Source organism: Mesoplodon bidens (assembly GCF_964165515.1).
Source record: "Mesoplodon bidens genome assembly, chromosome: 16".
Taxonomy (NCBI): Eukaryota; Metazoa; Chordata; class Mammalia; order Artiodactyla; family Ziphiidae; genus Mesoplodon; species Mesoplodon bidens.
The window spans coordinates 36,279,219-36,351,307 of record NC_138173.1 but is presented as its reverse complement, the minus strand read 5'-3'; positions in this window follow the sequence as shown (position 1 = coordinate 36,351,307).

Genomic DNA, 72,089 nt, shown 5'->3' with positions numbered 1-72,089 from the left:
GAACCTGATAGACTCCCTTAGTTGAAGAGAGGAAACTGAGACTTTAGTGTGACCAGAGCATGTTTAGTACTTAGAACAGGATAAAGAGAGAGCTACATAGAGAGAAAAACCTGAAATTTACATAGGGTTTGCCTTCTGTATTCAGCAGAGAGTACTGATCAGCACATGTCCATGAAGAAACTAACAAAGATTAGGAGAAGAACCAAATGAAATGGTTAGAAGGAAAAGTACAGGAAGCTCAAACAAGGCAAGAAACAATGCCAGTTTCCACTAACCAAACTGGAAAAACTAATAATTTACTGGACACTGTGAAGAGTATTTAGAAGGGCAATACCTCAGCAATAGGAAATAATTAACCATAGACTAAACACTGCTTTGATCCCACTTAATGAATATTAAAAGCAAGGATGAAAATGTTTCCAAGTAATTTAACTGCATAATAGAAGCAAAACTCAAGATATTTATAGAAATACAAAAATACTGTGTTCTCAACAATGCAAAATTCACAATGTCTGGCCTTCAGTCAAAAATTACAGGTATGCAAAGGAGTAGGAAAATGCAACCCATAATGAGGAGAAAAAGCAATCAATTAAAACCAACCCCAAACTAACACAGATGTTAGAATTGGCAAATAAGAACCTTGAAATAATTATTGTAACAGTTTTTCAAATATTCAGGAAGCTCTAAGAAAAATTTTGCAGGTTAAGTAAAGACATGTTATATATATATATATATATATATATATATATATATATATATATACCAGATCAAACTACAATGTTTGAGATAAAAAAATTAACTGGATGAGATTAATGACAAATTAGACATTGTAGAAGAAACGATTAGTAAACCTGAAGACATAGCAATTGAAAGTATCCAAATTAAACACAGAGAGAAAAAAGAGAGAGAGAGAGAGCTCTGGCACAAATTCACACAGTCTAAAACACACATGATTTGCATCCCTGAAAGAGTGTGTAGGGGGGAAATACATTCAAAGAAATAATAGCTTAAAATTTTCCAAATTTAATGAAAACTATAAACATAGAGTTTTAAGCATCTCAATGATATCCAAGCATCAGAAGTATGAAGAAAACTACAGAAAAGCACATCATAATCAAGTTGCTTGAAACCAGCAACAAAGAGAAAATCTTAAGCAGCTAGAGAAAAAGACACATTATGTACAGAGGGAAAGAGATAAACATAACAACACAATTTTTATTGAAAGCAATGCAAACAAAAGACAGTGGATCAACGTTTTTAAATTACTGAGAGGAGAAAAACAAAGCCCACTGAAAATATATTTCAAAAATGAAAGTGATAGGAAGACTTTTTTCAAACCTATAAAATCTGAAAGAATTCATTACCAATAGTTCCACACTCTAAGAAATGTTAAAGGTAATCTCTCAGCCAGAAGGAAAATAATACCAGATGAAAATGTGGTTCTATACAATGGAATGAATGAAAAGTTCTGGAAACGTTAAATATGTGAGTAAATATGTAAGTTATTTTATGATTATTTAAAACCTATTAAAAGACAATTGACTAAGTAAAAATAGTAATCATATAGTGCAAGTTTTTATCCCATATAGAAATAAAATGTATGGCAACATGGCTAGAGGAGAAGAAATGAAAGTGTACTATTGTAAATTTCACTCAAAGGCAGACTGTAATAAATTTAAAAGATATTATAAACCCTAAAGAAACATTAAAATAATAAAACAGAATTATAGCTAAAAATTCAATTAGATAAAATAGAATAATAAAATATACTCAATCCAGAAGAAAGCAAAAAAAAAAAAAAAGAGAGAGAAACAAAGAACAAGTGGAACAAGCAGTAAACAAATTTAAAAATCATATAGTTAAGGCTGACTGTATCAATAATCAAAATTAATGGTGTGGTAAGCAAAATGGTGATTATCTAGTTGGGTCTAATCTAATCACTGAACCCTTAAAAAGCATAGGGATTCCTATGCAGGGAGCAGAAGGAGAAGTCAGAGATATTCCAAGCGTAAAAAAATTCAGCGTGCCATTGGTGTCTTGACAACTGTGGAGGCTACATAATGGGGACCCTGGACAGACTCTAGAATTTGAAGGGAGTCCTTGGCTGACAGCCAGCAAGAAAATGGGGCCTCAGTCTTACAATCACAAGTAACTGAATTCTGCCAACAATTTGAATGAGTTGGAAGCAAATTGTTTCATAGAATCTCCAGATAAGAGCCCACCATGGCAAGCACTTTGATTTTGGTCTTGTTAGACTAAGCAGAGAACCTATCCGAGTCCACCTGAACTTCTGACCTTCAGATCTGTGAGATAATGAATGGGTGTTGTTTTAATCTGCTAAATTTCTGGTAATTTATTATGCAGTGATAGAAAACTAAGACAAATGTAGTGGTATAAACACCCTAATTAAAAGAGATTTTTAGATTGGATGAAAAAACAAGACCTACTATATGATTCCTACAAGAAGCTCACTTTAAATGTAAAGGCAAAAACATATTAAAAGTAAAGGTTGAAAAAGATATGCTATACTAACACTAATCAAAGGAAATCCGGGGACTTCCCTGGTGGTCCAGTGGTAAAGAATCTGCCTTACAATTCAGGGGATGTGGGTTCAATCCCTGGTCAGGGAACTAAGATCCCACATGCCATGGAGCAACTAAGCCTGTGCACCACAACTACTGAGCTCATGAGCTTAAACTAGAGCCTGTGTACTACAAGCTATAGAGACCACATGCTCTGGAATCTGTGCACCACAACTATAAAGGCCATGTACCCTGGACCCTGTGTGCCACAACTAGAGAAGAGAAAACCCACATACCACAACTAGAGAGAAGCCTGCTCACCACAACGAAGAACACTCATGCTTCAAGGAAAGATCCCCACATGCCTCAACGAAGAACCCGTGTGCCGCAACTAAGATCTGATGCAGCCAAAAATAAATAAATAAATAAGTAACAAATAAATCTTAAAAAAAAAAAAAAAGAAATCTCTAGTGGCTGTATTAATAACAAAGTAGATTTCAGAATAAAGAACATTATTAGGGATAAAGAAGTTCATCTCATAAGGAAAAAGAGGTCAACTCATCCAGAAAACATAATAATTCTAAACATTTATATAGCTAATATCAGAGCTTCAAAATAAAAAAAGAAATTGAAAGGGAAATTTGAAGGGGTTTTGAACTGAATGAATATACAGCATATAAATTTGTGAAATTCCACTAAAGCAGGATTTGGAGAAAAATTTATAGCACTAAACACAAAAATTAACTCAAAATCTATCACAGATCTAAGTGCAAGACCTAACACTATAAAACTGCTGGAAGAAACAGAAGAACAAATTTTCACCTTGAGTTTGGTAAAGATTCCTTAGACAACACCAAAAGCATAATCCATAAAGGAAAAAGTGATAATTTGAATTTTATCAGAATTAAAAATTTCTGTTCTTTGAAACTATTAAAACAATGAAAGGAAAAGCAACATATTGGTACAAAATATATACAAACCACATAACTGACAGAGGACTTGTATCTAAAATATATAAAGAGTTCTCAAAATTCAATAATAAGAAAATAACCCAGTTTTTAAAAAATAGGCAAAATATTTGAACAATTTATCAAAGAAGATATATTTATGACAAATAAACACATAAAAATGTGTTCAACATCATTAGTCACTAGGGAAATACAAACTAAGACAAAAATGATATACAAGTACATTACCTATTAGAATAGATAAAATGAAGAAGACTGATCATAATAAATGCTGACAAGGATGGGAACTGGAATTCTTATCACTACTAGTGGGAATATAAAATAGAACAAATTCTTTAGAAGAAAAATAGTTTGTTAAAAATTAACATATGCCTACCATATTATCTGGTCACTCATTCCTATGTAATTACCCAAGTCAAATGAAAACATATGTTCATATAAAGGCTGTACATGAATGTTCACAATCACTTTGTTGTCTGTAACAGTTCCAAACTTGATACAGCACAAATGTCCATCAACAAGTGAATGGATAAAGAAGCTGTGGTCTTTATGTACAATGGAACACTGCTCAGAAATAAAAGAGAATGAAAAGTTGATACAAACTAAAACATGGATAAATCTCAAAATAACCATACTGAGCAACAGAATCTGAACAACAAATAGTACATATTGTATGATTTCATTTACTGAAGTTCCTAGAAAATGTAAACTAATTTGATAACAGAAAGCAGACCAGTAGTTCTCTGGGGATGTTGGGGGGATGACTGGGGAGGGGAGAGAGTGAAGGATTACAAAGGATATGAGAAAACATTTGGGGTGATGGATATGTTCCCTACCTTGATATGATGTTTTCACAGTGTATCCATGTGTCAAATTTACCAAATTTTACACTTTAAAAATATGCAGTTTATTATATGTTAATTATGTCTCAATTAAACTACTATATAAATTTGAAAAAAATAAAAATGCTTACTTGAAATGGGTTTGAACTTTAATTTTAATAACCTGTAAAATCAATAAATAGAGTACATACATATATACTTGCTTTAGCACATTTTCTGTCAAAAATGGACTCTTGCTGGTGTAACTGGGAACAGAGTAGATTTAGGGAATAAATCTATCTTGCAACCTGGTACATTTCCTTAAAAAATATATCTGTAACGTAAAAATAGCTGTAGGATCAGATGATATGGTAGTTGCTATGGAAACTGCACATCTGAGGTATAATCACAGTGTGTAAAAGTTGTAAGCTATAAACACCTTACAGGAGCTGCTGGCCTATAGTTCCTGTCACTCATCCTCCTGCTTTGGGAGGGAAAAATCATTTCTTAATGAACTTAAGAATCTTTAAAAAATATTTTTCCAAAACATTCTTATCTGCTAACTGTATCCATTACTAGAATTTAACACCCCTGTGGTACATAAGTAAAAGGTGACATTTTAAGTGACAGGGAATGAAGATTTTGCGATCAAGAATCATTTACAAGGAACTAATGTGGAAAACTGCAGGCAACAAGTAAAAGATGATATGATAGGTCAATTTATCCTAGTGAATGTAAAGGAAATGGGAAGTCATTTGAGGGCTTCCGTAAGTTTTCCTGTTATATTTAATACTGGACTTGATTATATTCAGCACATGATTAAGAACTAGTTTTCCTCTGGATATTTCACAGGATAAATGTAGGAGGGTACATAGGATTGAACAACTTAAGGACCCAGTGAAAAACCTGCTTGCATTCTTAGCCCTTGTAAAACAGGTGGTAACTTTCTGACCCACAAGAAGCAATCATTATATTTCTGCTCTATCCACATTTCAGCTGATATATTTCTTTCAGACTCTAGAGTCACAGTCTCTCTGGCTGAACATCAAATGTAGCCTCCATCAGAGATATTTTTTTACCACTGGGTTCACTTGCTTTAATTATACCAGGTGTCTGGGATATTTCATTTTATTGAATCAACTAGATTTTCTGAAACCAACATAAAGAGACAATAAAATTGAGCTTAAACATGAGCTTATTTCTAACTTTAATAGTTTGAAATTGTCTCTTTTTCTAGTTAGGTTTGTTTCATTTTTAGGGGGGAAATCAAATTAGAATTGTGTTTAGAGTACTTTTTATTTCTCGTGGTTGAGGCAACATGAATTAATATCTTTATCTTTCCTCTAAGGAAATTTCAGCCTTATACTTTCAGTGTTCAATTCATCCTCTGGAAAAAAATTTCATGCTGTGTACTTCCTTTCTCAGACCCCATTCCCTCTAAAAGATGGTAATTTAACAGAGCTGCTTCAAACTCCCTGCTGGCTTTCTCATCCCTTATAGGATAAAGTCCAACCAGATGCAGCCTTCCATGGCCCTGTGACCCTTGTCTACTTTTCTAGTGTCACCAATAGCCAGTCCCCTCATGGCCCTCTACCCTAAAGACAAACAGAATTACTTCTATTTCCCAAAATTCACCTTGTTGTTTAATCTTTCTGTGATTTTGCCCATGATTTCTTTGAGAACATTTGCCTCCTTTTCTAAATCTAGAGAACTGCTGAGTGTTTCTTCCTCTAAAGCTTTTTCTGACTTCATCAAGAAGAGCTGACCACCCCCTCCTACCTCTCTATCTAGGCACGTATCTCTATTAAAACACTTACTATAGTGTATTACATATAACCATTCCCTTTATGAGACTGCTCACCATCTGAGAGCAGGGCTGCCCTACTCAGTTTAGTATTCTCTACATCTAGAATAGCACCCAGCCCCAGGTCATCTGCCATTCCGAGTCTGGTGCCTCTGGCGGACACTGGTGTGTATTAGGAATATAATTGTCATTCTTCTACTTTATGATGGTGTTTCGATCAAAGCCATGGAAATGCTAGAATCTTGTCATATCGATTTCCCAAGTCATTCTGTGTAATGCAGAAATAGGTGCAGAATGTGAATCAGAGAACTTTAATCGCTATGCAAGCAACTGATTCTCAAAAGAAGAATTCTGGTCCTCCGCTACATTGGAACGCATGGCTTAGATTCAAAGTATAAATGAGATCTCCTTCTTCCACTCTGACTATTCAATTGGAGGAAGGCAGTTTAAGAGAGTGGATGCTGAAAATTCAAAGCACGTCTCCCCATCTAGTTTTATGGAATAGTTGAGAGCCCTATAGAGTAAATGTGGTTTAGTCTTGTGTGGACTCTGACCAATCAGGTCTTTCCTTGCAAAAAATAGAAGGGTCTAGGCAGAAAAGGCAGAGAGACAGGCTATAAAACTGACTCCCCCTACTGTGTATGCCTTATAAGGTGGCTGCTGTAGTTAACAATACCTTCCAGCTAGATGGTACTGTCTTCCCAAGTCATACTACTCTAATGCTCTGCATTACATTAAAGTTGTTTGTGGTGAATTTGTTGATCGATAAGGACAGCAAAAACACAATAAAAATAAGTTTCAGCTGTAAATAATAGCTAATATTTGTTTAGGACTTCTTATGTGCCAGGCACTAATTTTGCACACTTGGTAAAGATTAACTCATTTAATTCTCAATAATTCCATAAAGCAGGAACAGTTATACCCACAGTCTGGATATCAAGATGCTCAGTAACTTGTCTAAAGTTACATAGAACCAGGACTTTAACCCATGCAATTTGCTTTGACAACTTAGCCTTTAACCATTATACTACCTTGTACCTATTAGAACAGCTCCTATGTACCAGTTACTGTGCCAAGTTGTGGAGATACAATGGAAAACAACATAGACATAACACTTACTCTCACAAAGCCCATAGTCTAATGAGGACAAGGCATTACTGTACAGTGTGATGGGAGTACCTATGAGGATCCCAAAACCATACTTTGGAGAACAAGTTAAGTTTGTGAAATAATTAAAGATTGATAGTCAGATTAGGTCAGGCAGAATGGGTCAGGAAGGGGTTGAGGTACTGGCATTAGCAAAAACCCTGGGATGAGAGAAATCATGGCATATTCAGGAATTTAAGGTTGGAAACAAGAATACTAGTTTCATAAGACTTTTTAAGCATTTGGACTTTATTCTGACATGCTTAGTTTGAGGTATCCATGGGACCCCCAAGTAGAGATCTGTGTCTGTAACTTCAGAAAGAGATTTGGGCTGGAAATGGTTATTTGGGAGTCATTAGAATAGAAGTGGAAATGGAAACCGTAGGGTAGATAAGAATGTATGAGAAGATAAGAAGACATAAATCAGTCTAAATAGGGGCTTCCCTGGTGGTGCAGTGGTTGAGAGTCCGCCTGCCGATGCAGGGGACACGGGTTCGTGCCCCGGTCTGGGAAGATCCCACATGCCGTGGAGCGGCTGGGCCCTTGAACCATGGCCGCTGAACCTGCGCGTCCGAAGCCTGTGCTCCACAACGGGAGAGGCCACAACAGTGAGAGGCCCGCGTACCGAAAAAAAAAAAAAAAATTAGTCTAAATGGCACTAAAAATTAGGGGATATCAGGAGATGAGAAGCTCAGAGGATGAGGACACAAAGGAACCATTGAAAGAAAGGAAGAGAGGATGAAAATCATGGTATTATTGGGGTTTAGGGTTCTGGAGCATTCCAAGGAAAAGCAAATTGTCAATAATAGCCAAAACTGCAAGGATAAGGATTTAGCAACAAGGTGGTCTAACTAAGTGTGAACAGCTTCAAAGAAGTAATGGAGGTGGAAGACACTGTACCATGGGTTGGAAATGAATGGGGAATGCAGAGTAGAGACTGTGAGTAGAGACAACTCCTTCAAGAGGTTTGGCTACACATGTGGACTGAGTAGATAAGCATAGACTTGTGTGGTCCTGTGAGGTTCTCATGCTTCAGTGGTCTATCCCCTGAACTAGATTACAAGCTTATTAAAAGCAAAGATTATATCTTCTATTTCTTTCACCCATAGCACTCAGATAGTAACTTCAAACTTGAAGATGGATTGGTGATGGAAGTAGTTTGTTTTACTAAAAAGCAATATCTCTCGTATATGACAGAGCTTTTGTACTACAGATTCATACCAATTTTCTATACATTGTGTGTGTACATAACCATAGTACATAGTACACAGTACTACATAATTATAGTAGTTAATATTGATGACATTCCTATGTCAAGAAAAGAAACAGAGACTTCATGAAGAATAAGATATAAGCTGTATTTGGGTTAAGAATTATACTGCATTATTTTATTTCAAATGATAGTTTGTACATAACATGTAATCCAAGTAATTGGCATATCCAATAAAACAGAATATTTAATTTCCTATTCTTTCTTAAGGAAGGAGAATTTAACTCATATGTAAGATTTTATATTTTGAGGAATCAGCAATGGTAAATTTTAGTCAATATAACATAGTATATGTGTGACTTTAGAAATTACAATGTGTAAGAAGAATCCAACTCATAATATATACATCTAAACTTAATCTTGAAATTCAGAGATTTGAACATTTTATTTACACAACATTGTTTTTGTTGGAAACATTTGACAGATCTTTATAGATATAATGGAATCACCTTTATCTATAATGATGGTCAAATAGGTAGGTTTAATAGAGGTTCTATGACTTCAAATTGAGTTTTTTTTGTCAGTTTTCCCACATATTACTATTTTATTCATTTATATTTTACTCCATTCCTTTTAAAATTAAAAAGAAATAAAAAGCAAAGATATGGCTCTACAATTTTTGAGGATATTATGTTATGACTTACTAAATTAGGGAATTGCATTTCAGGCAACTATCTGCTTATTGGAAATTATCCAATAGAAACAATAGCTCTGATTTGAAAGCCACACATTGTGTTGTCTAGTATGATGATATGCTTGTAATTACATTGAGTCAGTTGTATATGATTTTCTGGATCACAGAGTAACTTGTAAAATGTTACCAGCTAATTAGTTATATCTTTTAATAGAATATTTTGATCATATATAGGGAGTGTTGATTTTCAGAGAATAAAAGTAGTTAAAGCAAAAAGAGAAATTTATTGGAACATTACAGAGGTTCTAAGGAAATATTATAGCAAATATTCACTGTGTGCTTTCTATGTGCACTCCCCTAATTAAAGTATTTCTATAATAGCCAGCTTTTGCTAGGTTCTGCTGTGATAACAAATAACTCCAAATCTCAGTAGCTTACAACATCAAAGATTTACTTCTTGCTCCTGCTACATGTTGGATATATGTCTTTTTATTTAGGGAACCAACTCTGTTTTAGGTTCAAGGCAGAGGAAAAAAGAGAAATAGCCAAACCATGCAATGGCCCCTACAGCTTCCACTAGGTCACTTTACAGTAAACAAAATAAGTACCATGGCCAAGCTTAACAGTCAGTGGAGTGGGGAAACAAGCTCTTCCCATGGCGGCACTATAATCAGATGTCAACATTCCTCCTCATCATAATATTTGCTTCTCTGTTTTTTGATATTTTTCTCCCATCTTGGCATCCAGTGTTGCACCTCTTGCTTCAGAAATGTCTCTTCTCTTAATCACACACAATCTGAGTTTATCAGGCTTCTGTAGTAAGCCACAACCTTAGTTAGACTCTTTATCCTGAGCTATTTTATTTGAAAGAATTTACTGGGTGTCATCTTGATTGATTCAGAAGCTCTAATGAAAAGGTTTGTTAACTAGACCACTATTTTATTTCTTGCCATGGGTTGTCTTAAATTCTGTCATTGAGAATATTTTTCAGTGTTATCTTTTATCTATTTTGATGAGGTATATTTCCATTTTGTAACCCCACAAATTCTGGAATTTTTGAGCTTTCTACATCCTCTTTCAAACTCTACTTGCAAACTGGTATTATATTTTAGAGCCTTTGTACTTGCAATGTTTTTTGAGCTTACATATTTCTATTCTTATTTTGTCCAAAACACTCCAAAAGCTCTAACTGACACTATCAACATCCTAACATTCTATATATTTTTTTAAAAAATATTTTATTTATTTATTTATTTGGCTGCATTTGGCCTTTGTTGCTGTGTGTGGGCTTTTTCAAGTTGTGGTGAGTGGGGGCTACTCTTTGTTGCAGTGCGCGAGCTTCTCATTGCAGTGGCTTCTCTTGCTGTGGAACATGGGCTCTAGGTGCGCGGGCTTCAGTACTTGTGGCTCTTGGGCTCTAGAGTGCAGGCTCAGTAGTTGTGGTGCATGAGCTTAGTTGCTCTGCGGCATGTGGGATCTTTCCGGAGCAAGGCTCGAACCCGTGTCCCCTGCATTGGCAGGTGGATTCCTAACCACTGCACCACCAGGGAAGTCTCCACATTTTTATCTAAAGTTAAAGTTCTTGCTCTTTTATCTGTCTTTCAAACAATACATTGCCAAATGTTAAATGTTTGCACTGCATACATTTCACCATTCTTCCAGCTATTACTATTTCCAGCCAATAACCATTTCCTTGCCCCTCACTAGCTAGCCCCGAAGGTAACGCCACATTGCTTAGGGTTTGTTTATAGCACATTCCTACCACTAGGTACCAACTTCTGTATGGTTCACCTTTGCTAGATTTTTCTGTGGTATCAAACAATTCCTAATTTCTAGTGATTTACCACATCAATGATTTTTTTCTTGCTTATTTTACCTGTCAACTGAGGTCAGCATTGTCTCCACTCTGTGCCATCGTCCAAAATGTCTTCTTTATTTGAGGATCAAGGTTTCAGGGGCAGGGAGATTAGAAGCAATAACTAAACAATATTTCTTAGAGCTTCTGCTCAGCTCTACCATTTGTCACTCTTGCTCATATTCCACTGGTCAGAACAAGTCACAGGACTAAGTCTAACAGTACAGTGGCATACTACTGGTCACACATCAGCGGACATAAATGTATAATCCTCTTACTGGGAAGACAACAAATAACTGGAAACAATCTACCACACTCACAATAACCTCATTTTACACATGAGAAAACTGGAGCAAGTTAGTTTAAATAGCTTGGCAAGATCACCTTGCTGGTAGGGCCAGATTTTAAGTCTGGTTTTAGGGCTAACTGTTTTAACCATGAAAGTGAAGTAAATAGAGCTGGGCCTCAGAAGGGACTTTACAAGTCATTAGGCACTACTTCTTTCTGTGACCAAATGGTCTCCTATCACTGAAGCATACTTACATCTTTTGAGAACATAAAGGAAAATAAATTCATAAATATCTGTCCTTGCCCTTCATAAACTCATGATCTCAGCACTCAACTTTAACCTGTTCAGGGTTCTTCTTTCCCAGTTTCAAATTTCCAGGAAAAAAATGATGTCAGTACCTTAGTTATGGGGATAGGTCTAATGAGTTTCAGCCAGAGACCCAGTTTTTTTTTTTTTTTTTTTTTTGCTTGTTTTTGTTTGTTTGCTTTTTGCCTGGCCATGAAGAGGGCCTTTAACTTTGCTACAGAATATAGCTTGTAGAGCTCAAACTTAGCTGCTGAAGCCAGAGAGGGTGGGCCCTTGGCATTTGAGTGCGTAGACCACATTCATGGCCATGACCATTTTATGCTTGGCGTCTCAGTGTAGGTGATGGCAACCGTTCCAGATCACATTCTCCAGGAACAGCTTCAGCACCCCGCTGGTCTCCTTGTAGATGAGACCACTCTTTGCTTTATAATGGATTATGTTTTAAAAGAGTCTCACCTGCTTTACTTGGAAATATAAATTGTGGACTGATCTAGTCGTGTTCATATTTTCTCTTTTGGCAATGACTTTTGCCGAGAATGGGAAACTCAGTTTCTAGTTAGGTTTAAGAAACTGAAAGTAATAAATAATCAGTAATGAAGTCTTCAATTATTAATACATGTACACACAGTTAAATAAACAAATAATGGTGAAAGGATGAAACAAAAAAGAGCAGTACCCATTACATTCGCAAGAATGGCAGATTGGAGACCCTGGATGACTCTTCTACTGAAAAATGACTATTCTACTTCTGTAAGTGAATCAACAATCCTGTTAGAAGGTAAAGAACTTTCAGAGGGCAAACTGAAAGGTAAATTAAAGTGGCAACCTGACCTGGTAAGTAGGCCCATATCCTGAAGGTGCTGCCAAACCAAATCCAATTTTCACAGCTTCTTAGCGGCCGTATTGGGGGAACGGCAGAAGAAAGAGCTGAGCCTCATCTAGAGTGTGGGATGTCATAGGAGAGATCAGCACAGGGGGTTATACTTTCAAAGCTGGAAGGAACTAGATTAAAACTGCCCTTCTCTCTGCGCCTGAAAAGTGAAGAAGGAGAGGTGCTTGTTTTGAAATTTATCTAAATGGAGAACAAATATTCCCTGAGAACTGGTAGTACAAACCAACTTTATCAAGTTTGCAGATAGAATTTGCGGTGACTGGGTTGACTGAAGACCTCTTACTTCTCATGCTCCAATCTGCTCTTTTGCTCTCTAGTTCTAGGACTTGTCTTCAGTACTCTACCCTACAGCTCCTGGGTCGTAGATCTCATGACTTCATCTTTCTTGGTTTACTTATTTTGCATGTCTTCTAGTAGTTTTCTAAAACAATGAGCATTTTAAGTATATTTTGGAGACTGTATGGCCAAAACTGCTAGTTGTTCACCAAAGTCCATTTCTTCTTTCTTGGCCTATGATTAGACTACAGTCTATCTCCCATGAAACTAAATTATAACCATTGGAATATGAGAATGATATTTGTCACTTCCAGGTCTTGCTTGTAAAAATCTCCCATGTGTGGCCCTCCAAGTTCTTCCCCATTCTGTGTAACTGGGAAGGAGACAACCATGGTGACCTACGAAGCTACTCATTGAAGGTAGCAGGTCCTCCTTATCCTGAGTTCCCTGAATGATCACATGGAGAGGTGTGCTTAGTAGCACTGATACCTACTATCATTCCTTAAAAGAACAAAAAATAATATTTAATTATATTTGGGTATACATATGCTATATATTTTATATGTATATATATTATTATTCTGTCTTATTTGATCAAGTTCTATTATTCTAACAGATTACCTAATGGAGTACATTCTGTGTGTTTGCAATTATCTTTATTTTGCCTTCACATGAGTAATACTGTATATAGAATTTTAGGTTAAAAATTATTTTTTTCCTGTAGAATGAAGATATGACTGCATTGGCTTTTAAGATCCATGTTGCTGTTGAGGATCTGATGTTCCTTTTAGGAGGGTTCTGTCTTTTCTCTAGGAGTTTTTCTTTTTAGTCCCTGCATTCTGAAGTTTCAAGGTAGTGTGTTTTGGGTTCCATCTGCTCACTTTTTTGGGCACTTAGTGAACAATTTCAATCTGGGTATTTGTGTCTTTCACTTTTAAAATTATTTCTTCTATTTTATATATGATAATTCTCTACCCATTATTTTCTCTGATCTCCTTATAGATGTATTATTAGAAAGATGTTGGAAAATTATTACCCTTTATTTTATATTTTTTCATGATTTGTCTTTTTTGACCTATGTTCTAGAGATTTCTTTGATTTTTATTCAAATATAATTTTATATATCCATTTCCATATTGTCTAATTTTTTAAAAGTCATTAGTTTTCCCTATTCCTATTTCAAAGCATCCTTCTCTGTTGTGTCTCCTCTTATTGTCCTTGTAGGTTAATTCCATTTTAAACACATTTACTGTTCTTTCAGCTGAATTTTTATAGAGAGAAGAAAAAAATGCATAATCAATCTGACATTTTGCGTAATGGAGTCTTTATGAGCAAAGTTTAAGGTAAAATACAACTAGAAATGATTCATAGCTGAAGCCTGGTGACAGGTTATGTTTACATCTAGGTAATTTCAGCTTTTATATTGCTTAGTGCCATTCAGCCAGACAGCTCCAGGGCTATGGAAGAGTTGCAGGAAAGCTTGGATATTTTCTCTTTGTGTGAGCTAGGATATCTGGTCTCACACCCTCTTGGAAAACATTAGGTATATACAAATAAGATATATCAACTTAAGGGAAGCCAGAGTCAGTATACAGTGACATTTAAAAATACAGACTTTACAAATGAAACAACTGACAAAGGATTAATATCCAAAATTTACAAGCAGCTCATGCAGCTCAATATCAAATAAACAAACAACCCAATCCAAAAATGGCCAGAAGACCTAAATAGACATTTCTCCAAAGAAGATATACAGATAGCCAACAAACACAGGAAAAAATGCTCAACATCACTAATCACTAGAGAAGTGCAAATCAAAACTACAATGAGGTATCACCTCACACCATTCGGAATGGCCATCATCAAAAAATCTACCAACAGGGCTTCCCTGGTGGCGCAGTGGTTGAGAGTCTGCCTGCCGATGCAGGGGACATGGGTTTGTGCCCTGGTCTGGGAAGATCCCACATGCCCTGGAGCGGCTGGGCCTGTGAGCCATGGCCGCTGAGCCTGCTTGTCCGGAGCCTGTGCTCCACAACGGGAGAGGCCACAACAGTGAGAGGCCCGTGTACTGCAAAAAAAAAGAAAAAAAAATCTCCCAACAGTAAATGCTGGAGAGGATGTGGAGAAAAGGGAACCCTCTTGCACTGTTGGTGGGAATGTAAATTGATAGAGCCACTATGGAGAACAGTTTGGAGGCTCCTTAAAAAACTAAAAATAGAACAACCATATGAACCAGCAATCCCACTCCTGGGCATATACCCTGAGAAAACCATAATTCAGAAAGAGTCATGTACCACAATGTTCATTGCAGCTCTATTTACAACAGCCAGGACATGGAAGCAACCTAAGTGTCCATCGACAGATGAATGGATAAAGAAGATGTGGCACATATACACAATGGAATATTACTCAGCCATAAAAAGAAATGAAATTGAGTTATTTGTAGTGAGGTGGATGGACCTAGAGTCTGTCATAGAGAGTGAAATAAGTTAGAAACAGAAAAACAAATACCGTATGCTAACACATATACATGGAATCTAAAAAAAAAAAAAAAAAGGTTCTGAAGAACCTAGGGCCAGGACAGGAATAAAGATGCAGATGTAGAGAATGGACTTGAGGACACAAGGAGGGGGAAGGGTAAGCTGGGATGAAATTAGAGAGTGGCATGGACTAATATATACTACCAAATATAAATTAGATAGCTAGTGGGAAGCAGTCGCATAGCACAGGGAGACCAGCTTGGTGCTTTGTGATCACCTAGAGGGGTGGGATAGGGAGGGTGGGAGGGAGACGCAAGAGGGAGGAGATATGGGGATATATGTATATGTATAGCTGATTCACTTTGTTATAAAGCAGAAACTAACACACCATTTTAAAGCAATTATACTCCAATAAAGATGGTAAAAAAAAATACAGGCTTTAAAGTTGTGAAGAACTTAGTTCAAACCCTGCTCCAGTATTTATTAACAGTGATACTTTGGTTATATTTCTTAATTTCTCTAAGTTACTCAATTCTCATCTGTAAAACGGGAATTAATTATTATCCTTCCTTCATAGGCTTGTTGTGAGGATTAATTGAGATAATGTAGGCAATATATTTAGCACAGCATCAGGTATAGGAGGTACTGAATGAGTGACAGCTGTTATTATTTTAATGGCACATAATTACACGTTAACAAAAGCTGTAACACTCCACGTATGGGGATTGTCTAGAATGAATCCAGGCAAACACATGCTCCTGAAATGAATAAATATAATAAGTATCTAAAATATTACTAGCTTACAATGAGTATTTAATTTGTAGTGAAAGAATTCATCAGAAAAAAAGAGCAGTGAAAAATTTGTTTAAATTTATAGTCGTGCCAAGGGTCCTGGAGAGAAGCCAAAAGGCCTTTTACTGATATATTTATATCATATAAAGGCTTAAACCTATTGTAAATAAATAATAAGATTTTGTAAATAATTTTTCTTTGATTTCCTCTTATTTTAATTTCTATTTTCTTTTTTTGTCATTCACAAAATTAAGCAATGTTTCCCTCCAATTTAGATTCTTTAAAAACAAAAGTTGCAAATGAATGTAGCTTTCATCTATTACAAAACAAATGGTAATTTGTTATCTTAAGGTTCTCAGTATACAAAAATAGAAAGATTTAATAAATTATAATTGTGCTTTAATAACTTTCTTCCTCACTTTAATCTTACATTAAGATAAATGAAACATGTTCAAACCATTGTTTTAAGCATTAAGAAGAGAAAATGTAGAATTTGGTTTATTACGGAGTTTATGTTCTCAATGTTGAGACCACCACGGGGATGAATATTTTTAAACATTTTGCTAGAACGTGAATAAGTAAGCTATTCTGGAACCTTGAGAGCTGTGTAGATATCCAGACAATATAAAAAAATACAACAGGTTAAGCCGTTTTTATAAATGTGTGAGAGCATATATGTATACATATAATGTTTATCCTTATAATTCCTGAGTAATATTTCATTGTCTGACTATAACACATATTGTTGATTCTTTCACCAATTGATAGATATTTGTATTGTTTACAGTCTTTGGGTATTATGAATGTTGACTATGAACATTCATGTGCAATTCCTTGTGTAGAAGTATGTTTTTCATTTCCCTTGGGTAAATATGTAGAAGTGTAAATGCTGGATGATGCAGTTGGTGTATATTTAACTTAATAAGAAACCGCCAAACTGTTTTCTAATGTTACTGTTCTATTTGCACCCTTACAGGAATGTATGAGATTTGCAGGTCTACCACATCCTCCTTAGCATTTGGTGTTGTCAGATTTTTTATTTTAGCCATTCTAATGGATGAGAAGTGGAATCTCACTTTGGTTTTGTTTGGATTTCCATCATTACTAATTATGCTGAGTGCCTTTTCATGTGTTTATTAACCATTGATACATCATATATATATATATATATATATATATATATATATATATATATATATATATTTAGTTAGTTAGTTAGTTAGTTAGTTAGTTAGTTAGTTTTGGCTGCGCTCAGGCTTTCTCTAGTTGCGGCGAACAGGGGCTCTTCTTTGTTGCAGTGTGTGGGCTTCTCATTGTGGTGGCTTCTCTCGTTGTGAAGCACAGGCTGTAGGCATGCAGGTTTCAGTAGTTGTGGCTCGTGGGCTCTAGAGCACAGGCTCAGTAGTTGTGGCACACAGGCTTAGTTGTTCTGCAGCATGTGGGATCTTCCCAGACCAGGGATCAAACCCGTGTCCCCTGCATTGGTAGGTGGATTCTTAACCACTGCTCCACTGGGGAAGTCCCCATCTTTTTTTTTATAACAATTTTTAGGTCCATTTTTTATTGATCATTAGTATTTTTGTTATTAATTTAAGAATTCTTTACTTATATGTAAAATATAAGTAACTATATGATAAATATTAAAATAAAATAAATATAAGTAAAATATATATATATGATTTGAAAATACTTTATCCCAGTGTATGTATGGTTTGCTCTTTTTTTCCTCATGGAGTGATTTTTAGGTGACTTTTTTATTTTGATGAGGTTCAATTTGTCCATTTTTCTTTTATATTAATACTTTGTGTGTCTTCTTTAAGAAACCTTTGGGAAATTCAAGATTATTAAATTGTTCTCATGTTTTCTTCTAGAAGTTTTATAATTTTAGCTCTTATATTTAGATCTATGATCCATTTCAAGGTAGTATTTGTTTATGATGTCATATAAGAGCTGAGGTTCATTTTTGTGTGTATGATATGACTATCCAGTTATTCCAATAAAGTTTCTTAAAACAGCTCTCTTTTCCCCATTGAATTTAACTTAAACCTTTGTCAAAACTTAACTGACCATATATATTTGGGCCTATTCCATGGATTTGTCTATACTTATGTGGATACCATATTATTTTGATTACTATAGCTATAAAAGTAACTGGAAAAATCAGGAAATTTGCGTCTTCCAAATTTGTTCATTTTCAAGATTGTTATGATTATTCTAGGTCTTTTGATTTATAATAGAAATTATTTTTTAATTATTTTATTTATTTATTTTTGGCTGCATTGGGTCTTCGTTACTGCACTCAGGTTTTCTCTAGTTGCGGCAAGTGGGGGTTACTCTTCACTGTGGTGCAGTGGCTTCTCTTGTTGTGGAACACAGGCTGTAGGTGTGTGCGCTTCAGTAGTTGTGGCACACAGGCTCAGTAGTTGTGGCTCATGTGCTCTAGAGCACAGGATCAGAAGCTGTGGCACACGGGCTTAGTTGCTCCATGGCATGTGAGATCTTCCTGGACCAGGGCTCAAAGCCATGTACCCTGCACTGGCAGGTGAATTCTTAACCACTGTGCCACCAGGGAAGACCTTGATTTATAATAGAAATTTTATAATTATTTGGTCAATTTCTACCAAAATAATTTTCCATTGAGATTTGGATTGTGATTGCACTGAATCTAAGAAACTATTTAGGGAGAATTGATGTGTTAACACCATTGAATCTTCCAATCCTTGAACATGGCCTAACTCTATTATTTAGGTCTCCTTTAATTTCTCTCAGCAAGGATTCATGTTTTTTCTTTCTTTTTTTTCTTTTTTAAAAGACAGCCTATGAGAGTCACTTTTTTTTTTTTTTGGCTGTGTTGGGTCTTCGTTTCTGTGCGAGGGCTTTCTCTAGTTGTGGCAAATGGGGGCCACTCTTCATCATGGTGCGCAGGCCTCTCACTATCGCGGCCTCTCTTGTTGCAGAGCACAGGCTCCAGATGCACAGGCTCAGTAATTGTGGCTCACGGGCCCAGTTGCTCCCCGGCATGTGGGATCCTCCTGGACCAGTGCTTGAACCCGTGTCCCCTGCATTGGCAGTCAGATTCTCAACCACTGCACCACCAGAGAAGCCCAGGATTCATGTTTTTAATTGTAGAGTTCTTCCACATCTTTCTCAGTATTTTATGGGTTTTGATGTTATTGTAAGTAAATTTTTTTTATAAATTTTGTTTTGCAATTGTCTTTTCTACTAATGTGTAAAATAAAAGTTAAGTTTTTAAAACAATGTATTTTTTTATTTTGAGATATTTCTAAATTTATTTATTAGCTCTCCTTAGTAGTTGTGTTGAGAATTCCTTAGGATAATCTGTATTGTCTGTGAATAGAGGCAGTTTACTTCTTTGTTGCCATTCTTTACACCTTATTTTTCTTTTTCTTGCCTTATTGCACTGTCTAGGATGTCAGTGGAAGAGCAAACCATATCATTTCCATTCTCAAAGCACTTATGTGTTATTTTTTTTAGGAGATTAAAATTTTATTATGGAAAATATCAAAAATATACTGAAGTAGACCAAAAAGCAAAGTGAATCCCACTTCTCCTCATGAAGATCAACTAATTATGAACTAATGACTAGTCTTGACTAGTCTTGCTTCATCTGTGTTTCTATTCACTTCTCCCTTATTTGAAGCAAATTCTAGATATCATATAAGTTTATCCAAAAACATTTCAGCTCATTTCTCTGTAAGATGTAAACTGTTTTTTTTTAAAAACAACCACAATATTTTCATTACATCTCAAAAAAAATAGCAATAAGTCATATATCCAAGCAATTGTTCAAAATATCAGTTGTCTCCCAAATGTCCAAATGTTCTTTTGTTTTTGTTTGTTGTTTTCACCTTGTGTTTGTTTGAAATGGGAATCAACTAAATTCAAGCATCACATTGGTGGTAGTGTCTCTTACTTTCTTTGAATCTACAAATTCTCCCTTTATCTTTTTTTCCAGTCTGGATTTTGCTGACATGCTGATATGGCATCCTTTTAATGCAGTTTAACACATTTCTCTGTAGCAGAATCCTTTCTGTGAGGAATCTAGGCATATGTAGTTTTTTTTAAGGTGCTTGGGTGAATTTGAGCCACAGTCAGGCATGGAAAGCACTTGGAAAAAGCTCAATGCCTGCACCCAGATTTATTTATTTCTTAAAATTTTTTATTGGAGTCTAGTTAATTTACAATGTAGTGTTAGTTTCAGGTGTACAGCAAAGTGAATAAGTTAAGCATATACATATGTCCACTCTATTTTAGAATTTTTTCCCATATAGGTCATTATAGAGTATTGAGTAGAGAGTTACCTGTGCTATACAGTAGGTCCTTATTAGTTATCTATTTTATATACAGTAGTCTGTATATGTCAATCTCTACCTCCCAGTTTATCTCTCCCTCCCACCCACACTTCCCCCCATTAATCATGTTTGTTTTCTCTATCTATGATTATATTTCTGTTTTGTAAATAAGTTCATTTGTATGTTTTTTTTTAGATTCCACATATAAGTGATATCATATGATATTTGTCTTTTTCTGTCTGAGTTACTTCACTCAGTATGACAATCTCTAGGTCCATCCATGTTGCTGCAAATGACATTATTTTGTTCTTTTTTATTGCTGAGTAATATTCCATTGTGTATATGTACCACATCTTCTCTATCCATTCCTCTGTGGATGGACATTTAGGTTACCTCCATGTCCTAGCTATTGTAAATAGTACTGCAAGGAATATTGGGGTGCATGTACCTGTTTGAATTATGGTTTTCTCTGGTTATACCCAGGAGTGGGATTGCTAGATCATATGGTAACTCTACTTTCAATTTTTTAAGGAAGCTCCGTACCATTCTCCATTATGGTTGCACCAATTTACATTCCCACCAACAGTGTAGGAGGGTTCCCTTTTCTCCACACCCTCTTCCTCATTTGTTTGCAGATTTTTTGATGATGGCCATTCTGACCAGTGTGAACTGATACTTCATTGTAGTTTTAATTTGCATTTCTCTAATAATTAGTGATGTTGAGCAACTTCTCATATGCTTTTTGGCCATCTGTATTTCTTCTTTGGAGAAATGTCTATTTAAATATTCTGCCCATTTTCTGATTTTATTTTTTGATATTAAGCTGCATGAGCTGTTTGTATATTTTGGAAATTAATCCTTTCTTGGTTGCTTCATTTGCAAATATTTTCTCCCATTCTGAGAGTTGTCTTTTTGTTTTGTTTAGGGATTCCTTTGTTGTACAAAAGCTTTTAAGTTTAATTAAGTCCCATTTGTTTATTTTTGTTTTTATTTTCATTACTCTGGGAGACAGAAGAAAAAGTTATTGCTGTGACTTATGTCAGAGGGTGTTCTGCCTATGTTCTCCTCTAAGAGCTTTATAGTATCCAGCCTTACATTTAGGTCTTTAATCTATTTTGAGTTTATTTTTGGGTATGGTATTAAGGAGTGTTCTAATTTTCTTCTTTTACATGTAGCTGTCCAGTTTTCCCAGCAGCATTTATTGAAGGGACTGTCTTTTCTCCATTGTTTATTGCTGCCTCCTTTGTCATAGATTAGGTGACCATAGATGCATGGTTTATTTCTGGACTTTCTATCCTGTTCCATTAATCGATATTTCTGTTTTTGTGCCAGTACAATACTGTTTCAATGACTGTAGCTTTGTATTATTGTCTGAAGTCATGGAGCCTGATTCCTCCAGCTCCATTTTTCTTTCTCAAGATTGCTTTGGCTATTCGTGGTCTTTTGTGTTTCCATACAAATCATAAAATTTTCTGTTTTGGGCTTCCCTGGTGATGCAGTGGTTGGGAGTCCGCCTGCCGATGCAGGGGGCGCAGGTTGGTGCCCTGGTCCGGGAAGATCCCATGTGCCACGGAGTGGCTGGGGCCATGAGCCGTGGCCACTGGGCCTGCATATCCGGAGCCTGTGCTCTGCAACGGGAGAGGACACAATGGTGAGAGGCCCATGTACCGCAAAAAAAACAAAACAAAAAATTTCTGTTCTATTTCTGTGAAAAATGCAATTAGTAATTTGATAAGTATTGCACTGAATCTGTAGATTGCTTTGAGTACTACAGTCATTTTCACAGTATTGTTTCTTCCAGTCCAAGAACATGGTATCTGTGCCATGTTTTACTTCTTTCATCAATGTATTATAGTTTTCTGAGTACAGGTCTTTTGCCTCATTATGTAGGTTTATTCCTAAGTATTTTATTGTTTTTGATGTGATGGTAAATTGGAATGTTTTCTTAATTTCTCTTTCTGATCTTTTGTTGTCAGTGTATAGGAATGCAAGATATTTCTGTGCATTAATTTTGTATCTTGTAACTTTACCAAATTCACTGATGAACTCTAGTAGTTTTCTGATAGCATCTTTAGGATTTTCTATGTATAGTATCATGTCATCTGCCAAGAATGACAGTCTTACTTCTTCTTTTACAATTCAGATTCCTTTTATTTCTTTTTCATCTCTGATTGCTGTGGCTAGGACTTCCAAATCTATGTTGAATAAAAGTGGTGAGAGTGGACATTCTTGTCTTATTCCTGACCTTAGAGGAAATGTTTTCAGTTTTTCACAGTTGAGAATGATATTTGCTATGGATTTGTCATATATGGCCTTTATTATGTTGAGGTAGGTTCCCTCTATGCCCACTTTTTGGAGAGGTTTTATAATAAATGGATGTTGAACTTTGTCAAAATATTTTTCTGCATCTATTGAGACTATAATATGGTTTTTATTTTTCAGTTTGTTAATGTGGTATATTACATTGATTGATTCATGTATATTGAAGAATCCTTGCATTCCTAGGATAAACCCCACTTAATCATGGTGTATGATGCTTTTACTGTGTTGTTGGATTCAGTTTGCTAGTATTTTGTTGAGGATTTTTGCATCTATGTTCATCAGTGACATTGGCCTGTAATTTTCTTTTTGTGTGATATATTTTCTTGTTTTGGTATTATAGGGATTGTGGTCTTGTAGAATGAGCTTGGGATTATTCCTTCCTCTGAAATTTTTTGGAAGAGTTTCAGATGCATAGGTGTTAACTCTTCTCTAATTGTTTGATAGAATTTTCCTGTGAAGCCATCTGGTCCTGGACTTTTGTTTGTTGGAAGTTTTTAAATCACAGTTTCAATTTCAGTACTTGTGATTGGTCTATTCATATTTTCTATTTATTCTTGGTTCAGTCTTGGAAGGTTGTATCTTTCTAAGAATTTGTCCATTTCTTCTAGGTTGTCCATTTTATTGGCATATAGTTGCTTGTAGTAGTCTCTTATGATCCTTTGTATTTCTGTGGAGTCTTTTATAACTTATTTTTCATTTCTAATTTCATTGATTTGAGTCCTCTCCCTTTTTTTTCTTGATGAGTCTGTTTAAGATTTATCAAATTTTTTTATCTTCTCCAAGAACCAGCTTTTAGTTTCATTGATCTTTGCTATTGTTTCCCTCATCTCTATTTATTTCATTTATTTCTGCTGTGATTTTGATGATATTTTCCTTCTATCAACTTTGAGTTTTGTTTGTTCTTCTTTCTCTAGTTGCTTTTGGTGTAAGGTTAGGTTGCTTATTTGAGACTTTTCTGGTTTCTTGAGGTAAGATTTTATTGCTATAAACTTCCCACTTAAAACTTCTTTTGCTGTGTCCCATAGTTTTTGGATAATTGTGTTTTCATTGTCATTTGCCTCTAGGTGTTTTCTGATTTCCTCTTTGATTTCTTCAGTGATCCATTGGTTGTTTAGCAACATATTGTTTAGCCTCCATGTGTTTGTGTTTTTTACAGTTTTTTCACGTAATTGATTTTTAATCTCATAGTGTTTTGGGCAGAAAAGATGCTTGATCTGATTTCAATTTTCTTAGATTTATTAAGGCTTGATTTGTGGCCCAAGATGTGATCTACCTGGGAGAATGTCCCATGTGTACTTGAGAAGAAAGTGTATGCTGCTGATTTTGGATGGAATGGCCTATAAATATCAGTTAATTCTATCCAGTCTAATGTGTCATTTAAAGCTTATGTTTCCTTATTGATTTTCTGTCTGGATTATTTGTCCATTGGTGTAAGTGGGGGTGTTAAGGTCCCCCATTATTATTATGTTGATCTCCCCTTTTATGGCTGTTAGCATTTGCCTTATATATTGATGTGCTCCTATGGTGGGTTCATATATATTTATAATTGTTATATCTTCTTTTTAGATTGATCCTTTGATTATTATGTAGTGTCCTTCTTTGTCTTTTGTAACAGTCTTTATTTTAAAGTCCCTCCAAGAGTGGGTTTTCTGTTTCCTCCAGCCCTGTGGAGCTCCTGCACTCAAGCCCCTCTGGCCTTCAAGGCTAAATGCTCTGGGGGTTCTTCCTCCAAATGTCAGACCCTCAGACTATCTTGCAGGGCTATTTTTATGTGGGAACACACCTGTGTAGCCTGTGCGGGTTCCATATATATATTTATACATATATATATGTATATATATAATATGTATATATATGTATATATCTATCTATATATATATATATATATTTTTTTTTTTGGTGCAAGGATTGTTTTTTGTATGGATGACTGCCACCTGTTTCCTCAGTGTATGCTGGCCATTATCCCCTTGACGGGGGGTTTTTACTGGTGCTGTGGTGACCAGAGCCTGCCCTGGATATTGAGTGGGGCCTCTCCTTTGATCTATGGTTGACACTGCCCTGTCAGAGGTGGGGTCTGCTCCCTAGATTTTGGAGTAAAGTCCCCCAGATTTGTTTCTTAGCTGTGTTTCTGATCTGTGGAGTGAGGTAGGTAGGATTGGAGCGCTCCCACTGGGAGAGAAGCCCCTGAATATTCCTCCTCTGGAACTGTTCACCTGTGAGCATGCTCTGTTGTGTCACCTTTCCCCATTATGCAGGCTCACAAAGTACACTGCTGTTGGCACTGCTCTCAGTCCCACCTTAACCATGAGTATGCTGGCAATTGTCCCTGATGACTCTCAGGCATTGTCTTCTCTTGGATACCAGTGCAGATCCACTGAGGTCACATCCCAGGACTGCAGTAGTCGTGCACCTGGACCTGCTGTGAGAGCTATGGAGACAGCTCAGATTCTGGTCTGGCCCAACCCCCACGTGTACGTTCCCACAAAGCCCATAGCTGTTAAAGCCAGACCCGTCACTCTTGCTGTCTATTCGGATGTTCCACAGGTGCTGAATTTACGAAGCCGTCAGTGGATGTGTAAATCCATGGTTCATACAGCTGTGAGGAGAGATTTCAGCTCTTCTTCCTTAGTCACACGACCTCTGGGGCGCAGCTGTGGTTTCAGCCCCACCTCTGCATGTGGGCTACCCACTGGCATCTGCTCCCGAGGCTGCAAGAACACAGAAGTCCACCCAGGCGGGAGGGACCTGAAGCGTGATCAAGGCACGAGTGCCTGTTCAGGTAGGAGATAGCAATCAGGGCGAGCAGGCCCCCCAGGGGGAAGGGTGCTGTGGTGGCAATCGGGATCTGCGAGCCCATCAGGTAGGAGGGGGCTGAGGTGGCAATTGGGGTGAGTGAGCCATGCCCAGGTGTGGAGTTGGTGAAGAAGGTAGCGGCCAGGAGGCACGAGGCTGCTCCTGTGCGAGCCCTCCTAGTGCTCAGGGAGGCACGGGCTGGTGCACGAGGAGAGAGGCCCCGCCCTTTGAGTGTCACTCAATAATGGCGCTTCACTTTTGTGGCGGTCTGCGTTTCCTTCACAAGCATGTCTGGTTGTGGATTTCCTCACTCCTGTCCCCTCAGGTTGTCTCTTCACAACCAACAGCAGTCCCTCCACTAAATCTGTTCTCCCAAACCTATGTTCCAACACCCGAACTGTGTGTGCACCAGCAGACACGTCTCAGGCTGGGGGGTGCAGGGCTGTGGCATGAACCATCTGTGTAGGTCTCACTCTGTCCTACCTGCCACAGAAGTTTGCTGCTCTCTCCTCCAAGCCTTTAAAGCTCCCCTTCTGTCCCAGATGACCTCCCCCCTTGTAAGGGGGCTCCCCTGGGTGTGGGAACCTCTCCTCATCTTCAGCTCCCCACAGGGTCGCAGGTCCCATCCCACTTCCTCTCCTCTTCCTTTTCCCTTCTTCTTTCTTTCATCCTGCCTGGTTATGTGGTGATCTTTCTTTTCCTTTTAGGTGTCCGAGGTCCTATACTAGTGTTCAGCAGGTGCTCTGTGCGAATTGTTCCATTTGTAGATGTTTTTTTTTTTTTTTTTCGGTATGCAGGCCTCTCACTGCTGTGGCCTCTCCCGTTGCGGAGCACAGGCTCAGTGGCCATGGCTCACGACCCCAGCTACTCTGTGGCATGTGGGATCTTCTTGGACCGGGGCACGAACCCATGTCCCCTGCATCGGCAGGTGGACTCTCAACCACTGCGCCAACAGGGAAGCCCTGTAGATGTATTCTTGATGCATTTGAGGGGAGAGATGAACTCCGCAACCTCCTACTCCTCCACCATCGTGACTCTTCTCAAAGCCCTTAAATGGACCTTCACACAACTTAGAAAAAAATCCAAAGTCATTGCCTTAGCCCATATGAGTTGGCTCTTGCTACCCTTTCTAACATATCTGATGCCACCACAAGGTATCTTACAGTCAGTTTGGCCTTTGGGATCTGGAAGGAGCCATGCCTTCCATTTATGCAGGGCCTTTACTGAGGCTTTTCCTCTGCTTCCAACTCTTGGGATGCCTGGTACTCTCTCACCTCCTCAGAGATGCTCAGATATGCTCCCCCTGGTCAGCCTGTCTCAAGTAGTACCCATTGTTATTTACCTAACCTAGCACCATGCTTACTTTCTACAGAACATGTGTCTCAATCTGTAATTATAAATATATTTACTTTCTTATGTAATTGATACACTAAACAAGCAGAAAGCATCTTTGTATCATGCTGTCTCTTTGGGTTGTTCATTTTGTTAGTTATTTCCTTGCCACTGCATGAAAACTTTGAGGACAACCATAATTCAAAAATCAAAAGGACCTATGATCATGCTAAGGCATAAAACATGGACTCAACTTTGCATTGTTAGCACTTCTTAAACACAGCACTCACTCATCTCCTTCACTTACTAGCTGCAGTTTTTGATCCTAACAGGAATGGGAGATGATGGATGTATTAGGAAAGGAGGAAGGATGAAACAAGGGAGCATCCCACTCTCACCTTCCGGTACTAGGATAGGAGAGCATCATTCTTTCTGGTCCTGGCTGATGTTTAAAGCTGACAGTTTCCTGAGTACCTTTTTGGGTCTTCAGAAGCCCTCCCTGAGAACATGCTTGCAAGGTCAGGATTAGATTGAGACAAATGAGTCAGGGATATATAAGTGCAGGATTGGATCTTCTCCACTTTAAAAAAAATGTTTGACATTTTGTTCATCATGGATTCTTTTGCATTAATTCTGATAATTTTAAAATATTGCATTAAATATTATTTATTTAGATTACTGAGTTTTTGTTTTTTGGCACTCCCTTAAGTTATGTGTCTGACTTCACTACTTTACTCACATCACCTTGTTCTAACCCTGATTCTCTACTTCTTGTGATATAGGAAATGTGTTTTTCTCTTTCTGGTCACATACCTCTTAGCACCTTTCTTTCTTTCTTTTTTAGGTTATTCCACATAAAATTTATCTTTGGGTCCTGTCACCCTCCTATATTTCCCTCCAAAGTAGAATTTAGTACAATTCCAGGCCAGCTTTTTCTTCTCTGACCCACATCTGATGAAGAGAACAGTCTTATGTTTCCTTTACAGGACAAATTCTGGGCAAGGAAGCCAATCCCTATAGACCATCAATTCTTCTTTGTTTTGTTACAGAATCAGCTGGCCAGCCTGTTTCTGCAATTTGGCTTTCTAGGTTGCAGTTAAACATCAGTCTACTGTGCTTGAAGGGGTGAGGTAAGGGACACTCGACATGCCCCCACTTTGTGTCTGGGGGACTCATAGCACAATCTATTTTAAAGAAACCTTTCCAACAAATCTTTCCCCTGTCTCGGACGTCATGGTTTCCACTGTGGATGAAGGGTTTCAAGGGTGAGAGAGATTTAGTTGAATCTTGTATTAATTCAGCCTGTGGTCTAATACATGGGTATTATTGTTGAAACTCCCAGTCAGCTACCCAGTTATTCTCTGTCTCCCCTGTGAACCATAAACTTCATGAAGGCAGGAATCATTTCTGTTTTGATCACTCTTACATCCTTTGCTTTCAACACAGTGCCTGGGAAATTTCAAATGCTCCATAAAATTTTGTTGATATAATATAGTGAATGAATTCTTTTTTCAATGCTGTTCTAAACCATATGTAAAAATAACAAACATCTTGATATATTTTATTATTTGTCAGTAAAATATATATTCTTCCTTTGTAATACTGATGAAGAGCTGTGAATGCAGAGTCGATCATGAAAGATGTAAAAAAGTAAAATGAAATGGGATTCAGCAAAGATTAGTAAGAAAGTTTAATGAGGAAGTGAAGGTTTGCTTATATTTTCAGAGTCAGAATAAGAGACTCTTTAGAAAACAGCGTGAAAGTGGCTAGCGGCAGGTTTTCGCTATACCCTGTAATAGCCTCTGCACCTCTCTATCCTGAAACGATAAACCTTATTCTCTGTGGATTTAGCTGGATGAAAACCAATCAGGCAACTGTACAAATACTACAAACACCTGCACATTGGAAAAATTTAACAGTGCCAGCACCAAATAGTTATTTTAGTTTATCTCAAAGAATGTTCGCAGCTAATCCTCTCTTGGGGACGTAGATAAACACTCTGAAGCTAATACAGTCTTAACATAAATTAAAAATAATGCAGAAAAGACATTTTAGAGCATATAATATTTTGCTACCTTTGGATTTCTATTTGCCTTTTGTAAGTCTCATTGTTGAAAAGAAAACATGTTCATATTATTGTTCTGAAGAGACCAGTAACCTCAGCACTGCATGCTGGTAGATTGTTTTCTCTTTCCCTCCCTTGGTAACAGTTTAGAAAACCTAGATGCTAAGCTATGGAAGAGGTTCCCACAAAGCACCTGGTTTCTTGGCACATACCTCAGGTGGCTGGGCTGGTAGCTGCTTTTCCATCTGAATTTTTCAAAGTTGGTTTTAGATCCAAGATTTACTTCTAAATTTAAACAACCTAGCTTCTTGTCATATTGCCATTTTTAAATTGAAATTATAGTAAAACTTTATCCAAGTAAAAGTTATACATTATATATAAAAGTATATGTTTGTTATTTTATAATATATAATATAAATTATAATGCATAATATAAATAATGTGCTATTGGATTTTAATATAATTTTATTCTGTAGGTAACGTATCATAATGATAAAAGCATAATTCCATGATTATATTTCCAGTAAATCTTTTTCTTCCTAATATATGTACCCTTATCTAACAGTTTCCCTTTGCTTCTAAAAAACTGACCTAATCAATAAAGCCTCATAATAGGAGACCACTTATTTCAAAATATATCTTAATTAGCTCTTTCTTATATACTACCTTGTCTATAAATGATTCTAGATAAGATAAATTTACAAATTTCTTTTGTGTGTATATCTGTCTCTCAATGTGGGAACAATTTTTATTTATCTTTTCTATGATTTCTAAAGTCCCTACTCATTTCTAAAATTCTGTATCAAAGCTATTTGGAAAGCTTTTTATTAATAATTCCATTTACTTCTAAAATACGTTGACATTTTTAGTCACTCTTTTTATAATAACTCTGCCAATGTTTCCTTTATATCTCATCTATGTCTAAATTTTGATTTTATTTTTTCCTCTGTCATTTCATATGAACTATATTTTTGTAGTTCTTGGTTCCCATCTGAGTTCAGTAATACTATGTTCTAAAACCATGCTTAATCGTCTAATGAGTGTTTAGGTCTATGCTTTATATTAATAAAGCCATGCAAATTAAAATTGCTGTATGCTTGTTAGAGCCTAAATGGTGTATTCCTAACATACTTCTGTAGTTTTGTATTTCAGAGATTGCAATTCAAGAGGGTCTCAATAACATAAACATATTTGGTTAGATGCAATAAAATAAGCTGTCTAATCACAACAAACTGGAATCTTACCATCTATAAAGTAAGAAAGAATTAATTTGTATGGTTATACAACTTCACCAGTGAGTTTGCCTCTTCCTGTTGTTTATTTGTTATGTAAATGTTTGCCACTTATTCTTATCATTAAACATAAACACATATTTATTATTATTTGACATAGGATATAAGGTGGTTAACAACAACAACAACAAAAAAACATCCTCTGGCAATAAATGAAGCAAGATATGAATAGTCCCAAAACTGGTCAAGCCGCATCTGGGAACAGTGGATCCCAAGAGTAGAAGAAACAGGAAGAAGCACTAACAGGAGTAACAATGCAGATACCAAAGGATTGGATTCACTCTACATCTGAAAACTTCCCAAAATGAAGCTCTTGGGTCATGTAACCACTACCCACATCAAAATCAGCAGTTCTTCAGAGTGTGGAGCACACAAAATGCTTCAAACTAGTACACACCATTATTGGATTGATTTGTTGCTGTTTTCAAATGCTCGTTTAATTTTACTTTAAATATTTAATCTTAATTTATTTTATTTCCTTGCCTAAAATGCATTCTGAAGCTCCAAACACTGAAGAGTGACTACAGTTGTGAGGTTTCGCCTTGGACAACAGAAACTCTTAGCTGTCATTTGGTTTCTTTGACTCTAATTGAATTGGGTGGCCTTCCCTGTCTGCTTTCCCCCAAATGCACTTCAGCTTTTTTCAGTCACATAATAACTTTGTGTAGATTATAAGCTAAGAAGTCAATCCAAGGTTAAGCTGTTGCTTGACAGAGAAGAAATAAGTAATTCGATATGAATGTTGTGGGTGACATGGGCATGTGATTTTGACAAAAGTGACTGGGGATATGTGATACAGATCTATTCTTATTCCAGAATCTTTGGGCAGTCTAAAAGGCTACCTGAAGCTGATCGTGAGAATGGACTGTCTGTAACTCTGCTTTTTTGGTTTTAGAGATCAGTGTGTATGCTTGTGGTGGGCCTTGCTGTAATCAGGTATTGGCATTGACTGTTAAAGTACATTATTTGTTTTAGAGAATCACAGACAAACAAGAGAATCTTGAATAAAAATTAAACAATAAAATATGGATAAATCTAAACTTTGAGAATACATATAAATTAGCTACCGTTTCTCAAGTATTCCTGGGTTAGGTGGGTTCTGTGAATCTATAGATACATAATATGATTTGGAGATTGGGTATGTTATTTAGATTTGTTTCACAAATATTTTGTGAATATGAGCATTAATGGTTCTTTCAGAAAAAATTATATAAAAGAAAATGAGAAATTATGCCACAATAATTCAATTTGGAAGGGAGCATTGTCTTACCCTGGCCCTCATCAAACAATAACAGGCACAGAGTTTGAGTCCTAAGATAGAACTCATTATTTTCCTCTTAGACCTTTTTCTAATTTTATTTCATCGTTTTCTTCTTTTCAAATCCCTTCATTTCCTTCCCTGAACCTTACCTCTGTCTCTTCATTATATTTCTATGATCTTCTATTTTCTCCTTTTCTCATTGCCTTCTTTAAACTCACCAGGGAACTCTCATATCTTTCCATGTATCTTATTATTATTGCACTAATAATAAAAATGATTCTTAGTTCAGTTTACTTAAATATAAATGATATTATAATTCATTTAAAATTATTCATATAATTTTAGTAAAAAATTCCAATTGATTAACACTGTTTAATAATGAGTATTCTCTTTGCATCCTATATCCTTCATAATGTTTGCCTCTTTCCCTAAGCATCACTTTCCTAAGCCAGATTTTCAACTTCCATTTTTTTTTGCCTGGAGCACAGGCTCTGATGCACAGGCTCAGCGACCATGGCCCACGGGCCCAGCCGCTCCGCAGCATGCGGGATCCTCCGGACTGAGGCACGAACCCGTGTCCCCTGCATCGGCAGGCAGACCCTCAACCACTGCACCACCAGGGAAGCCTTCAACTTCCATTTTTTTTTACAACTTTATCAAGACACATTTCATAAAATTCACCAAGTTAGAGTATACAGCTCAAAGCTTTTTTATTATATTCAGACTTGTACAAATATCTCCACAGTCTAATTTTAGAGTAGTTCAAACCCCTAAAAGAAACACAATATCCATTAGCCATCATTCCTCATTCTGCTCCCTGCCCCACCCCAGCTCAGCACTAGGCAACTCCTTATCTTTCTGTCTCCATAGATTTGCCTATTTTGGACATGTTTTATGAATGGAATCATGCAATATGTGGTATTTTATGACTGGCTTCTTTCACTTAGCATATTTTCAATTTTCATTCATGTTATAAAATGTATCAATATTTCATATCTTTTATAACGATGATAGTAATTTTGTTAATAATAATTTTACATTTTAAAAATGTATAAGTATTTTCTTTTCTTACAATGCTGTTCTACATCAATTCTGTCTCAGTCACATAATAAAGTTCAACATGACTTAAATAATATCTTCACTTTTAATAATGAAACAAAGTATATTAACATGTGTTTCCTAATTCCAAATATTATTATCTTACTCTCTCAATGGGCAATTGTAGAAAGAGAGTAGTGTTCACTTCCACCAACTAACAGCTTTCTGCTTTTCATCTGCCAAGTTTCCTTAACTAATACTCTCCTCAAACTTGTCTTATTAGTAAGACTTCCCAGATAATATATATTTTTATGAACAGAATAGATGATATACATTTTTCCCACTGTTTCTCTCCATAGCAAAAATTAGTCTGTTGGTGGGGAGAAATAGAAAAGCATACATAATCTATTTCTGTCGGGATGAATTAGAAGGCAGAGAGATTTCTGCTATTAATTTGTTGTAGCACATAATTCAAATATCAATTGATTAAATCCAGCATTCAGTTACTCAATGAGCATTTATCCATTCTGATGCTCTCATGGAATTAGTTTTGTATGAAATTAACTTTGTGTTGGATGATAAAATGCAAGCTTAAAAATAAACTGTAACAAAGACTTGTTATAAAATACCAGATGCTCTTTTCAGTTTTGGTTCTGAAATGAATACATGTCAGTCAAGGCCAAGAGAAATTTTCTCCAGCTATATCAGATTTGTCCAGCTGCATCCCAATAGATGCTTCTTCCCTAATGTTTTTCCATGTGTATGTAATAGTTTTCTGGTTTTTCTCTACAATGTGGAATTGTAAAAACGTATCAGCCTTGCTATCTTTCCCAGGTTTAATGTGTACTTGATAATCAATGTGTTAAGAGCAACACCTGCTCTGAAACCTGGAATACCACACTAAGAATAGAAAAATGTATAAATATTTTCTATAGAGTGGAATACTGACTGCATTAATGACCAAATCTATCACACCTTTCTGGATCTACACCCATTGCTGTGTAAGTGTTGTGTCTCCTCACTCTGACTTTGGGCTTGGCCTTGTGACTTGGTTTGGCCAATGGGATGTGATCCAAGAAGACTCTATAAAAAACACTTAAGCACTTCTTCTCAGTCTTCCTTGTGCCATCACCATGAGAAATGACTACATGACCAGGCAGTTTGCTGGCGGTGAGGGACATGTGGGGAAAGCCGAGTAGCTATAAAATCCACCCAGGTAAGACTGCACATGATTGCTCATTACTAGTTATGAGTGAACTTATTCAATATCAGAAGTTCGCAGACAAGCTCAGCCTAACTTTCTGACCCACAGGCCCATAGGCTTCATTAACATTTATTGTCATTTGATATTTAGTTGTTGTGGTCACTTATAATGTAACATTATTGTGGCAATGGACAACTGATACATAAATGGATTCTCAAAAAATGATCAGTAATATTTATTAATAATACTATCACCAGAATATCTTCTAGTCTAATTGAAGCTTACCACTTAAAAAAGAAAAAACATATTTATTAGCTTAACTATTTACTAACAAACCTTGTATGTAATAGCTGGGATCCAAAATTCATATGGTGAAACCTAATCCCAATGTAATGGTATTTTGAGGTGAGACCATTGAGAGGTGATTAGGTCATGAGGGTGAACGCTCATGAATGCAATTAGTACCCTTATAAAAGACACTACAGAGAGCCCCTTGCCCCTTCCGTTATGTGAGGATACAGTGCAAAAATGACCATCTATGAACCAAGAAACAGGGTCTCGGCAGACACCAAACCTACTGGTACCAATATCTTGGCCTTCCCAGGCTCCAGAACTGTAACTTGCTGTTTATAAGCCACCCAGTTTATGATAGTTTGTTAAAGCAGCCCAGACTAAGACAGAGGTCTTTCCAAAATAAGTATGCAAAATCTTAAAAATGTGCTTGTCATTTGAGCCAGCAATCCCCTCTTCTAGTGCTTTATACCAAGTGTTTATATTCATGTGTTATACTAAGAAAATAATCATGAATATAGAGGGAAAGGTTTGTTTTCAAGGATGCTTATTAAATAATGTTAATAATAATAATTAGAAAAAAGCTAGGCCAAATAAATCATGGTGAATCTTTATAGTGGTGTACCACAGTTATTAAAAAACATACAGAAGAAATAATAACAAGGGGAAAATTAGGGATGCATTAATTGAAAAAAATGTGTTAAAAGATGATATGTAGTATATATATATATACATTACATATACAGCATGATACCAATATTATTTTTCTAAATTTGCATTCAGTTGCCTAGAAAGACCAGGAGACTCTATAGTATACTATAAACAGTATTCCATATGACAGGATTATGGTTATTTGTAAAATCTTTATTGCTCTTTCAAAGCTTTCTACTTGCATGATTTAAAATAAGAGTAAATGGGTATTGAATGAGGGTTTAGGGTAGTCACCTAAGAATAAAGTGTATGAATTCTATTGCATGGATTTTATGCCATATATCTAGGTATATATTGAGGTTGACAGATAAAATACCATCAAATAAGCTCTACTATTACTCTTGGGTGATTGTACATTGAGTAGCTCTTTTTATGTTTTCCATTGCTTCTCTGTATTTCAATAGATGTTCCAGTTAAAATATGAGCTTCATTACTATTCATCATTTGATAAGCTGAGTATTTGAGATATGAGATTTATTAATGTCTCAAACTTAATGTCCTCAGGGGCCAGGGAGGTTATGCAAAATAAATAAAGCAGATTAGCCAATGGCCATCTGCAAAGGGAACAGCTACTAACCATCAACTGATTATTGCCAAAAAGCAACGTGAGCCTTGTGGTGCCAGCTCTGATGATTTTTTAAGAAAACTAGATACCCAATTTTTAAAGCTATCTCTCTATTTTTATATCCTGGCTATTAATTCAAACATTTTAAAAGTTTACTGGTTGCAGAACTATGACTGCAAGTTGCTTTTGTCCTGTGAACAGCCAATTTGTGATTTCAGATATGTCAACATGTCAAATTTGAGGCACCTACAAATAAAAAATTCTAATATAAAGACCAATAATTTTGCCATAAGTAATCAATTCACTTATAAGTGGGCATCTAGTCATAATGACTGCAGGTTGTGAAGGTGAATAATTGACAAACAAGTAAGCCAGTAGTTTTCACTTTTATACCCAGGATCTTTAAGTGTATCCTTTTAGTTTGTATAAGAGCAATGTCAAAATTTACAAACTTCAATATCTATAATTTTTTACTTCCAAAATATGTGGGCATTCTAAAGGCCTCTGCGAAAGGAAACATCACAGAAATCAGAGCAAAGTATAGCATGATTTAAGATTACTAGGTGTGAGGCTATGTGTAATGTGAATCTGTGTTCCAAAACAGGAATATTTGTCCCTTGTAACTTCTAAGGTTGAGAGTAAGTGTGACAGAGACACACAAACTACTTGGACAGCAGAAATATTGGTTATTTATAGAAGTTGTCTAGTAGTGGAAGATGACCAATACCTTGGAAATTTGAAGCTTTTGGGAAATTACAGCTCCTCTTGTAGGGAGATAAAAACCCACCGAATCTGAGGAAAGCTGCGTTTGGGTGCTACCTCTATGTTAGAGATGGTAGGGTTGGGGACCAATCTCATTTAGATTCCTCTAGAAGAGGGGGCTTGATTTCAGTATTCAAGCAGCTCAACCAGAGCTTCCAGGGTCACTAGGGAACAATTCTCGGCATCACAGTCATACACATTTTTGCAGATGCAGTGGGACTAGAATCTATTACAACTTGAGGAAAATGAAAGGCAAACTATCATTGAGGGTGGATACTATGTCTGTCAAGCAATTTTAGCCAGCATTCAGTTGATTCTGTTACTGGAAGAAGTCATAGTCCATACTTTGAGAAACCTTAGTGTGTGTGTGTACATGTGTGTGTGTGTGTGTGTGTGTGTGTGTGTGTGTGTGTGTGTGTGTATATATATATATATATATATATATACACACATACAATAGACTGACATTCAGTGGATTCAAACATCTCTATCTACATATTCATCTCTGTATATATCTACCTATGACTGATTGTATTTTCCAAAGAACCCATAATAACACCACATGCTGTTCTAGAACCTTGCCATTTTCTTAGAAAAATGTAGAGCCTAATTCCCCTCTTGTTGATTCTGAGTGGGATTGTGACTTGCTCATAACCAATAGAATGTGGTGGAAGTGACTGCATGAATTCTGATGCTTGGTAATAAAAGGTGATAGGGCTTTGGCCTTGGGAGCCCAAACCCCAGTGCTGGTGCACAGCTCCAGGTAAGCAGTGCTGCTGCCCTGAGGCTGTCATGCTGTGAAAATCCAAAGGGATTCATGTGGAAAGACCAGGTGGAGAATCTCTGTGGCTGAATGAAGAGAGAGAAGCTTTGCCAGACCACGGCTGCTCCAGCTCCAGCTACCTTCTGACCACGTCTGCATGAGTCCCTCATTTAGGAGGAACCAGCCAAACAAGTCTTTCCCAAATTTCTGACCCAGAGAAACTGAGAAAAGATAAAATTCTTGTTGTTTGTGTAAGCCACTTTTTTGTGGAGTGATTTTTTTATCCAATGATATAACAGAAATCCCTCTGTCTGTCAGTCTTTTTTTTTTTTTAACATCTTTAATGGAGTATAATTGCTTTACAATGCTGTGTTAGTTTCTGCTGTGTAACAAAGGGAATCAGCTATATACATACATATATCCCCGTATCCCCTACCTTTTGTGCCTCCCTCCCTCACACTCTCCCTATCCTAACCATCTAGCTGGTCACAAAGCATTGAGCTGATCTCCCTGTGCTATGCAGCTTCTTCCCACTAGCTATCTATTTTACATTTGGTAGTGTATATATGTCAATGCTACTCTCTCACTTCATCCCAGCTTACCCTTCCCCCTCCCCGTGTCCTCAAGTCCATTCTCTACATCTGCGTCTTTATTCCTGTCCTGCCCCTAGATTCATTAGACCCTTTTTTTTTTTTAGATTCCATATATATGTGTTAGTATATGGTATTTGTTTTTCTCTTTCTGACTTACTTCACTCTGTATGACAGACTGTAAGTCCATCCACCTCACTACAAATAACTCAATTTCATTTCTTTTTATAGCTGAGTAATATTCCATTGTATATATGTGCCACATCTACTTTATCCATTCATCTGTCAATGGTCACTTATGTTGCTTCCATGTCCTGGCTATTGTAAATAGTGCCACAATGAATTTTGGGGTACAAGATTCTTTCTGAATTATGGTTTTCTCAGGGTATATGCCCAGTAGTGGAATTGCTGGGTCATATGGTAGTTCTATTTTTAGTTTTTTAAGGGATCTCCATACTGTTCTCCACAGTGGCTATATCAATTTACAATCCCACCAACAGTACAAGAGGGTTCGCTTTTCTTCACACCCTCTCCAGTATTTATTGTTTCTAGATTTTTTGATGATGGCCATTCTGACTGGGGTGAGGTGATACCTCATTGTGCTTTTGATTTTCATTTCTCTAATGGTTAGTGATGTTGAGTATATTTTTATGTGTTTGTTGGCCACCTGTATGTCTTCTGGGAGAAACGTCTATTTAGGTCTTCTGGCCATTTATGGATTGGGTTGCTTGTTTTTTAGATATAGAACTGCATGAGCTGCTTGTATATTTTGGAGATTAATCCTTTTTCAGTTGCAAATATTTTCTCACATTTTGAGGGTTGTCTTTTCATCTTGTGTATGGTTTCCTTTGTTGTGCACAAGCTTTTAAGTTTCATTAGGTCCGATTTGTTTACTTTTGTTTTTATTTCCATTTTTCTAGGAGGTGGGTCAAAAAGAATTTTGGTTCAAAAAGGATTTATGTCAAAGAGTGTTCTGCCTATGTTTTCCGCTAAGAGTTTTATAGTGTATGATCTTACATTTAGGTCTTTAATTCATTTTGAGTTTATTTTTGTGTATGGTGTTAAGGAGTGTTCTAATTTCATTCTTTTACATGTAGCTGTCCAGTTTCCCCAGCGCCACTTATTGAAGAAGCTGTCTTTTCTCCATTGTATATTCTTGCCTCCTTTATCAAAGATAAGGTGACCATATGTGCATAGGTTTATCTCTGGGCTTTCTATCCTGTTCCATTGGTCTCTATTTCTGTTTTTGTGCCAGTGCCTTACTGTCTTGATTACTGTAGCTTTGTAATATAGTTGGAGGTTAAGGAGTTTGATTCCTCCAGCTCCGTTTTTCTTTCTCAAGATTGCTTTGGCTATTCAGTGACTTTAGTGTTTCCATACAAATTGTGAAAATTTTGTTATAGTTCTGTGAAAAATGCCATTGGTAGTTTGATATGGGTTGCAATAAAGCTGTAGATTGCTTTTTCATGATGTTGATTTTTCCAATCCAAGAACATGGTATATCCCTCCATTAGTTGGTGTCATCTTTAATTTCTTTTTTCAATGTCTTATTGTTTTCTGCATACAGGTCATTTGTCTCCGTAAGTAGGTTTATTCTTAGATATTTTATTCTTTCTGTTGCCATGGTAAATGAGAGTGTTTCCTTAATTTCTCTTTCAAATTTTTCATCATTAGTGTATAGGAATGCAAGAGATTTCTGTGCATTAATTTTGCATCCTGATACTTTAACATATTCATTGATTAGCTCTAGAAGTTTTCTGGTAGCATCTTTAGGACTTTCCATGTATAGCATCATGGCATCTGCAGACAGTTACAACTTTCCTTCTTTTTTTCAGTTTGGATTCCTTTTAGTTCCTTTTATTCTGTGATTACCAAGGCTAAAACTTACAAAACTATGTTGAATAATTGTGGTGAGAGTGGGCATCCTTGTCTTCTTCCTGATCTTAGAGGAAATGCTTTCAGTGTTTCACCATTAAGAACGATGTTGGCTTTCGGTATGTCATATATGACCTTTATTATGTTTAGGTAACTTCCTTCCATGCCTACTTCCTGAAGAGTTTTCATCATAAATGGGTGTTGAATTTTGTCAAAAGCTTTTTCTGCATCTATTGAGATGATCTTATAGGGGTTTTTTTTGTTGTTGTTTTGGGTATTTTTTTTTTTTTTTTTTTTTTTTTGCTGAACGTGGACCTCTCACTGCTGTGGCCTCTCCCTTTGTGGAGCACAGGCTCCGGACATGCAGGCTCAGTGGCCATGACTCACAGGCCCAGCCACCCTGTGGCATGTGGGATCCACCTGGACTGGGGCACGAAACTGTGTCCCCTGCATCGGCAGGCGGACTCTCAACCACTGTTCCACCAGGGAAGACCGATCATATAGTTTTATCCTCCAATTTGTTAATATGGTGTATCACATTGTTTGATTTGCATATATTGAGGAATCCTTGCATTCTTGGGATAAACCCCACTTGATCAAAATGTATGATACCTTTAATGTGCTGTTGGATTCTGTTTGCTAGTATTTTATTGACGTTTTTTGCATCTATGTTAATCAGTGATATTGGCCTGTAATTTTCTTGCCTTGTGACATCCTTGTCTGGATTTGGTATCAAGGTGATGGTGGCTTCATAGAATGAGTTTGGGAGTGCTCTTCCCTCTGCTATATTTTGGAAGAGTTTGAGAAGGATAGGTGTTAGCGTTAGCTCTTCTCTAAATGTTTGATAGAATTCACCTGCGAAGCCATCTGGTCCTGGGCTTTTGTTTGTTGGAAGGTTTTTAATCACAGTTTCAATTTCAATGCTTGTGATTGATCTGTTTATATTTTCTATTTCTTCCTGCTTCAGTCTTGGAAGGTTGTGCTTTTCTAAGAATTTTTTCAGTTTCTTTCACATAGTCCATTTTATTGGCATATAGTTGCTTATAGTAATCTCTCATGAGCCTTGTATTTCTGCAGTGTCAGTTGTTACTTCTTTTTCATTTCTAATTCTGTTGATTTGAGACTTCTGCCAGTTTTTCTTGATGAGTCTGGCTAATGATTTATCACTTTTGTTTATCTTCTCAAAGAACCAGCTTTTAGTTTTATTGATCTTTGCTATTGTTTCCCTCATTTATTTTTCATTTATTTTTGAGCTGATATTTATGACTTCTTTCCTTCTGCTAACTTTGTTTTTTGTTGTTGTTGTTCTTCTTCTTTCTCTAATTGCTTTAGGTGTAATTTTAGGTTGTTTATTTGAGATTTTTTCTTGTTTCTTGAGGTAGGGTTGTATTGCTATAATCTTCCCTCTTAGAACTGCTTTTGCTGCATCCCACAGTTTTTGAGTCATCGTGTTTTCTTTGTCTCTAGGTAATTTTTGATTTCCTCTTTCGTTTCCTCAGTAATCCCTTGGTTATTTAGTAGCGTATTGTTTAGCTTCCATCTGTTTGTATTTTTAATAGGTTTTTTCCTGTAATTGCTATCTAGTCTCATAGCACTGTGTTCAGAAAAGATACTTGATATGATTTCAATTTTCTTAAATTTACTAAGGCTTGATTTGTGACCCATGATATGATCTATCCTGAAAAATGTTCCATGAGCATTTGAGAAAAAGGAGATTCTGTTGTTTTTGGATGGAATGTGCTATAAATATCAATTAAGCCCATTTTGTCTAATGTGTCATTTAAAGCTTGTGTTTCCTTATTTATTTTCATTTTGGATGATCTGTCCATTGGTGATACTGGGCTGTTAAAGTCCCCTACTATTATTGTGTTACTGTCAATTTCCCTTTTATGGCTGTTAGCATTTGCCTTATGTATTGAGGTGATCCTATGTTGGGTTTATAAATATTTACAATTGTTATATCATCTTCTTGGATTGATCCTTTGATCATTATGTAGTGTCCTTCTTTGTCTCTTCTAATAGTCTTCATTTTAAAGTCTATTTTGCCTGATATGACAATTGCTACTCCAGCTTTCTTTTGATTTCCATTTGCATGGAATATCTTTGTCCATCCCCTCACTTTCAGTCTGTATGTGTCCCTACGTCTGAAGTGGGTCTCTTGTAGACTGCATATATATGGACCTTGTTTTTATATCCATTCAGCCAGTCTATGTCTTTTGGTTGGAGCATTTAGTCCATTTACATTTAAGGTAATTATCGATATGCATGTTCCTATTACTATTTTCTTAATTGTTTTGGGTTTGTTATTGTAGGTGTTTTCCTTCTCTTGTGTTTCCTGTCTAGAGTAGTTCCTTTAGCATTTGTTGTAATGCTGGTTTGGTGGTGCTGATTTCTCTCAGCTTTTGCTTGTCTGTAAAGTTTTTTATTTCTCCATCGAATCTGAATTAGATCCTTGCTGGGTAGAGTAATCTTGGTTGTAGGTTTTTCCCTTCCATCACTTTAAATATGTCCTGCCACTCCCTTCTGGCTTGCAGTGTTTCTGCTGAAAGATCAGCTGTTAATCTTATGGAGATTACCTTGTATGCTATTTGTTGCTTTTCCCTTGCTGTTTTAAATATTTTTCTTTGTATTTAATTTTTGATTGTTTTATCTGTATGTCTTGTCATGTTTCTCCTTGGATTTATCCTGTATGGGATTCTCTGCACTTCCTGGACTTGATTGACTATTTCCTCTCCCATTTCAGGGAAGTTTTCAACTATAATCTTTTCAAATATTTTCTCAGTCCGTTTTTTTTTTTTTTTTCCCTCTTCTTCTTCTGGGACCCCTATAATTTGAATGTTGCTGTGTTTAATGTGTCCCAGAGGTCTCTGACAGTGTCCTCAATTCTTTTCATTCTTTTTTCTTTATTCTGTTCTGTGACAGTTATTTCCACTATTTTATATTCCAGGTCACTTATCTGTTTTTCTGCTTCAGTTATTCTGCTATTGATTCCTTCTAGAGAATTTTTAATTTCATTTTTTGTGTTGTTCATCCTTGTTTGTTTGCTCTTTAGTTCTTCTATGTCCTTGTTAAACATTTCTAGTATTTTCTCCATTCTATTTCCAAGATTTTGGGTCATCCTTACTATCATTATTCTGAATTCTTTTTCAGGTAGATGACCTATTTGCTGTTCATTTATTTGGTCTGGTGGGTTTTTACCTTGCTCCTTCATCTTCTGCATATTTCTCTGTCTTCTCATTTTGTTTAATTTACTGTGTTTGGGACTTCCTTTTCAGAGACTGCAAGTTTGTAGTTCCCGTTGTTTATGGTGTCTGCCCCAGTGCGTGAGGTTGGTTCAGTGGCTCAGGTAGGCTTCCTCTTGGAAGGGACTGGTGTCTGTGTTCTTGTGGGTGGGACTGGATCTTGTTTTTCTGGTAGGCAAGGCATCATCCGATGGTGTGTATTGGGGTGTTTGTGAGCTTAGTATGATTTTAGGCAGCCTCTCTTGTAATTGGTGGGTTTTTCTTCCTGTCTTGTTAGCTGTTGGGCATTGGCATCCAGCACTGCAGCTTTTGGCCATTGGGAGGAGCTTGGTCTTAGTGCTGCGATGGAGATCTCCAGGATAACTCTCACTGATTGATATTACATGGGGCTGAGAAGTCCCTGGATTTCAATGTCCTGGATTCCACTCTCCCACTTCAGAGGCTCAGGCCTGACACCCAGCTGGAGCACCAAGACCCTGTCAGCCACATGGCTCAGAAGAAAAGGAAGGAAAAAAAGGAAGAAAAGAAGTAATAAAATAAAAATTTAAGAAAAAATTTTAAGTAAAATAAAATAAAATAAAACAACTTTAAAAATAAAAAAAAAATGAAGAGAGGGCTTCCCTTGTGGCACAGTGGTTGAGAGTCTGCCTGCCAATGCAGGGGACACGGGTTCGTGCCCTGGTCCAGGAAGATCCTACATGCCGCAGAGCAGCTGGGTCCGTGAGCCATGGCCTCTGAGCCTGCACATCCAGAGCCTGTGCTCCGCAGCAGGAGAGGCCACAGCAGTGAGAGGCCTGTGTACTGCAAAAAAAAAAAAAAAAAAAAAAAAAAGAAGAGAGCAACCAAATCATTAAGCAAATCCACCAATGATAACAAGCATTAAAAACTAAACTAAGATAAACATAAAAATCAGAAACAAGTTAGTTGCAGACAGTAACCCCCAAGTCTACAATTGCTCCCAAAGTCCACAACCTCAATTGTGGGAATATTTGTTGTCTATTCAGGTATTCCACAGATGCAGCATTCATCAAGTTGATTGCGGGGATTTAATCCGCTGCTCCTGAGGCTACACAGATAAATTTCCCTTTTCTTCTTTGCTCGCACAGCTCCTGGAGTTCATCTTTGGTTTTGGCCATGCCTCTGCATGTAGGTCGCCCTCAGGCTTCTGTCCCAAGCCCAGACAAGAATGGGTTAAAGCAGCGGCTGATTTGGACTCTCTTGCTCTCTCAGTCTGGGGAGAGGGAGGGGTATGGTGGTCATAATTGGAATGCGGGGCAAGCCTGCAGTGGCAGAGGCCGGCGTGACATTGCAACAGCCTGAGGAGTGCCATGTGTTTTCCCGGGAAAGTTGTCCCTGAATCTTGGGACCCTGGCAGTGGTGTACTGCACAGGCTCCTGAGGGGCGTGTGGGTAGTGACCTGTGCTTGCACACAGGACTCTTTTTGGCAGTGGCAGCAACCTGAGCGTTTCATGCCCATCTCTGGGGTCTGAGCTGACTTGTGCCCTGGGATCTGACCTCCGAAGCCCAAGCCTCAGCTCCCAGCCCCCACCCACCCCAGATGGTGAGCAAACAAGACTCTCGGGCTGGTAAGGGCTGGTCAGCACCAATCCTCTATGCAGGAATCTCTCCACTTTGCCCTCTGCACCCCTGTTGCTGCGCTCTCCCCCATGGCTCTGAAGCTTCCGCCTCACCCACCCCCTGCCTCTACCAGTGAAGGGACTTCCTAGTGTGTGGAAACTTTTCTTCCATCACAGCTCCCTCCCAGAGGTGCAGGTCCTGTCCCTATTCTTTTGTCTCTGTTTTTTCTTTTGCTTTTGCCCTACCCAGGTATGTAGGGAGTTTCTTGCCTTTTGGGAAGTCTGAGGTCTTCTGTCAGTGCTCAGTAGGTGTTCTGTAGGAGTTGTTCCACATGTAGATGTATTTTTGATATATTTGTGGGGAGGAAGGTGATTTCCATGTCTTACTCCTCTGCCATGTTGAAGGTCCCTCTGTCTCTCAGTCCTTTCTTCAAAGAGCATCTTTAAAAGGGGAGAAGCTCTAATTTAAATAAGATGGTGGTCTCAGGATCATCTTCTTCTCCCCTATATTGCACCCAAGGCATTTCAATGGACCATGAAGACTATATGGAGTACTCTATAGTCAAAATGATGTTTTTGAAGACAAGCAAAGGAGAATCTTGAATCTACAACCCTCTATAAACAAGCCCCAAAGAGAGAAGAAGTAGATGTAGGGAAAATGTGTGCTCAACTGTGTGTTCATTCAGCAGGTTGAAAAGCAATTGATTTTCCTCCTGAATAACATACAGAGTCACTAATCTGACAGAAATACTGATATGAAAAGCTAACAAATTCAGACTACTATACCACAGTTTGGATAGTGAGAATTAGGGGTAAACTTTGGTCTTTGGTGGTCATGGCTTTCCCAGTCCTTGAAAAACATTTCAGTTCATGGGGAAACTGAACCACATGGATAAATTAAAAGTATGTTTGGGGAAAAAAATCAATATTTGCAGAGCTTACTTCCATGCATCACAGAAATTTACCTTATCACATGCAGTGCTTTAACATTTAAAAAAATAACTATATTATTTCTAGAGTTCAGGTGAGAAAATTGAAGCTCCATCAAATTAAATATTGTATTGTCACCCAGATAATAAAGAGCAGATGCTTGAACTCAGGTTTGCCTCCTACCAGAGTCTGGGTGTCTTTCACTTTATTGTTCTCTGTAATATGCCTCAGGGCTTGAAATTAACTTAGCAAAGAACAAAGAGAGATTCTTCTAACTCTGCCATTCATTATACTGAATAATGTGTGATTGTTAAGTAACAGTTTTCTCCAGTCCACAGACAGGACACATTTATTTCTGCACCTTAAATCTCGATGACAAATCTTGCCTTTCAGACTCCCTGGGCTTGAAAGCTAAGTGCAGCTCAGTGGAGATAACAGCATTCCCCTAACCTCACATTGGCTGGAATGAGTATCTTGCCAGCGACTCTACTGTCCTTTTGTTACTGTACCTCCCAAATCCATCATAATTCCATGTCTCTAGAGAAGGAACGTGGCCTGCATCCCAGTCCCCTTCGTCCCAAGGAGTTTTCAATTTGCAACGTGGGAACAAGATAATCATTAAGAAAGACACTCTGAAGTCACTCTGCCTGGATTGAAATGTCATCCTCATTACTTTCCGGTCATGTGATCTTGGATGTGTTTAATGAAGCTCCCCGTTGAGTACGGTTAATCAAAATGTGTCAGTTCCAGGACTCTGAAAAGCAGATGCAAGACAGATTTAGATGTGCAAGTACTGGGGAGAAGCATCTACAAAGCATAAAAGGGAGAGAGCAAGAACAGGCATAGAGAAACTTCTGACCAGTGCAGGTCTAACACCCATGAAAAGAGAGTGGGAGAAAGAATCATGTTGGAAGAGCCTCACACTGCAGTGCAGTTCTGAGAAAGTCTTGGTCAGTCTGATGGGTAGTCCCCAAGCAAATATTGCCCATTAAAGTTATCCTAAGTTGAGCACAGATATCTTGGCTTTAGTACCACCACTGTCCTCAGTCATTGGCTGGGAGCAGCCCAGAGACAGGGTGGTCTTAGAGTGAAAGCTGTGATAGATTTCCAAATATATGGCAGCTGGATAGTCGCCAATAACTATAGCTCCTCACAGCCCATTCACTCTTGAAGGGAGATCTGAACAGGTTATGCTGTTATACAAAGTTACTATGTAGCAGGGCTATTGAAATGCTGAAATGGTTTAATCCATGGAATGCATTTAGAACAATGTTCCACACATAAAAGTGTTCAAAAGAGTATAACAGTTACAATCACCTATAAGGAAGCACAAGGATGCATTTAAACATCTGGGTTACACATGTTATTCAACTTAATTGGGCAGCCTCAAATCCTCATTTACAAACAGACACCTGGAAAGTGGAGTGGGTCATGAGTTCACGAGTCAAAATCCTGAAAAATGTCTGTTTATTAATGCTGGAAATTGGAACTAGAATTTGCTCAGTCTCAGTGGTCATTCATTATCTTCTTTGAGCACTACCTCGAAGCACAACTTCTTAAAATGACAACTTCTTTAATTCCTTTGTCGGGGCCTATTTTCTCCCTCTTTCTCTCTCTCTCTCTCCCTCCCTCCCTCCCTCCCTCTCTCTCCCTGTCACCCTCAATCTTGGGTGTCACTGTTGCAATAACTGGTTTGGCACAAATGTCTTATATGCTTAAAATCAGCATCTTTCATTTCAACATGGCTTAGCAATCTTTCAACACCTGACCTGGAGGAATTCAGCATTCAGTGAGGTACATTCTCAACAGGTGACCCATATTCCTTTCTGTCATAATTTTATTCTTTTCTCTTTTCCCTGCCTTTACTTCACCTTCATCTAGCACTGGTCCTATAAGAGCTTTGTCTCTTGGTAACATCATGGTGGAATTATCACTTTCTTCTATCATTTTATTTACCACCAGGTAGAGATAAAGACTATAGAAAGAGTTCATTCAAACTACTATTGATAGTTAGTAATCTACCTGAGGGCAGAAGTGAGGCAATGAAAAGTAAGGAAACAGCCCAATTAATTTATAGGCTTTCAGGCCTGAAGGCAATATATTTCAGACCTGAATTACTATATTGGTTACAAGTATCATTGTGCCTAGTATAGTGCCCTGCTCAGGATAGCATACAATGAGTATGTATTAAGTGAATGAGAAGAAGCATTTTAAATCATGTTTATCTAAATGACAGTATCACACATATTTTTTGTTTGGGGAATCATTCTCAACCCTAGTTTAGGAGCTTTTAAAATATACTGGTGCCTGGGCACACTCTAGATCAATTAAATCAAAATCTTTGTTGGTAGAGCCTATATATGTTTTTTGTTTGTTTGTTTTTGCGGTACGCGGGCCTCTCACTGTTGTGGCCTCTCCCGTTGCGGAGCACAGGCTCTGGACGCGCAGGCTCAGCGGCCATGGCTCACGGACCCAGCCGCTCCACGGCATATGGGATCTTCCCAGATCGGGGCACGAACCCTTGTCCCCTGCATCAGCAGGTGGACTCTCAACCACTGCACCACCAGGGAAGCCCTATATGGGTATTTTTTTAAAAAACATTCCTGACGATGCTAATATGTAGGCAGATTTGAGAACAACTGGTTTCTAGAGGAAGTTATTAGAGGTGTGTCAGGGCCTCTGGTATTCACGGTTTGCTTTCCCTCACTGGGCTACTCCCATGACAAGCCACAACGTGCTTGCAATTACTTGAATTCTTACATTTTCAAAATTTAAAATTAATGTTCTCATAGCGTTCTACTCCATAACAGATCCAATTTGTTTTAATATGAAACTTTTTTTTTCACACACACACACAATCTATAAGTAAGGGAGCTGTGATAACTCCAGGGCTTCTTGCCCTCCCAGCACACCACCTGTGCCCCTGTCTGCCCAGCTCTAGCACTGGGTCAAGAACTCAGACATCGACATCAGATATACCCAGGTTTGGAGTCCATCTCTACCACTTATATCTGTGTATCCTAAGCAAAACTCTTCACCTCCCCAAGCCTTAGTTTTCTCATCTATCAAAAGAGGTTGGTGCAAGAATTAAATACAATAAAGTGCTTAGATAACAGGTCTGGTACACAAGTTTTCAGCTATGTTCGTGTTACAATGTTTTGATGTATAAGCATGTGCTTTTATTCTGTGTTGCTCCTGGGCAGAGCTGGTGCCATAACATGCCTAGTTTTATGAAGAGACAAAAGAATTGAGAAGAGGAGTCACTGGAAGGTCAAGGAAGGCACAGATAATGCAACCAAGGCTGGAGGAAAGAGGAGAGCAGGATCTTGTTAGTTTCTTCTTCTGTACTCTTGTGTATAAAGCCTGCATGGTCTCTAGTTGGGAGACAGGGCTGGAGTGAGAAGGGATTTGACCATACCTTCAGTCCTACCATCTTAGGAAGCTTCCCTGTGGTGATGTTTAACCTCCTCCAATGATTCTCAGTCAAGGGGATTTTTCACTGAGGTTTAAACTCTGAACAGATTCCAAGTTGCAAGACTACCTGAATGCAAATGAGGACAGTGGTCACTGAGAACCAAAATGTGCTGATTTAGGTTTATGAAGCTCAAGTCAGTTGACCTGGAAGCTCTGGTGTGAGATGAGGTGGAACTTAAATGTGCAAAGTGGTCATTTTCCAGGCATCTGCCATTTGGAGTCAGACGTTCTTCATGATGAGAGTCTTGCTCATCTCTTTTCTGTTGACAAAAGTGTTTGGGCCATGGTTGGAAATAAGGAAGAATAATAATGCTTATAAAAAGTCACCTTACATTTATGTCACATGCTACATTGAACAACACGGTGTCATATCCATTATCGTATTTGATCCTTGAAGCAATTCAGTGAACTAGAAAAATTACTGCAGCCTGAGATTAGGCATATTCTTAAAAGATCCATGGTTGCTAGCATTCATTTAGAGTGTGTATTCCTAAGCTTGTATATACAACGACCTCCCTTCTGTTTGCACTGTATATAAATTTTTACTTTTTTAAAATCCATTTGCCTTTTTAAAACCTCTATATCCTTTGACACTTTACATCTTGTTCTACTGTCTCTATAACATTAGTAAAACTAATTATTGAGAAGAAATACATATTTGAGACTGAACTCTTGGCTGAATTTCTGCTAGAAATGCTCCCTGTAACAGGTGTTAAATAAGTTCATTTGTCCTTCTTTCCTTCCTTTTGTTGTTGCTAGGAAAAAACTGTGTGTGTGGTGTATGTGCATGACCTGAAGAAAGGCAGGGGTGAATGGTAAAGAAGATGATGGGTTGAATTAATCAAAGTGAAGAAAATCATAAAATTTCAAAAGAGGTCCTTTAGAGGTTAAAGGCAGTTATCTAAAGAGATATGAATTTATAGTAACTCTGATTTTGTGGAATGTATTTCTTTTGGTAAAACAATGTTATTAGGCTCTGCTTGTGCTGCTTAAACTGTTTCACTGTATAGAGTGACACGTAAAATCAGTGATAACTAATAATTTTTTTCAGTAATTTTATGTTTAGGAAAAGTATTCTTTTCCTACTTTTGTTAATGTTTATCATGATCCTTTCTCTAAATGATTCAGCCTTATATTTCAAGATCTTCATTTTGCCAGATGGTACTGAGATCACTAATACAGCAATCAGGAGTTCCCATACATGCAGAAATGTAACCATAGGAGATGTGTGTTAACAGAGTGAGAATTATATTTTTTATACTTGAGAATTTTACAATTCTTAGTGAGATTAATCTGTTTATATATTATGTTTACATATTATAGGATATGAATGACTTTTAAACAATTAAAAGGCCATATACATACTTGCCCCAAATTATTAACATAATAATAATAATAATAGTTTAATAGATAAGAAATTTTTGAAATAATCCTAACATATGGTAGAAACATAAACCTATTTGTCTGACACTGTTTTTCATTTGATTTAGGCTGAATTTACCAAATATTTTGATAGAGGAGAGGCCATTTAATATTGTGATTAAAAGCTTAGACTGAAGTCAGATAGAGCTGCATTTGATTTTTGATTCTGATGCTTACTAGCTAAATTTCCCAGACCCAGTTTTCTCATCTGTACAATGGGGACCAAATTTGTAACTAAAAGAGTTTCTAAAATAATAAAATAAGATAAAGAATGTGAATTTCTTGGCACAGTGTGTATTATAAAGTCAGTGTTCAGTAATTAGTACTACTGGTATATTGTTACTTACTAATAGTCATTAATTCAGTTGTATTAGCCAATATTTGCCAAATCTTATGTATTCTGTAATATATGTATTTTTCTCTTAGACTGTCTAAAAGCAGAATATTATGTGTTTATAAATATATTTATTTATTAACTACTTATTGAATGACTGCTATGTGCTGGATAACTTGCTAGAAGTCAGGTTTAGAATGGTAAGCTAAGCAAAGCCCCTTCTTACATGGAAATTTTAGTCGGTATGAGCAATAGATAATTAACGATCAAACTTTAAAAATCCATATTTATTTGTTTATTTAGCAACAGCGGGCTGATCAGGGATTCTTGCATAAGTCCTCTGAGAGCCAGGCTCAGAGCAATTGTCCTGGGATATGGAACACAGTGAGGAATTATTGGTAGGCATGATCCTAGAAACTTCACTGTTTCACTTGGGAGCCCTGGGCTCTAACATAATTCACTGTACACATGCAACTTCTGCATTCCCCGCCATTCCACGGAGCAGAATGGATGTGTACATTTCCTTCAAATCACCTTTTCAGTGTTCAGCAAATTATATAAAATGAATAAATAGGTTAAGGGCCATTCTTTATAAAGACCCGTCAGTCAAGATGTTCAGCAACTCTAAGACATGCTGAATGCAGACAGTGATAAAGTAAATCTGTTTTCCCACCTTCATTCATTCCCTGGTTAAACAAGATATGCCTGCCCACCTCCCTTAGTATTCAAAGTCTTAATGGAAACAGGAAAGAATTCTTAAAAGATAGACTTCCAGAGTGTTGGTGCATGAATGGAGGAGGACTTTATATTCTAATGATGGAGGCTTCTGTAGTAGCTACACGAGGGGAACATATCTGGGTGTGACATCCATAGAGGTTTCTTCCCAGAGTTCTTGGCATCTGAGCTAAAGTCAAGCCTCTTCTAATGCTTTGAGGGGTTACTTCAAAAGACCCTAATGAAAGCACTCAGAAGGAAGGAAAAAAGTTTCCTCCTGGCTCTCCAGAGTGAATTACAAACTGGCATTCTCTCCTCCCATTCTTAAAACTCGAAGGGTAGTACAGGCAGCGATGCTGACAGTGTGCATTCGCAGATGCCACCATATGGGTCTCGAAAAACTAGTTGCACTGATGATTCCCTGCACATGTAGGAGACAGTTTGCATTGTTGGCATCGTCCCTGCACAGAAACAAGCACAGCTTAGCAAGGCTGAGCAGATGGCACTAGATCTGGTGCCAGGGAAGCAGTGAATTAAAGGTTATACCCACCAGGTTTGATGTGGTGCCAGTTTGAATTGGTACAGAAGCTTCAGCCCACCTGCTTATTGGCCTCACGACATCTGGCATCTTTTTATTTTACTTTTTAAAAATAATTTGGACTGAATTGAAGGCAGCAAGGAAAAATGTCATTTTAAAAGCCAGTTACAAGTCAATGGATTTAAACTCTTAACAAAAAAAGGCCTACAGTCCCTCTACATTAATGTTTTATATTAATGATTTTTATAAAACCTTGGGGAAATTACACATGGATGTGCTGATTGTGCTGCAATTTGTAGCATCATATAATAGAGAGGGTGGACTGCTAAAAACTGGCCCAAAGTTGTTAAATAGTGACAACAGAAAAAGGCTATTATCTGTAGCCTGTATATTGTAATTAGGAATCAGGGAGGAAAATAAACTTGTTTCTATTTATTCTAACGATTTTCACATTGTAATAATGAGAAAACATTGTGGCATTTCACACAGAAGCATACTCTAAAAGGTGTTTTTCACCTTTGGTTTGCTCCCATACAGTTTTTCTATAGCAGCGTATTAGTTATGCTGTATTTCAGCTGTAATCCCCACTTGCTCTGCACACATTCATACACTGTGCACACAAATATGCAACATACCCAGCCCCAGGGTAGCAGTGTGTGCCTACTGAAACCAGTTTGTATGTCTCCTCCATTTGGGATTTTCATGTCTGCTCCCTGGGTGTGAAATGAAAGCATGCCATGGAGTTGAACTCCAAGGTGATTAGCTTGATAACTAAGCCTTTTGATTCAAAGTGTATATAAGGCCTGGCTTAGAGCATCCATGATTTATTGATTTTAAATTGACTTTTAATGATACTGTATCAAGTCCTGCATCAGCATTCTAGAGGTAAAAGAAATTATCGTTAAGCCAATGGATTAAATGTCTAAAATTGCATCAACTTTTCATCCCACAAATCTTCCTTGTATCATGGTCATACTGACTTTTTTTTTCTTCCTATTGGAATTGGACTGATTTTTTTCTTTTTCAGAGATTGTAACAACTTTGAAGTTTTGTGACAGTGTAGTCTTTTCTTTTCAGAAAAATACCTAGAGAAGAGACATTGATAAGGAAAAAAAAGAAGTAGGAAGTGCTTCTAAATTCTGCTCAAATAATTTGGAGGGAGAAAGAAGAAAAACTAGCAGCATACCTCTAGTTGTGAACAGAAAAAGGCTGGGAAGGCAATAATTTATTCCTGTTTTGAACTCTGTAGACAGTCAACAGGCAGAGACAGTGAAGAGGCTGCAATACCAATATAGTCCTCAGAATATGAGAAAGGTTTGGTGTCTGATTGGGAAGACTACATCCATTCCATTAGTTCTGGGTAAAATCTGGAAATCTACTGTCTGTTTTGAAGGCTTTAATTGAATATTGTAATGCTTTCTTAATATTAAAATTATTAATTATTAATGTTAAAATATTAAACACATTAAAATTATTTTAAAATATTAAAATGCCATTAATTATTAAGATTAAATATTAATTAATTTCCAATTCTGAATTGCATGAACCACAACTATATTTTTTTTCAGTGTTAAATCCAGGTCAAAAAAAAAAACCAATTACTTCCCAAGGTCAAGAAATTACTAAGGGATAAATAAAGTTCAAAAAAATCTAAACAACAAGACTAGAAATGATGTTGGAGTTCTACAGACCCATTTGTTGTTATCAAAATCCTTAGGTTCATCTAAGTTTGTGGGCGGAACAAAATCTCAAGTTGATTTGATATAACTTAAAGGAAATATTAATCAGCATTTCAACAATAAAGATGGGAAAAAATAAAAGCAACCACATAGCAGAGCCTTCCTAACATTGGAGCCACTTAGAACTTCCTCCTGTTCATGTACCCAACTCATTTACATTTGATACTTCTTCAAAACTCTATTAGACTGGAATTTCTTTCACAGGCTTCTAAGATGTTCTTCTATAATAATGCTCTATCATTATTGCTATCCAAACACATCTTACTGTTGTCACAGTCAAAACTTATACATTATTTAGTGTTATAAATAATTCTTGTTATAGACCAGGTACTAAATTGCTACTTCATATTCATTGTAGCAAGATAATCTATTTCAAATGTCTCCAGATAAATAGGTAGCCCATATATTCCAAGGGAAATAAAAGAAGTATGTTCTGCTTCTTCAATTGAGCAGTTTTAATGAGGCACTGGTTAAAAAAAAAAAAAATCCCCAATGAGAAATGGCACTGAAAGTTGTAAAGTTGTAATCACAAGGAGATGATATCCAAGCATAATTTTATTTACAATGTATCTGATAACATTACCCTCTGGGCTATCTATAATATTTTGCTGAGTATGCTGTGTCAATACATTTAAAATCTATTCATTGTTAACAGACACAGGGTTAGTAAAAATGGGTATGAAAAGTAAATGAAGAGTTCTAAGGCAAGATCCTAGGAACTTTTCTTAAAGCAAAACAGATTGTGGATTTTATATTTATCTTTTTTCAGTATTAATTTTGAATATTTATGACCAAAAATTCAAAATGGGTGCTTTAAAAATAAATTCAGAAAATCAATAATTTGCCCTCATGTTAATGAAATACAAGATAAAATTCTTGAAGATTCAATTTACACGGACTCTGAAACTGAGAATAATGGTCACGTGGATTTAGCTCAGCCAAACCCTGCTCTCCAGCTATTATCATCATTAAAATATATTGTTGCTTTGCTTAAGATATGATTATATTGCAGAGTAAGATAGAATACAGTTCTTGGCACAAAATAGGAACTCAAAAGATTTGATGGATTTATGAACCAGGTAGTGAATCATTTATTCATGCTTCCTTTCATTCAGTATTATTGATGGAACAGGTATTCTGGAACTGGCTAAGATCTCACATTCTGGAGACAGATTGCCTATATTCAAGTTGGTTCTGCCTCGTGTCAGCTGCGTGATTTGGGACAAGTTACTTAGCATCTCAGTGCCTCAGTGTCCTCCTCTGTAAAATAGAGAAACTACAAATACTAATAATACTTACCTTATAAAGTTTTATGAAGAATGCATTATGTTTATTAAGAATTTAGAGCAATGTTGGGTACATTGTGTCATATAAGTATTTGATCAATAAATAGATACATAAAGATAGGTATATGATAAAATTCCCAGAACAGAGAACAGAACAAGGTCTCTATTCCCAATGTACTCAAAATACTCAGGTATTCTTCTGGCTCAGAAATGCCTACTGTACACACAAAAGACTTTTAATTTAAATGAAAGTTTAAGTTATGGGCTCAGAAAGATGGAATTTACCAAAAGATCACGTGATGATTAGTATCCCTTCAAATAGACATACCTTCTCTTTATTCTTGTAGGCAAAACGATGAAGTCATTGAGATATGCGTTCATCATTCCCAGAGTCTTCTTCCTTTGTAAAGCCTCTTCTCATTTAAAGGATAAATGATCTAATATCAGCTTACTACACTTTTTAGTTGATATTCTAATTAACTTTGTATGTTTGTGAATAATTTCCAGTGTCTCTTCAACCATGCATGTAAAGATTTTAAGCTTTTTTCCATAATGATAAAATAAAAGCATTTCATCCCTTTAAAAGATTTTTAGTTAGGGCTTGACCAGTAGAAAATTTGGGGGGATGAGCAAAGGGGCCCCAGAAAAATTAATATACTATAATCTATGTTCTCCACACCCTATCAGCCTCAAGCATCTATTGATTCCACACGATTTCTTTCTCTATCCTCAGCACCACTGCCTCAGTTCAGGTTTTCATCATTTACCACCAGAACTGCTGAAGTCTCTTTCTTTGCTTTCCAGCTTGCTTTTTCTTCCCCTATATCCTATTATCTGCACTACAGCCAGGATGAGCTTTCCAAATGACAGCCCTGATCATGCTACTCTCAAGTTCAAAAATCTTCTAACAGGATAGCATACCTCAGCAGAGGTTCTAAACTTGGTTGCCCATGAGACTCATCTGGCTGAGCTCCTTGTCTCTGAGGTTGTTGATTCAGTATGCTTTTGATTAGACCCAGGGATTTTGATGAAGCCACTCCATGACCAATGTTTGAGAGCCACCAGCCAGAAGCAAAAGGCAAGGTACACAAACCCTCTCAGGATTTGTCATTGTCAGTCTCTCTCCACTCCTGTACATCTGAGCCCCTCCAGCTGGAGTTCCTACCTCCCACCCTTCAAGTGCTTCATTCCTGGACCAGTAGTCACCTCCCCTTTGTGACCCCTGGTGACTGCTCTGCAACAGTTGGTAGCTCCTTCTCTAGTATTTTCCAGCTCCTTCTCTAGTATTTCCACTCTGCCTAGACTACATTGCACACTTCCTTACTTTTATCATTACGAGAATTTATATTGCATGTGGTGCTGGAATAATGGCATTTAAAAATGCACAGTTCAACTGGACAAAAATAATCAATGCAAAAAAATCCATTTTTCATTTACATCTGTTGGATAACATTAAAGACAGTTCCAATACATAGCACTCCTCCTCCCAATTTTTTCTCTCTTTCCAGTTTTCTCACACCCATCTACCATAGTACCTTTCTCTTCCAAACTCCCTGGAGATTCTCCCCCACACCCAGTCTTACTTGACTTTTATCCTTCTCATCCATCTTCTTTCCTCCTGATTTTGCAATTTGAAAGTTTCAGAGAAAAATAACACTTCCCTTAGAAGTCTGGAAATGCCAAAGAACCACAGCTGTAGTTGTATTTAGTGTATAGGAGTTGTTCCTAGTGGTTAGAGAGAAGGGAGATTTGGGAACAATCATACAAAATCCTGCCATTTCAGCTTGAGCTCCTTCAAAACAATGATGTCTTAGTGATTTTGATTTCTCTGTACAAACTCAGATCTCAAAATATATTATATTAGGTGACCAGTGTGTTTTTAGTATGTATTATACCTACCTACTTATCAGAATTGCCTTAAGGAAAATGTAATTTGTTTGCTTTAGGGTAATATAGTATCAATAATGTAGGAGGGTAATTTGTCTGTCACAATTTCCTCTTTTCCTGCCACCATCTAAAGAACAAGTCTCCTGTTTCTGTGTGTTCCAATCACCATAGTTATGTAACAAATTGCTACAAAGTTAGTGACATAAAAATTTTCTTTATTTTGCATGCAGATTCCTTAGGATAGGTATTCAGGGAGGACTTGACAGGGCAGCCTTCACTGGGGTTATGTGGTTGAAGTCAGAGGGCTGCTGTCACCTGAAGGCTTGACTGGGGATGAGGATCCACTTTGCTGGGGCTATTGGCTGAATGTGTAATGCATATGCACAGAGTTGCTTGGGTAGCCTCACGACATGGCATCTGGCTTCCTCCAGAGCAAGTGGCCCAAGAAGCTAAATTAGAAGCTGCAGTGCCTTTTATGATCTAGCTTCAGTCACACATTGTCACTTCTGCCCTGTTCTATTGATCACTCAGGACCAGTGTTGATTCATTTTGAGACAGGACTACACAAGATTATGGATATTGGAGATGTGCATCATTGGGTATCATCTTGGAGACTGGCTACTCTCTGAATGTCTATCTACTCTTTCCTGAAAGATAAATTGTGCACTAATTTAGTTGTTGTAACTGCTGTAAGAAATAGAAAGCATGAGGTATTGAAAAATGTAACATTTTGTAGCTTGAAAAGATCAAGAGGTTATAGTCTAATTCAAGTGTTCTTAAATCATAGATCTGGAAGGAGCATTAGGGATTAGCTAATTCAACTGCTTAGTTCATAGATAAGAAAATAGAGGCTCAGAAAGAACATTTGTGGCAGAGCTGAGACAAGTGGTCAGAACTGCTGTATCCCAGGCAAATAAATAATCAAATGAAGCAAACACAAACAAAACTCTCTGGGAAAATCTGAGAAAGAAAACTGCAAATGTGTTCTTTGATGTGTAAAAGTAATCTGAATTTGAGTAAACATTATAAATTGCATATTTTTCATGAAGTATCATGCAGTATATTTGTGGGGTTTTTTCTTGGTAAAATGCACTGCACACTAATTTGCGTGGGCTTTATTGGCTCACAACACTATATTCTATTACATGTTCCTAATTGTGCTAATTTACTGATCATACACTGTGGTCACTGGCTCAGAAATTAAAATTAAATGGGAGATTTTCCATTCATTTATCTCTTAACAATTATGGAAATATTAAAAGAGAACTTTAAACTAAGACATAGAGTAATGAAGATTTTTTAAATTAATTGCATAAGTTAATTAAAATCTTAGAAAGCACTTAATTAAAAGGCAAATAGTGCAAAATAGAATGTCCTGAATTTTGTTTTTCATTGCCTAGAAATTAAGTCCAGATAAATTTCACTAATAGTTTCTTTCAATATAAAGTTCTTTTACCTACTCTAATGAAGGTCACAGACAAATCTATTTTTAAACTACAGCTCTTCCTTCATTATTTTGACAACTTGAATTGAATATCACAAGTTACAGAGTGCAACTATTTTATAGACTTTCTTTGCAATTGGAATAAAAAACAAATAAAAGTAGACATAAAAAGGGTCATTTGATTTTGAAAGTTTTACTACTGCTACAGTTAGAGATTGACATACGTAGGGATAAAAATACTGGCCTTGCATTAGTTCTGCCATATATTTTGCTTTGGCTCCTTAAGAGAATAGGATGTGACAGGGGAGAAATATACATTTTCCATCTGTTTTTCCTTCGGAGAAAAATACACCTCATTTCTATGACTTAGGAGAACACTGTGCTGGGATAGGGTGATGTGTCAATGTGGAGGTGTAACTCTGTGCAGTGTTTGGGCTTAACACGGGGTGGAGGAGTCTGATAGTCTACTTACATTGTATCTACATTGCCAAGTATTTCTTCATGATGTCTTCATTTTTAATATTTGAGACTAAAATAGTTATAGCCAGCTAATTATTTAATCTATTTTTCTCCATTTAACATACACATAGGTGATTTTAAATATTATTTTCCTGTAGTTGCAGTCCTAATAATCAGCTATTTTTACTAGATATTCAGCTAAATGGTAAATGCAGCAGGAGCTATTCAGAGTCCAAATGCGAATAATAATTTAATTTTAGATTATTTACTATCCTTGTATTTTAAAATCATCCTACATATAATGTTAAAATTATACTTTACATATCTATTATTTAATGACCCACACTGCTATATCCTAGTCTCCTGTTATTATACCAGAAAACCATCCACCAAGTTTTCTCTGTGTAGCTGAAGGCCCACGCTCCTGAGACTATAACTGTGGACAAATATGAGTCTTTTTCAGGGCAAAGGAAATGACAATAGGGAGAGTTAGCAGTTTTAACTTAAACTGCATTTTAGTTGAGGCCTGTGCCTAAGACAGTTTTAGAATTGATGCTTTATAAAGTTCATAATGAACAAGGGTTAAAAAATGTATTAATAGACTGGTTATTTTATAGGTAAAATTTCTAATGGAAAAAATATACATCCAACAGAAAACCCAAAATTGTATAATATATGTCCTTTATGTCCCTGTAGTTTGAATGTAGACTTTATTTCTTGCCTCTGATTTAATGGTCTTTTTTGTCCCTGCTTTATTATTTTGTTATTGTGAACTGCTTTTCATCAATTCGATACCAGTTTGAAAAACTGTTGTCGTAAAGTATGTAATACTGGTACTAATTTTGTAAAATCTCCAAATGCCCTCTCCATCCCTCTTGTTTGTTCTTTATTTCTTTCCTCCCTTCCATGTTTGCTTTGGCTTACAAACTAGTGCCTGCCTAGTGAGTAAGTTAAAATGGCAACATTAATTTTTATGCGTGGAAGCACATCAGCTACACCGGGAGGGAAGGGGGTGGTAAGGAGGAAGGAGTCAGGTGGAACAAAACAACAGAGCATGTATATTGCACCAAGCTGTGCTGTCACAAGAAAATGCTCTGGCAATCATAAATCATAAATCATAATCATAACATAAGCTTTTTTTCAAAGATGCCAGTGAACAAAGGGTTGTAATAATTTTCATGAAAATCCTTTTCCTTGGCTTGAAATCTTCTTCTCACCACTAGGCCAATTAGAATGTTCACCTAACCTACAGTCTCCTTGTTCCTTGTTTAAAAGTTCCACTGTCAGGATAGGGATAGAGGGATATTTAATAATAAATAGACAACTAATATGTAAGAAAACAGACAAAATTAAAATTGAAAGAGTACCCTGTAGCACCTTTATGGTTCTTTACAGTTTCTGGGAGACAAAGTAACCTGTTCACCTTGGTCCTTCCAAAAGTTTTCCATGGTCATGCTATTCCAGAAGCGTTGTCTGTCCCACCTTTGCTGGTTGGCATTCCATCATGGTGAGATCCCCTGAGAGTTTGACAAGTAAGCAGGATTGGGTCCTGGGGACAGTGCATTCTTTGAAGTTAAAAATCTTGGGTGTAAGCCTGGTGTCAAAAGTTACTATGTGTGAGAATATGAACTAATCACTCTGATTCACAGTTTTTGATCTGTAAGTCACATTTTTAATCATAAAATTACCTTTCCAACCTCCCAACAGGATTTTGAAGGCTATCAATAATAATAATAATAACAATAATAGTAAGTTTGTTTACCGTGGCAATTTAGTCCTAAAGCACCAACCAGCACAAGCATGGTTCTTTGCATTACTCTAGCCAACATTGCCTAATGTCTCTGTGGCTTCACATATAGGGCTGGTAATACGCCTGCTAGAATAACAGCTCCTCTAAGGCAGGGACTGTATTTTACTAATCCTCAGTGCTGCTCATCTAGCTCATTGCCAGGCATTTAATAAATGATCAATAATGTTTGCTTAATAAACAGCTAAACAAATATGGTAGGTAACCATCTGAAAGGCAAGTTAATTTTGCATTTTATAATCTCTAGAGGTAAAATTATTCTAATGAAGGGATGTTATAGGAAGACAGATATAAGAAAGGTAAAAATTAAATCCAAAAATGGAATAGGATATCTTGCTACCTTTGAATTTTCTTAACAGAGGTTATTGTATTCATCAGGTAAAACGAGGTGATGCTGCAATAACAAACAATACCAAAGTTCAAGGGCTCCAAACAATATCATTCATGCTCTATATCCATCATGGGTTGGCATGGATGCTTTGACCATTTGAATCACCCAGGCTGATGGAACAACCATTATCTTGAATGTTGCTAGTCATCAGAGTTGAGGGAAAAGGAATGTCCTGCGGAGATTTTTGGGTGGATAATTAAATGCTGCAGCCTCTGAGCTTTTCCACTCACAACTCACTGGCCAAAATTAGACATCTGTACCCAAACATAAGGAGATCAGGAGATACAGTCCTAAACTGTACCCAGATAATAACAATATTAATGACCACTATACCCAATCATTTACTAAGATGTTGTAAAGAGAATTAAACAGAAGTACTACAAGGGAGACTGAACTATGAGAGGTCAATCTGTAATTGGATGATTCTGCAGATGCACTTATTTTCCCAACCCCTATGCAATGTCTGCAAGCTTTATTTTCATTTAAAAATTTAGTATTCATTGAACTTGTATTATGACTTCTTCTAGGCCAGTAAGTTCTAAATACACCTATGTCCAATGGCTTTTTATAATTATTAATTCTATTTTAATTGACTTGTATTTGTGTCTGTCACCCTTTTCTGGGTGGTTTGCTATAATTGTTATAGTCTACCATGTTTCCACAGCTTTCAGTATAGGAATGTCCACCAGTTCTTCCAAAATTTATTTTCTCTTTCAAAGAAGCACACTTTAGGGCAATTTCTCACTGTAAGATTACTTCTCAGTGACCATAATGAGAAATTTTTTTTGGAAGACTAGAATATACTTTTATGAGGGGTTCATATTATATGGACACTGACTATGAAGGAAAACTGAAATTCCAGACAACATCATGGGAAAGTACAGCCTTCTTCTAAGATGGTAACCTAGGGAGCCATTCTCCTAACAGATTGCTATTTCTGGTGCCATATCCTGACTTTCTAATATACCTTGCATCAGCATGGGTCTGTCTGTACACAGTGAGCAGAGACAGATTTCTGTGGCTTGAGTAGTTGTTTTCCAAAGACAAAGCTGAAGTAAAGAAACCTACTGCCTCAGGTAGAATAGAAATCTCATGATCAAGCATAGAATCTGGTGTTCTGGTAAATATGTAGCTCTTCTTCTGCACTGTTTTTGTTTGATGATTGTGTGTGTGTGTGTGTGTGTGTGTGTTGGGGGTGAATTGATTATGAAAAACGCATGAATAAAATCAGGCCTCAAACTCTTCTTTTGAAAATATTGTTAGATGTTATGGTGTTTTAAGGAAAAGCAGAGGACACAGTGGCACACAGTGGTAAATGCATTTTATAAGAATCCTCACAGATAACAAATATGGTCACAGTGACAGTTAAATCCCTCCTCCTAAGTGTATCTCAACATATAGTGACTCTCGTTGTGTTATTTTGTCTATAATGTTGTGGTTATCTGGGCTTGTGACAGTGGAGTAATTACAGGGTTCTACCCTCCCAGTTTTATTCACTGGTCTCTTAGTGAGAAAACTTAACAGTCATTTGTCTAGGCTACTGTGAATAAGAAGCAATTCTTCTCCTCTCTCTTGCTGAATGATAATGAGGCAATGATTGTGTTCCCCTTGGAAAGACATACTGACCTGTCCATGTTGGAAGTTTGATGTGTTTAACAGTCACTGTCATGAGACTGTGGAGAAAGTAGGGCAAGACAATATCTATAGAGTGACTAAAAATACACAAATGCCAAGGATGTACACTGGAATTTGGATAGTTCTCTTAAGTGACTGTCATGTGAGGAAGGAATGTGACATAACTGCCATCTCATCCTAAGCGAGGTGTGTCACAACTGATAGGTAAGGGCATCACATCACTGTTTAATGGTTCTGGTTTAAAAAGAGCAGTATATTCTAGAATTTTCAAAATGGGAAAAATTGGCTTAGTTTGAATCCAGTTTCTCTCAGTGTGTTCGTATCCATCAGCCTGAGAAAATAGAATTCTTATTTGAAATTTATCTTTGATGCAAATGAGACTCAGAAGAAACTAATGTGAAGTCCTTAATAGCTCAATTTATTCATCATGAATTCTTACTTTTGATGTGTGACTTCATTTTGCTGAATTGTGTGGTTGGGGAATTATAATATAATTGATAAATTCAGGCCAATTGTGACTGAGGAGAAAGCAGGATATGGCAGTAAAACTGTCACAAATACTCAATTCAGAATGTGGAGAGCCAGATATAAATGCCTAGCTGTGCAGTTTAACATACTTTATAGCCATACACAAATAACTTTGAAGGCTGAGCTTTCTTTTCATTTTATTTTTTTAAAGTCCTGCACATCCATTAAAACTGTTACTATAAAGATAACGTAAGTTATATAGTGTGAGCATATCCATGTGCACTTAGCTCATGATATAAAATGTGAGGGTTTTGTATAACTAAAATGTGCCATGCTTTTTCATATTTTATTTGGTAGTTTTGCCTTATGCCTTATTTGTTGGTTCCCCCAGAAAAGCCCCAAAGGTCCTAAAACATATTTGGAATTATCTTGGGTTTTATGTACTTAATGAATACTTTGATAACTGTGAAGATATAAAATTAACACAATAGACTATGTTTTCATATCTTTCAGAAAGTGGATTTTGAATCCGGAAGACAGTACTACTGGTAGAGGAGTAGGTCCTCTCAGAATTCAGATCCCTTTTAGTACAAGAATTATCGACCCACAAGATGTATACTGTTTCCTTAGTTTATTATATCCAGACCACTGCCACACAGGCATGCTTAGGCTTTGTGTGTTGGAGAGTTCAATACAGAACACTGATGTAAGCCCACTCCAAAGCCAAACGTAATCATTACATCACAGTTCTTGTTTCTCTATCTCCCCAGCACCCTTCAGAGTGTCCTGTTGTAATAATCCACATTGCACATACATATAATTGAATTCTGGTCACAATTCAAGCAAAAACTTCTCTGGAATACTAACTCACAAGCATCACTCTACAGGAGAGTATTCTGCACAGAGGATACAGAGATGCTGAGGTTCAGCCCGTGTGACATACAGTGCTTCTGAATACCAATGGTGTTTGCTAGTGAAAGACCTTCTTCAGATGGAAGCCCAACTTTTCATATATAAGAATCCTTACAATAAAACCAGAGGCTCAGAACTACAAATATGTTGATATGCAATTAATTCTAGTGGCATACATTTAGGAAATAAGGTTTCTTTGTGGTTCAGCAACATAATCACATGTGGGGCATTGCCTATAAATCACAGGCATTTCTTGTTCCTACTAATTGGTGAACTAACCTATTACCAAGTCTCTTAAATGTTACAGGATATAGATATGTGAGCAGAGGTATCAGTTATATTAGAAACTCCTGAAATTTTCATAAAAAGGACAGAGCAAAATATCTGCCTGGAGGTTGCTGTGCTGTATTACATTTCAAACAAAAAGGAGGCATTTGTTTTAGTAATCACTAGCTCCTGTCCATAACTGTAAAAGCCTTGAACTGTATAGGCTACAGGGTGTCATACTCAAGTGTTGTCAGCACTGAACAAAAGTCTTAAGCACAATAAATCAGAGCAACCAATACAGCAGTAAGTAGAGTATTAAACAACAGCTCATCAGTTGAGCAGGGCCTTTTGAGATACATATTTTGAAATAAAAAAAGGTTAAACTTTGTGAACATTGAATACAAAGTCTTTAAATGAATGTTATATGAATTTGAGAGACAAAGAAAAAAAACATTTGGGGAGGCTGATTAATTGAACCGTTCTTCATTGTGTGTGCCATCAATGTTGGAAATATATTTATCAATACACCTTTTAGTCACACAAAATAGACACCATCTAATCCAAAGAAGAGAATCAGGGATGCACAAAGGCACTGTTGAATGTCTTCTGACGATAGTTTGGTGAGTGAAATGTAAAGCCAGGATTTACAAATATTACACAAGTGAACACTGTTACTGCACTCAGGCTGAAAAATCCTGTTCAAATCCAATAAGTGGTTTAAGATGTGCAAATAGAGCCTTCTGCAGGGAGTCAGGCATTAGAAGCCACCTGGAGCATGTGCTAGAGATTGTATCCATCAATACAGCAGCTGGGCTGAAATTATAAAGAGAGCTGCTTTTCATCACGCTTGTTTTAATGCATACATTTCTCCTGTCACTGGCACCCCAGGAAAACTACTAAGCACAAAAATGAATGGTACCCATTACCTGATATTCATACTTGTGACAACAGAGGAAAGAATCACAACACAACAGTAAGCAAAAATTGATATCCAAATTATTTTTAAGTTGCTGCAGTAGGAGGAAATCTTGAAAACCAATGGGCAATATTTTAATATGAGAAGTGGTGAGGGAAGCACAGTCATTTCATATCTGATTACAAATTTCCTTATCCTGATATGATAGGGACAGAATCTATGATTATTTTCAAAGTAGGATCACATTTTAAAATATATTTTGTACTAAAAGAGGAAATGATGTCCTCTCTAATATGAGACTTATGTAAAATGTTGGTTAGGGAAAATATAAGGAGACTGTGGTTGGATCCAACACATTCCAATATTGGAGACAGAGACCACATTCCTGAATTGGGAAGAATGAATTGGGAAGAATGCATCAAGCCACACACTGTCTGATAGACCTACCGAAAGTTAATGAAAACACATCTCACTTTTCCTTTACGGCCCATTTTCTAGGATTTTCCCTTAAAATTCTGAAACTCCTTTTATATCAAAAAGATGAAAAAATAATGCATAAATCTAATTTTTTTTAGTCTTCCTAAACTACACTTTAAAGGTCTTTGAAACACTTTCAGGGGTTCTGTAACTGGGCTGATGGACTGAGATTCAGACATTTCTCGCATTTTATGTGGCTCAAAACTGAATGGCAAATGCCAGCTAATTGGGCTTTCATGATGATGGTACAATCCATATAACACATTATTATACTGATGCCTTTGGAACAACATGAAAACAGCCTCAATAAGAGCTAAGTGTTAAAAAGGCAAAAAACAAAAAAATATCTTTGGTAACAAAAAGGAGATCGATGGTTGCTTCACATCCGGAGTGAGGATGAATTTGACTGGAAAGAGGCATGAGGGAAGTTTTGGGGGTAAAGGAAATGGGCTCTATATTTGTTGTGACAGTGGTTACACACATGTACATATTTACCAAATCTCACTGGATTGTGCAATTAAAATGGATGTATTTCATGGTATGTAAATTATACCTCAATAAAGGTGATTTTTTAAAAAAAGCCTAGGTATCAGAAATATCATTTTAGTATGTTGCAGTCTGAAAACAGAAGTGATATTTTACATAAGCAACCTCAGTTTTCTCCTCTACTTTTAATTTGTTGAATATTTGCACATTCACACTTCCCTGTATAAGAGGAGTTATCAAATTTGTTGAGATTGTTGGCTTTTACTCAAGAGCCTATCAGAAGGAAACTTTCCACATGCGGGATGGGTTGAGGTGAGTTAATCAGGAGAACAGGTCCTGACTTTCTGCTTAAGACTCTAGGTTAAATTGATATGATTTTTTTTTTCCCCAGCACAAAGTAATGTATGGTTCACAGAGGAGGCTGGTGTAGCAGTTCACAGAAAAGCATACCTTTAAGTTCAATGGAATGAATACTGAGCTGGGAATATTAAGAGGCCTAAACATCTTCCTATACCACCTCTATTAATGTTTTCGACTCTGGGTCACTTAGCCTTCCAAAGCTTCAATGTCTTCATCTGTAACTTAAAAAGGCTGTGCCAAAGCTATAGTTTTCATGCTAATTTAATTTTAATAATCTTATTTTAAACAATATATTTTATAGAACCACGATAAATAAAATAGATGAGTAGAGTTATTCTGGGTGAATTGGGACTGGGGCCCTGCAACTTTGCACATTAGAGTTATACTACATTGAAAATTTTATGCATAAAACTTTGTACCTATATCATACAGATAAAATATATTTCACCAAGTTACTTTCCAAATAGTTCTACCCATTCATCTCCACTGCCAATAGATAACATTCTTTAGGTCACTAAGTGGTGAATGGGTATGCTACATATTTTGGTCATGCCTAGCCTTGGATCATCTTTAAATCTTATTTTTTTGAGCTTGGATTTCACTTTAGAAACCTTAGATTCATATTTCCTACATGTAGGTCAAATACTTCAGAGCCAAAAAAGGTCTTGGGATACATCTTCAATCAAAACAAAGGACCTTGGAAATTTTCCTATTCATTCACGCATTTATTTAGAATCAACTATGTGCCAGGCATTTGCACTAGGTTATGGAGATACAAATTTAGATGCAACTTGGTTCATTGCCATTAAAAAGTTCATAGTCTAATGGTAGGATCAAAAAGGTACATTCTATTAAGACCAAGGTGTCTTGGTAGCTCAGACGAGAATCCCTGTAACAGTTCTGCTTAAGGCAGTTTGGAGAAGCCTTCACACAGAAAATAACAATTGGTTTGTGGTTTTAGTATATAACCAGATGGATTCTGGAGAGAGGGATTGGGTATGGTGGGCACAATATTCCAATAGAGGCACTAACATATATGGAAAAGTCAGGAGTCATAAAAGTTTACAGCATGGTTGAAGATAGGTGCCAACCTCATGAGGCTCAGTATCTGGCCGCCTTGTCCTTGTGACGAATTGGGAAGAATGCGTCAAGCCACACACTGTCTGATAGACCTACCAAAAGTTAATGAAAACACATCTTACTTTTCCTTTACGGTCCATTTTCTAGGATTTTCCCTTAAAATTCTGAAACTCCTTTTATATGAAAAAGATGAATAAAGAATACATAAATCTAATTTTTTTTAGTCTTCCTAAACTACACTTTAAAGGTCTTTGAAACACTTTCAGAAAATAGATAATAGTTCACACTCTATTTAATCCCATGTATAGATCATTTTAAGAATCTCTTTAATCAAATTTTTCTGAAAATTCAAAATGTTAACACAAGTTAAATATTTTAGAAATGTTAAATATTTAGAGACAGACTATTGGAAAAGCCTTCATTTGATTCTTATGGTTCGAATTGATATTTGACTTTAAATAATATGATTGGATATTTAACTTCTATGAATCGAAGACCCTGGAGTATTTGTAGATTTTTCTTGTCAATACCAAATTAGAGATAGACACAGTAGAGTCCAGGCTCAGAGAGAAGAGAGCTAAAACTTGGGACTTACCTTGGGATCATGTGAATTTTTAAAATCTATTTCCTTGAAATTTAACCACTCCATAATGAAAATCTATCATAATATGATTAGACTTTAAGGTTCATTTGAGCCTTCTAATACTACATAAAAAAAATAAATTCTACTATGCTCACAATACACAAATCAAAAAATCACAAATTACTTCAAATCATGGATTTCCTAACTCCTTGCCTACCTCTTCAAGGCTAGTTATGAATTAACTTTACAGTGAACAAATTCCAGCATGTGAATTTCAGCTACCATATTTCAGAAAGTGAGCTGCAGAAGTAGGAATTAAGCATAAGGCCCTAGCGACTCACCCTCTTGATTTAACAAGAGAACAGGTTGAGCAAAATGAGCGTTTGGTCCTCCTTAAGTCATTTCTCATTGTTAGATGAAGGAGAGTAATTCCAATCATTTTTTTGAAGGGAGCACTATAAAAAGCTTAAGAATGTTTGTTTACTAAAAATAAAATCATCAGACTTAAGAGAGGACAAATATTGTATCCGTCACCTATAGTGACTATTCACTTCAAAATTCTATTACCCCCAAAGAGAGAAATTGAAGAGAATTGTAATCTTTCAAGTTTCTGTCTTGTCTTGACTTGTTCCCCATGATGTTCTTATTCTGTGTTATTTTTAGTTGGCAGTTAAGAATGCAGATTCCCTAGCTAGGAAAATTCAGGGGTTTTTTGTTTGTTTGGTTTTTTTTTTTTCTTAAAAGGACAGGCTTTAAAATAAACAAATTATCTAAATATCTACTTGGTTAAAAAAAGAAAAAAAGGTGGAACAGGTTTCTGGACACTTTGGTTCAGAATTTAATTTATATTTTTAAACAAACATGCTGAATTTTTGTAGTGGAAATTTGCCATTTGGTTTCTTAAATCAGTTACAGTTTAAGCCATTGATTCATGAATCATTCAAAAAAGTAAGCCCAAGTTACCAGCATATGGCAGCAAGAGCTGGATTCTCAGAGGCAATGGGAACCGTGGCTTGTTTATCTTGGAGAGCATTCTTGTCATAATTTTTACTGTGCATATATATTTTGTTGGCAATTTTGTCTGTTTTTCCTATTCTCAGGTAGAATAAACCAAGGGAAAAAATAACAGAGAAAAAGACAAAAGCACTGCTAGCTGGTCCTGGTAAAGTTATTAAAGGATTGATGTCCTCTCCAGTGGAAGAGCAGACTCGTTTTCTTTCAGTACAAGGGATGCGGGGAGTATATGATGAGTTCCTGGGCAGGAAGGGGAGAAAAGCATTCACCATAATGTTATACCTCCACCCACTGAGTGCCCCAAACAAGCAAGTGCTTTTCCAGTTAACTGTGTGAGTGACTGGCCTAGCCTACTTGAATAAGATGCTGAGGAGGGTAACCAAATGAGAAGTGAGAAACTGGACATGGCATGGGTGCCTGAGAACACACACAGGCCCATTTCTCTAGGTTCAGCTCCAAAGATGGAAGCCACTGTAGGGAGAGAGTCAGGGCAAATGACACCTCAACCTATCACTCAAGTGCAAGGGATTAGAGAAAACCCACAACCTGTGAAACTGATAAAAGATAGCTACCAAGACTTCCCTGGTGGTCTAGTGGTAAAGAATCTGCCTTACAATGCAGGAGATATGGGTTTGATCCCTGGTCAGGGAACTAAGATCCCACATGCCACAGGGCAAATAAGCCCGCACGCCACAACTAACAGAGCCCATGTGCCCTGGAACCTGCGTACCACAACTAAAGAAGAGAAAAAAAAAACAAAACCCATACACCACAACAAGAAGAGAGAAGCCCACACACCACAACAAAGAGCCCGTGCACCACAACGAAAAGATCCTGGATGCCTCAACAAAGATCACACGTGCCACAACTAAGACGCAACACAGCCAAAAATAATTAAAATAAATAAATAATAAAATAAATCTTTAAAAAAAGAAAAGATAGCTACCCATGGATGCTATAATAAATCTGTAAGTCTGGCTTCCAAGATCATTAAAACTAAGACTGTTGATAGAATAGTTTAGGGGGGTTGTGGGGCGACTATGGAGAGTCATTTGAATCACTTTGCTTTCATGAATCTCTGGACTGCTTCCCACACTTGAGAGGGAGGATGCTCAAATGAAGGTAGAAATGGCTGCTGTCTCACTTGAAAGATAAGAGTGTGAAACAGATCCCAGGGTGGGAAAAGACAGAGGTAATACATAAAAACTGTAAGGTAGAAAAACATTCTAGCTTAACTGTGTGAGGACCGAGGTTCAGATCCCATTTTGGCATAAAGGTGGTGATTGAACTTTCTGAGTCTGTAAAATGGTGACACATAACACTGTCTTCATAACAACATTAGAGGTCTATGAGAAATAATGTGAGTGAATATGCGTTATGAAGAGTTATATGAAATGTCATTGTAAAGTGCACCCCTCAAGTCTGAACACATGAGTTTGAGTTACTTCTGGAGACACTGATCTCTCAGTTCTGCCATTTAATGTTTAGGCAAATTAGTCAAAGTACTTATAAATTCCTTGGGTTCTTCTTCATCCTCAGGCGTATTTTGTTTATGTTTAATTTGATGTTACCTATTAATTCCTTTAAACTTTTGGGAAAACTAAGAACTTCAACATTCAACAAACTCTTATTATGTGCAAGACTCTATGCCAGGTGCTGGGGTGGGAATTTTTAAAAATTATTTTAAAATTGTCCATCTTCTGTCAAAATATTTAGTTTTTTGTATTTCTGGGAGAAAACAAAACATATTTAAATGCTGCTACAATTTTCTTTATCTCTTTTTTTTTGGGGGGGGTGAACAAACCATTGAAGCATAATTTAGAAAACAGAAGACAAGGGCTTCCCTGGTGGTGTAGTGGTTGAGAGTCCGCCTGCCGATGCAGGGGACACTGGTTCGTGCCCCAGTCTGGGAGGATCCCACATGCCGTGGAGCGGTTAGGCCCATGAGCCATGGCCGCTGGGCCTGCGCGTCCGGAGCCTGTGCTCCACAACGGGAGAGGCCACAACAGTGAGAGGCTGGCGTACAGCAAAAAAAAAAAAAAAAAAAAAAAAACAGAAGACAAAATTCTGTTACAATCTTATTACTTAGACCAAAAATTAAAAAAAAAAATGTTTTTCAAGATTACTGCTGCCAAGTGTTTTATATATCGGGGACCTAATTTATAAATGCTTTATTTACTTTGTTTCTCTACTCACTTATACAGATAGAATCAATACAGAATTTACTTATTGCAAGCTGTGTAAGTTTCCAACAAGACTTAGTTCCTATATGGATTTTTCTTCATCACTAAATGTATTCTCATTTTCAAAAGCTTTATGATGACAAAACAAAGAAGTTACACAATACTTACATGAGACGATACTATTTTTTCAATTTTAAAGAAACTGCTCCCATATTTCTTTTATTTCAAGTTTACCTGCAGCTAAGTATTTTCCTATTCAGTTGAAATAAGGGGTAGTTTTCACATCAGTTTAAGACCAGCTGAAATCATCCTCCCACTCCTGAACAGTGTCCACAATCTGAGGGAGAATGACAAACCATCGATCTCAGTTCTACTTGCCAAATATGAATTTCCAACAGATTCTACTAAGAAAACATTGTGACACCATTGCATGTCTGCATTTCATTTCTAGGAAAGATCAGACTTTTTCTGCCCATGTGGAAGATAGGGGGACATTATAATAACTAGAGCGAATAATCCGAGAGGAAACATACCAAGTGTGGCTCTACAGTCAGATTCACGGATGTGAGTTCTGGTTCCAATGGTTCCAACACTCACTAGTCATGGGACTTTGCCAAGTCAATGACTGCCCCCCAAAACTGTGTCTTGGTTTCCCTGTCTGTGAAATACAGATAATTATTCTATACAGATGGATGTTTAAGGATTACATGAGGCAAAGCATGTAAACTCATCGAAGGACTCATAACTAGTAAACACTCAATGAATATGAGCTATTATCATCATTAATTGAGACTAACCTCTGAGATTCCAATTCTATTCTTAATCTTCTCTCTGGTAATTGCATCATACTTTTAAACACAGGTTTGGAAAGCTGGATGTGTTAGTATATCAAGTATGTAACACATTGCTGCTTTTCTCCCTTAAAGTGATTAGAAAACTCCTGTGTTGTATCATGACCAACAGCAATATGTGTGTATATTACAAAGAAGTAAATGTCAACAAAATGTGCCCTGCAAACATCTTCTTTAGTTGTTTCTTTTCTGAAGGCAGAGAGAAGAAAAGCAGAGATAAAGGAACAGCTTTGTTACTTGACTGACCCAAACAGAGCTTGTGGAACCAGAGCTAAAACCCTTTTAAACCTTGAGTGAGGCCTCTTCTCCTAGACAATAACCTCAATGCAGTGGTTCTGCTCCTTGGGCTTTGTACTGAGTAGGCTTAGCCACACCTGCCAA